The sequence below is a fragment of the Hyperoodon ampullatus genome (genome assembly GCF_949752795.1).
Source record: "Hyperoodon ampullatus genome assembly, chromosome: 17".
Lineage (NCBI taxonomy): Eukaryota > Metazoa > Chordata > Mammalia > Artiodactyla > Ziphiidae > Hyperoodon > Hyperoodon ampullatus.
This window is the reverse complement of record NC_136930.1, coordinates 66,289,991-66,362,079: the sequence shown is the minus strand read 5'-3', so window position 1 is coordinate 66,362,079 and position 72,089 is coordinate 66,289,991.

The window sequence follows — 72,089 nt, the reverse complement described above, 5'->3', positions numbered from 1 at the left end:
ATGTGGGGGAAGCCACACTCTAAAAGGAGAAGAAATGTTCTCCTGATTACACAAAGTAACTTGGAAAAATTTAGAATGAATGAGACCAGATGCTCCCTGGCTCTCTACGAAGGGAGCTAGGACAATCCACCCACGCCAGGACTGGGTGCAGTGACTGAACCTCAGGATTGTAAGTAGGGATCCAAAGACACAAGACCCAGAGATGGTGTTGTCTCTCTATAGTTACTACCTCCAAGGTCCAGCATGATCCCTTGTGGACTTTTAGCTTTACCCACAACTTTATAAGTAGTAACTTTATTAGACTCTACATACATTATCCTAATTTCCACATACCATCTGTTTTCTGCCTGGAATACTGCTTTTACAGATGTTAATATCATAATGTCAGAAGATCACACCTACCTAGGAAGATGATAGAAACCAAAGGCTTTTCTTAGCCCATGAGATAACAAAGAGGTTAGAATTGTTTTGGAAAATAGAAATGCATACTGAAATATCTTAGTTACTTTGTCAGACCGAGTTCTGACAAATATGACAGAACTTTTTAACCAAAACAAAAAGTCATGTTCAAATTCAAAGTTAAAAAAAATAATAATTTCTTTAAAAATAGGTTTCTTTTCCTGTCTCCTTCCCGAATAATTCAATGCAAAATGATTCGGTGGGGCTAAGGCAGGTGTCTGTGGGTGGAAGAGGCAGATCAAGGTAGCCCAGCACAGGAGTTAGAGTCTGAGCAGAGTAAGGAGAGTATCTGCCTGGCAGGGCTGCCCAGCACAGAGGATGGGAGCCCAATCAGGTGTCGGAGGGCACCCCAGGGGAGGGGCAGCCTGCCAAGGATGTCAGAGTCTGACTGGCCTCTGGAAGGCATTTGTGTGGGAGTGTTACCCTGTGGGGTTACTGGAGCCTGAACAGGGAAAGAGGAACCTACACATAGGGGGATGGTGGTATGGGCAATCAGGTATAGGATGTCAGAGCCCAGGAAGGGTGAGGAAACACTGATGTTGAGGGCATCCCAGCACAGTGTCAGAGCCTGAGAAGGCAGGGGAGGGTTTCTACGTGGGGGAAGAGGTTGGCCCAATGCAGGGCACCAGAGCCTGGGCAGGGGAAAGAAGGTATCCATACAGGGGAATGGCAGCAGCAGCCCAGCCTGGGAGATTGGAGCTCAAGCGAGGAGAGGAAGGCATCTATGAAGCAGAGAGAGGAAAAGAAATGTAGGCAGAGAGGTGTGTCATAACCTGGGCAGGTGAGGAGGGTCTCCAGGAGGGATTGGGGCTTGGCTGTGACAGTGGTCCACTGGAGGGTATGAGAGCCCAAGTAGGGTGAACAGATGATCTTTGCAAAAGTGAAGGGTGGCCCTTGTGTCAAGGAAGGGTTTACATGCAGAGAGAATGATCAAATAAGTAAATGGGGCTTCCCTGCTGGCACAGTGGTTGAGAGTCCACCTGCCGATGCAGGGGACACGGGTTTGTGCCCCGGTCCGGGATGATCCCACATGCCGCGGAGCGGCTGGGCCCGTGAGCCATGGCCACTGAGCCTGCACATCCAGAGCCTGTGCTCTGCAATGGGAGAGGCCACAACAGTGAGAGGCCCACATACCGCAAAAAACAACAACAACAAAAAAGTAAATGCATTAAGGGTAATGGATTCGGGATTCTCACTATTAAGAAAGAGAGTTCTAAATATAAAAAGAGAGGAAACCAGAATGAACCCTGAAGTGTCAAATTGGAATTGGAGGTGCTGATATAATCTCATGGTTTTTAATATATAAATAGATGAACACAGCAATGAGGATGATGTAAATGTGTATGTGTGTATATCTAGAGTACGTGCATATATTCCCTATCTCTGTCCACAGAAAGGACCTAAGAGCTGAGTCATCCCAATAGCAATGATCAAACATAGCAGTTGCATCTTGGTTTCTAAATAGTACTGTTTGCCAGTAAAAGGAGTGAGAGGTACTTGGAGAAATGGCTGAATCTAGGGCTGAGACAGGGACCATACAGAATGAGCCTGGAGCACCTTTTTTGGCCAGTATAAAGAAGTATGCAAAGATGGATGGGGATATATCAAGAGAACACATGTGCCAACCTAGAAGGGCTCCCATTTGTCAAATCACAGACAATTAGAGCATCAAAAAATAATAAGAGGGATTCCCTGGTGGCTCAGTGGTTGAGAGTCCGCCTGCCGATGCAGGGGATGCGGGTTCGTGCCCCGGTCCGGGAGGATCACACATGCCACGGAGCGGCTGGGCCCGTGAGCCATGGCTGCTGAGCCTGCACGTCCGGAGCCTGTGCCCCGCAATGGGAGAGGCCACAACAGTGAGAGGCCCGCATACCGCAAAAAAAATAAATAAATAAAAATAAAAAAAATAAGAGTAATGGACTATGACCTGTTGAATAAAAGAAGAATCCAAGTGTCTACACTGATATAAATATATCAATGAATAAATGGAAAGGTTGATGAATAATGGGATATTTACATAGTTTCATACATAATACCTCCCTTCAAAACACTCATTAACCACAAAAGAAAGAGGAATAATTTTACAATGGAAAAGACAGATAGAGTCCACTTAATCAAGAGGTCAATGTTAATATCCCTAGTAGCAGGACAAGTGGAAACGATGTGTGACCTGACAGGAGACAAGAAGAAGGACACAGCACCACTTCAATGGTATTCCTACCAAAGGTGCATATCATGAATCTACTGACAAAGAAACAGCAGACCAACCCATATCAAGGGACGTACTACAAAATAACTGGCTGGTAACATTTCAAAAATATCAAGGTCATTAAACTGCAAGGAAGACTGAGAAATTGTTCCAAGCTGAAATAAACTAGAGACATGCTATCTAAAAACAACTATTGTAGAACACTTGGAGAAACTTAATTGGGGCTTGAAGATTAGATAGCAGTCATGTATCAATGTTACCTTCTGATTTTGATAGCTATTTTGTGATCATAGAGAAGAATGTTCTTATGTACAGAAAATAAACATTGAATGATTTGAGGGTGATGGGACATCATGTTGGTAAATTACTCTCAAATGGTTTCGGGGGGGGAAGGGAAATTCTTTATGCTGTACTTCCAAGTTTTATTTAAACTTGATATTGTCTGGAAATCACTCTGAAAAAGTTATTGGAAGATTTCATCACAATCTAGCACTAAGTCTACTACCCCTCAGTCGTTTTCAATATGCAAAATTTGTCCTTAATGAGTATTTTTGCCTTTTATAGCTCCTTCAGCAAAAAGAACTCCGATCCATTCTTAGGAAGATAATCTGGGTTATATAATTTATAGGGTAACAGTTGGCAACGTGACAACCCCAGTGAGATTTCTCTCTCTTTTTTTAGCTAACTGCTTCTACTTAGAAATAAAACTTTAAATATTCTGCTCTGACCTTTTTGCCTCGGAGGAGAGTTTAATTACCTGTCCAGTTTACATAAATTATGTTGCCTGTTTGTTTAAAATTGAATCCTGGGCAGAGATCAATATGGCCTCAGAAAAGCCAGAGCAAATGACTTCTCTAAAATGCCATCAAAGGTCACCAGAACCTTTCCTGCTTGGATGGGGACACATTCTGTTCGACAACCTGGAGCGTGTCACAGGCCTGCTGCCTGCTGCCTTGGGTACCAACAACAAGAGCATGATTGATCATCAGTTAGAGGACACTGGGTACAAACTCCCTCAGGAGTCAGCTCTGTGGAATTAATTGAATACCATGATGAGTCTGATTCATCATTCTCCAAAAAGAAAGGGGAAAATGGCACAGAACACACCCGGAGCTTGATGCATGAGGTTTTGTGGAGGTTAACTGCAATTTAGATTCAAGATCCTGATGGTCACAGACACTGCATGTGCTATTTGGTTGCAGATGCACAAAATAATCCAAGCGAAAAGTACCTTTCAATCTCTTCATCTTCTTCCTCTTAGGAAGGAGTTACTGGTGACAGCCAACTATGTGTCTGGCTCTATTCAAATAAGCACATTATAAAATATTTCATGGTAGAGGTATAAATAAAGTGTAAAATGATTTTAGACAGCAATAGAATTTTCATCTGGGAGATTCAGAGAAAGCTTCATAGAGGGTATAATGTTTGATTGGTAACTAGAAGAAGGGATATAATTGTAGTGAATATTTGGAAAATGAATGCAAGAGGAAATAGCAAGAGCAATGTGACAGGAACTGTGTAAATTTGAAGCCCAGCAATTACTTCAATACAACCAGAGCCACAGGGAAATAACATTGGAAAGAGAACAGCTCATGGATGCTGAAGTCAGAGCCTAAGAAAAAATATGCATGTAGTGTAAAGCCAGAGGGAGAAGAATCAACAAAGAAGAAACAGAAATGTGTAGAAAAGTTGGAGATTTCCATTAGTTTAAAGACAAAAGAAGCAGAGGAAAAAGTACTGAACAAGGTCAAAATGTACACAGTGGTCAAGACAGTAGAATTGAGAAACCACTGATAATGTGATAGCAAGAGCAATTCCAGCCTTGAAAAACATGGAGCACATCAGATCTCAAGGGAAAGGAAGAAACTGTATTGAAAGTCAATGTAGTAGGTGTGGATTGACCTTTCTCATAGTTTGGTGGTGAATGGAGATAGGATGGAAGTAAAGATAGCAGTGCAAAGAGAAAGAAGAAAAAGAGAGGTAAGGGGATTGATCTGCTAATGAAAAGCAAACCATCGTGGTAGGCAGAAGGGTTGGCTGCAACATAGAGAGATTGGTGCTCTAAGGAAAACAGCAGATAACTGTTATATCAAGTTCTCAAGGGGGTGGTGAGAGGAGATAGAATTGAAAGTGTAATAGTATCTCTTCCAGCAGAAGAAGGAAATAAATGATAAGAAATTTTAAGATAGGTATGATGATGAGTGTTTGTGGAAAAGAGATGAAAAAATCCAAAATATGTGGCTTTACTATTTTATATACATTAAGAGGTGAGATAAATGTGCAAGAAGAAAAGGAGGTGTAAGTGAGGAGAGGTGATTTGTGGGATACACAGTCAATTGTGAATAGCAACTCTTGCGGGGGCACAGATTTCAATCAAATGCAGAAAGCTTTTGTGTTAATAGAAGAATGAACCATATTAGGGCAGGATAAGGTAATTATTGTAAATTACTGTAACAAAAAGAACCCAGAGAATTCATTGGCTTACAGAACAAGGTGTCTATTTCTTTCTTATGCCCAGGGTGGGGTATCCAGGTTATCTGTGGCTCTTCCCCACTCAGCCACTTAAAAACCTAGGTTTGCAATGGCTTTGTCATGTTCAGCATGTGACTTCCAAGTTTGCTCTGTGTCACCATCCCAGTAGAAAAAGATCTTAGAAGAATTTGCATGGGAGGTTTTATGTCCAGACCTGGAGGTGGAACACATCATTTCTGCTCATATTCCATTAGCTAGAAGCCAGTTCCATGGCTGATCTGATGTGGGTGAACAGCTAGTAGTCTCTGTGGAGAGATCTATGACTCTATGCTAAGAGATCAGGACCCATGTTAATATGCCAGATCTCCTAAAGCTTAGAAAGTTCTTCCCCAAAGACAGACAATACTAAATTATTCATGATATAAGTTTCAAAGTTTGTAGAACATCAAGGGCCACAGGCTTGCTGGAGCTCTCCTTGGTGCTGAACCTTGTATAGCTGCCTGGATCTCTCCAATATAAATAAGCTTCCCACAGAAAAGGGTAAGGAGCAACATGGTACATAGACCTTGAGGTGATATATTAAAATTAATATTGTTGCTCATACAGAAATTTCCATTGAACACTTTACGGTTTGTCCACTTGATGAGAATGATTGAATGAAGGAGTGAAAAGAACCTTGGACTGAGAATTAAATAATCTGGGATACAGTCCAGATGTTGTCACTAACTCTCCAATGAACTAGCCAAGTCACTTCTTTCTTCTGCTTCTCAATTTTCCCTCTTTTAAATGCTGCTAACGGGCTCAGTGGATCTTGTAAACTTTCCTAGTTCAAAAATAAATGTGTAATAAGTCTTTTTAGAGTTAACAATGTTTTCTTGCCTCTGTATCTCATGAAGGAAGAGCCCCAAGTAAGTGTTCAGCTGTAGAGCATTCTCAAACACTGATGTCTGGAATACAAATTATAACTCCTTTGTGGGAGGTAGTTTGGTACAAGTTTCAAGATCCTTAAGTAAGCTCATGCTGAAGGAAATACAAGAAACCTTGGTGTCTGCAGAGAATTATATATAATTACATATAATAGAGAAAATTAAAAGCAATCAAAATGTCCAAGTTCAATAGGAATATTAAATACAAGGAATATATGCTGTCATTAAAAATAGGGGTTTTAAGGTTTAGCTAACATAATAAATATTGAGGAGTCATTAAAATGTTTGGTTAATTATTTAAGACGATAGAAATATGCCATAGGTTTCATCTCAAAAAATGTCAGCCCCTTCCAATACTCTCTTGCATTTCCCCTTAGCTCCTATTACCACCTGGAATCTATACATTCCGCTAATCATGTTTATTTTTGTCTCTCCAAACTGGGATGTATGCTTCATGAGGACCGTAATATTTTTGTCTCTTTCGCCCCTTGTTTTAACCCCCATTTCCTAGAAAATTACTTGGAAGAGAGTTAGTATTCAGTAGCTCTTTGCTGAATGAATAATTTAGTGTCAAGTGAAAACTCAGATAAACTTAGATACAGAGCATGATGATTCTAATTTGATAAAGTTAACATATATGTATATGTGAGTCCGAATATGTCTTGGCTATTTATCAGAAGTTTATTTTGTCTTGAAATGCAAAAGTAAAAAAGAGGTATAAAAACACTCATTTTAAAAAACTCAGGTGATTTTATTTGACTTTAAATTCAATATGATTATCTGTGATATTTAGTCGTGTCTGTGCATTTGTGTGTATGTGTGTGTTATGTGTAATAATGCTATGTTGATAATTCTTGGTCCCTTCTTTCAAATTGTGTGGCAGTTTGACTCTTTTTAATCTTCTTTATCTCCATTGCTCCCCCTGTAGTCTAAATTTCCACCGTCATCTCTCTCTTGAGCTGCCACAAAGCCTTTGAACAGGTCTCTCTGTCATCACTCTTGATCCTACAGTCTACTCTTCGTACAGCTTTACAATTTTTTTAATTTTATTTTTTTATATGCAGCAGTTATGTATTTTATACATATTGGTGTATATATGTCAATTCCAATCCCCCAATTCATCCCACCACCACTATCTCCCCCCACCACCCTTTTCCCCCTTGGTGTCCAGACGTGGATGGACCTAGAGACTGTCATACAGAGTGAAGAAAGTCAGAAAAAGAAAAATATTGTATATTAACGCATATATGTGGAATCTAGAAAAATGGTACAGATGAAGCAGTTTGCAAGGCAGAAATAGAGACACAGATGTAGAGAACAGCTTTACAATTTAAAACTGTAAAATTGATCCTGCTATTCTCCCATTAAAAACCCTCAACAGCTTACCTTCACACTCAGAATAAAATCCAAAATCCTTATTAACTATGGCCTAAAGACTCTGGACAAATCCCCCAACTTCATCTCTTGCCCTCCCACTCTCACCTCACTTTATTGTATTTTTTCCCTTGTCCTCAAAACACAAGATCTTAGGCTTCTCTCAAACCTTTGTACTGATTTCCCTCTGCTTGAAGTGCTTTTCCTTCAGATTATTTCAAGCTGGCTGCTTCTCATTCTCTAAGCCTCTAATCAATAACACTTCTTAGAGAGGTTTCCAGCACCACCTATCCATGCCAGTTCCATGTGAGTCACTGCCTTCCTACTGCCTCACTCATTGAAGTTAAACATTTATCTTTGCTTGAAATTGTGCACTTATTGTGTGTATCTGTCTCTTCCTCTAAAAATTAAGTTTCCTGGGGGCAGGAAAATTATCTGCCTTCTCTATATTCCAAAACCTAGCATGGCCCTATATAGAGAGAGTTACTCAACAACTATTTGTTCAGTGAATGAATCAATGATTCTGAAGTTTGCTCAGAACTGCTCCAAGGTGTAGTATTTCTCCTACTCCATCCTTAGTATCTTCCATTCCCATTCCTGCTAATTAACCTCATTTTGGCTCTTTGACCTTACTTTCATAAGAGTTTTTCAGTCTTCTTGAGGTATAATTAACAAATAAAATTATAATATATTTAAAGTATACATCATGATGATTTAATATACATACAGATGTGAAAGGATTTCTCTCATCTAGTTAATTATCATATCCATCACCTTACATATTTATCTTTTTACATTTTGGGTGAGAACATTTAAGTTCTACTTTGTTAGCAATTTCAATTACACAGTACAGTATTATCAAAAATAGTCACCATATTATATTCAATACATTGGATCCTCAGACCTTATCCATCTTGTAACTGAAAGTTTGTACCCTTTTACCAAACTCTCCCTTTTTCTCTGATCCCCCAGTCCCTGGCAACCATTCTTCTATTCTCTGTTTCTTTGAGTTTCACTTTTTTTTTAAATTCCACATATAAGTGATACCATGCAGTATTTGTCTTTTCTCTGTCTAGCTTATTTCACTTATGCATAATACCCTCAAGGTCCATCCCTGTTGTTGCAAATGGCAAGATTTCCTTCTTTCTCTGAAGGCTGAATGGTATTCACATATGTATATATAAAACATCTTTATTCATTCACTCATTCATGGGTACTTATGTTGTTTCCATATCTTGGCTATCGTGAATAATGATGCAATGAACATGGTAGTGCAGATACCTCTTCAATATCTAGCTTTCAATACTTTTGGATATATACCCAGAAGTGGAATTGCTTGATCACATGGTGATTCTATTTTTAAGTTTTTGAGGAAGCTTCATACTGGTTTCCATCGTAGCTGCACCAATTTACATTCTCACCAAGAATGCACAAGGGCTCCTTGTTCTCTGAATCCTTGCCAACACTTGCTATCTTTTGTCTTTTTGATGACAGCCATTCTAACACCTGTGAGGTGATATGTCATTGCAGTTTTGACTTGCATTTCCATGATGATTAGTAAGAATGAGCACCTTCTTGTGTATCCATTGGCCATTTGTATGTCTTCTTTGGAAAAATGTCTATTCAGTTCCTTTGCCCATTTTTTAATCAGATGGATTGGTGGGGAGTGCTACTGAGTTGTATGAATTCTTTGTGTATGTTGAATATTAATCCCTTATCAAATATATGATTTGTAAATAATTTCTCTGGTTTCTCTTCAAATCATATAAATCTTCCACCTTTTACTTTCATAAGATTTTGAAGCAAGGTTTGGACTTCAAATGATAAAAGTATGGGTAAAGATATGAGCAGAGGACATTCCAGGATGAGGACATGTATGAGAAAAGGGATAGAGAAAGGTAAGGAATTTGATGATGTTCATTAAAAGCTATTGTAAAGTCTATAGTCGTCACATTAATCAGAACTCTTGTGTTAATAAGGGACAGTGTTTTAAGCCAAAAAGGAAATTTACTACCTCATCTTACAAGAAAATTCAAGCATTGGCTTCAGGCATTGGTGCATCCAGGTGATCAAAGAATGTTATCAGAAATATTTTTCTTTAATCTTTCATACTGTTTCTTTTGTGTTGGCATTTTTTCAAGTAATCTTTTCTTCAGGCAAAAATGACCACCAATAATTTCATCTTAAATCCTAATAGCTTAACAATATAAATAAATTGATATCAATTCTTTCCTAATAGGTACAGAAAATTTTCAAAAGGTTTCTGATAGTCAGATGTACTAGTTAACCTATTGCTTCCTAACCAATCACCCTAAAACTCATCATTTAGGACAATGATATTTCATTATTGCTCATGAGTCTGCAGGTGGGACTAGTGGTTCTGATAGTCTCAGTGGGGCTCATTGGTGCATCTGAAGTCAGCTGTGGGACAGTTGGCTGCTGATCTTGTCTGGGCTCTCAACTTGTTTGGGCAACGGCAGACTGGCTGTTCTAGAGTAAAGTTAGCTAGAACAACCAGGCTCTCCTCCTGTGTCTCTCACCCTCCAAAAACTTAGCCCAGACTTTTCACACGGCAGTTGCATGTTTCTAAGAGAGAGGGTGGAAATACACAAGTCAAATTGAAGTCAATACTTAGAATTAGTACATTACTTCTGCTGCAATGTATTTGTCCCGTTAAGTCACAAAGCCAGTCCGTATTGAAAGGACTGGGAGGAACTTAATGGAAGAGGTTTAAAGTCACATTGCAAGGGCATGGATACAGGGAAGGTGAAAAATTGAGATCATTTTTACAATCAATCTCATACTGGACTTAGGTCAGAGTCCTATCCTTAAATTTGTTCCTATGAACCAGGTGTGAACAGAAAGCTTAGCAGTAATGGGCTCTAAGGGAAAAGTGAAGTGCTGTTCCCATAAGAAGTGATGATTAGAAAGCAAACTAAGCCGTTTTCTACTACATGGGATATACAAGCAGGAAGTCAGTTTGTCATAGTGTTTTAGAGCATAAGGTTTTGATTCAGACTGTTGATATTGGAATCATAACCCTGCCACTTCCTCTGTGTGTTTAAAACATTACCTAACCTCCCATATCCCAGTTTTCTCATTTGTAGGATAGAAATAATCACAGTTCTTCTCTCCTGGAGGTCTTTTGAGGATTAAATCAGACAATACAAGTTAAGTGCTTTCAAGGGAACCTGGTACTTAGTAAATGTTCATTAAATCTTAGCTGTTTTGTATTATTATTTGGCAAAAGTCAAGTTGTGAAATATTATGACAAAAAGAGCCACCTATCAGGAACATAATTTAAAGGAGAAAGCTTGACTTTCTTTACAATGATGGAGTGAGATTCCTCCTTTTCATTTCCACTATACTTGCCTTACTGAATTCAGTTTCTAGTATCATATTAGAGCCCCAGGGGAAAAATACCCTTCCATAAAGAAATTTAGGTAAATTTCAGGCTTAAGGAAACAAAAGCTATAAATATAAGTTTGTGGCAAGGACACAAAACTGTGTCAGCATGGTTCCAGGGTAGTATGGAGTTCATCATCAATTATTAAACAAGGTCAATATTTGTGGCACAGAGAAGCCTTTTAGCATATATTATTTATGCAGATGGTTGTAATAGGTTCTCCATCCTTGAATAGGGAGATTTGAGAGTGGAATACTATTAACAAGAAAACTACTTGGCACAGGAAATAGGATATCTTCTTTTCCAGGAAATTGTTTCTCTCACTCTCTCTTCACTATCTTATTTCTACAAAAGGAAAGAATCTCTAATAAATCTATAATTACTATGCTTCTCCATGCCTTATATTATGGAGAAGGTGTTATAGGGAAGGAAGAAGAAGTTTCTAGGAAAAAAATAATATTTGTTCTGGCCCTCAGGAAGCCTACAATCTGGCTGAGTAAATATAATTTCAAGTATGAGGCAGGAAAATGGTCTATATTAACAGATGCTGTAACATGGAATAGAGAGATAGTTAGTGGTCAAGTTCAGACAAAAGTGATCAGCATGAGCTAAAAAATCATGATGGGCATAACAGGGGATGGCATTTCCCCCAAGGTGTGACTGGGAGGCAATGAATCCCACCCATTAAATAAACAGAGAATAACACAGGACAATGTGAGATCATGTCCAATGGTCCATGGGAAGAGCATGCATTGTGATAGTCCATTGACAACCAGAGAGGTTAGAAAACATACAGGGCTTTTAATGGTTACCTGTTAAATGACCTGATGGGGAATTAGTTCTGAATGTCAAAAGATTAGTATCATTAAAAATGAGCAAAAAGAAGAGGCAAGGGACAGAAATCAGAATTCACAGAGATTGGAACCACCTATATTGGACTCTTCCTCTCAGTCTCTGCCCCTGGCCCACTTTGTTTGACTTCAACGATCCTCAGTATCCCCATCTGTAAAATGGAAATTGCAATAGTAGCTACTGCATATGGTTACCATGAAGTCTAAGTAAAGTGGTTAACATAGGGCCTGCCACAAAATGATGATTCAATAAATGTTAGCGCTATTAACTTCTCTTATTATAGGTATAATTTGGGAAGTCATAGTGTCAGGATGTTAGAGCTGGAAAAAATATGACACGCCATCAAACCTAACTCAGTATAATCTAGAGGTATGAAGTTCTCTTCTAACCATCTTGCTTCTGAAGACAAGGTGGAAATTCAACCAAGTTGACTGTGAGTTTTTTTATTTGCATTTATCTATTGAGATATATCTATTGATTTCCTCCATAGAGGGCTTTTATGAGACCAACTTAATACCACATGTTTCCCCATTTTCATCAAGGATTGCAACCAAGGTCAATCTATATAGAGATGTGCTTTCAGCAGAAACAGTGATTTCATCATGCTCAATGAGTTTCATTGAAAAACTCTTCCAGATAATAATGAGAGTAAAATATGCCCAGGTTCCCCTTTTGTCCCTTTATTAATGAATTTGAGTACACAGAAACTCAGTAAAAGTGACAGAGAAGGCTCATGAGCATCATTGAAATCATCCTTACCAGGGGCAACCTGCATATCACAAAGCCAATTTTCCATTAATAAATGACAGGATCCCAGAGCAGGATCCCACTCTTTACTGCATTTGTACTATGTCTAGTAGAAGTGGTTCGTCTGAGTCGTGGCAGAGTCCCAAGCACGCAGTGTGAGCTCTGTTGCTACAGGATTCATTGGCTTCACTCTGGTCTTGACTCGGTCCCTTCCTGGCCCCCACTTTTGACCAAACTCAAACCCTCTTGCCTAGACTATTGAGAGAGCCTCATAGCTGGTTCTCCTACCTGTTCTCTCTTCCTATCACCAATCCGTTCTCCACAGGGCTGACCAAAATATCTTTCTCAAGCACAGACCTGCAAATTCCCTACTTTTATAAAGATGCTCACTAGCTCCCCACTTCACCTCTTAGCTTTTATTGCTGCTGTTACTGTTGTTGCTATTATTGCCGCTGCTACTTTTTTTTTTTTAATTTTATTTATTTATTTATTTATTTATTTATTTATTTATTTATGGCTGTGTTGGCTCTTCGTTTCTGTGCGAGGGCTTTCTCTAGTTGCGGCAAGTGGGGGCCACTCCTCATTGTGGTGCGCGGGCCTCTCACTATCGCGGCCTCTCGTTGTGGAGCACAGGCTCCAGACGCGCAGGCTCAGTATTTGTGGCTCACGGGGCTAGTTGCTCCATGGCATGTGGGATCTTCTCAGACCAGGACTCGAACCCGTGTCCCCTGCATTAGCAGGCAGATTCTCAACCACTGCACCACAAGGGAAGCCCACAGCTGCTACTGTTGTTGCTATTATTGCCGTTAGAATCACCATCATCATCATCATCATCATTATCATTTCCAGATAAAATCCAAACTCCTCTAAATACAATTCAAGATCTTCAAAATCAGTCACTGTTTCCAGCTTTATAATAATTAAGTTAACTACCATTTATTGAAAGTTAATACGTCACAGGTCCTGTGCTCAATGGTTTACTTTCATTATCTCATTTCATTCTTACAACAATCCTGAAAGGTAGTCTTATCATACCCATTTATCAGATGAGGACACCGAGGCTAGGGAAAGTAATGTATCTTGCTTAAGGTCACACAGTCAATAAGCAACAGTCAGAATTCAAACCCTGATTTGTTTCACTCCCAAACCCAGGCTGTTAACCACCATTGTCTCAGCCTCATCTCTGATCACCTCTCCCACACTCCCATCTCATGCACACCTGACTGCTGGCCCCTCTAAGGAAAACTGATCCCTCAAATCTTTCAGGCCTTTGCACATACTTTTGCTTCTCCATGTAATGCTGGAACATCCTCCAACCCATCACAGCAAGGGAGCCACCTCAAATGTCACTCTAGCAGATGCTGTGAGCCTCTGGCCCAGTGTCCATGTACAACACTGGGTACACTCATCTGTCAGGGGCTGCAGGCACTGGATGCTAAAGCTAACCACTCATAGCTTCCTTCCCCAGAAATATTGCCCTTGTCTTTCCTAAAGATGTCCAGGATGTGACCACACAGACAGACACCCACCCAGGGCAAATGACTGACTGATGAAGGGAAATAAAAGCTCAGGCCCCTTGCGTTACGTAGGACAACCTCTGTGGTGCAATTTGAAAGTGCATCTTTGCATAGGTCCTTGCCCTGTCCTATCCTACTTCCCTTACTACTTGGCTCCTCTAAGAGCACACCCTAAATTAATCCCCGTCTCAGGCTGTGCTTCTAGTGAACGGACTTAAGCCAGGCTCTTCCTCTGAGATGCCATTCCTTACCTCCCCAGAAAGACTTTATATTTTCAGCATCAATGCTCATAGAACATATTTCCATTATGGCATTTAGCATAGTATTTAACATTGTTCTGATAATATTGTACCGAATGTCCTTCTCCTTCGATAGATCATTGGTTCTTCTAGGTGAAGGACTGTGCCTTTTGAAGCTCTATACCCTCACACAGTGACAAACATTCAGGAGGCAGGCACTCCATTTCCTCCAGCTCACAGGAAACCCTCCGCCCTGCTTGTCAGAGAGGAAGGGCCCTGATCCAAAGAGACTTGGTTGTTACTCTGTCTGTCCCATCTCCCAGCCCTCCTTCCCCACGACCCAGAGGCTCACATTATCAAGTTATGCTTAATTAATCTATTTTAGGGTCAGCCTTGCTTCTGCATTCTCATCCACAGACCCTCACCTGTCTGTCTCCTTGCCCCACCCCTGTTTAATCTTCCTCTCTCCTTTACTTCTCAGACTTCACAGAAGTCCAGAATTTAGGAGTACAAATCATCTCATCAGAGCCAGTCCCTTGGCTGGATGCAAATGTAAGACCTCTTTGAGTTATGAATGTCCTGCTCTTCAGAGGGAGGGAGAAATGTCCCATTAAATGATATCCATCTCCCCAATCCCATTAATAAGCTAATTTAAAAAGTTAAAGAGAAGTTCATGGAGAATAGACTAGCTTCTGTAATAGTGTGTTGGCTAAATAAAATATTAATAAAAACACAACATATGTCTGTGTCAGATTCCTCAAGGAGGAGGACTGAGATCGTAATTGACAATGTGAGTTTCTACTCATCTGTCTGAGGTGAGGCTGCAGTGTCCTTTCTATCTGAGTTGTTTTTGTCATGATCAAATAGGCTTTAAAACACTAGCCGGATAGCTAAAAAAGAATCATTCTGTGAGAATTAGATGTTTTGAACACAATGACTCAATTAATGGTCACAACAACCCTCTGTGCTAGCCAAGACACTGAAGCTCAGAGAGGGTGATTTAATTTCCCAGAGTCACACTGGTGGCAATTATCAGAGTTGGATTTGAACCCTAGTTGGTTTGGCCCCAAAGTCTACTCTCTTTTCACTGCACCGTATTTTATGAGGGCATGACACAAATAGGGGCAAGATTTGAACAGAGAAGTGATGACTGAAAGGTGAAAGAGAAGGCCAGAAAAGGTCCTTTGGCTTTAAATAAACTTATGAGTTGAGGAAAAAGCTGAGGAGGTGGACTGCATTTCCAGCAATAAGAGGAAGTCTTCTTTCAGCAGTCCAGTGTTCTATTTATAGCATTCGGTAATATAAGAGATGAGAGGCTAGATGAGTAATCAGCATTAGTTAGTATTTGAGACAACTGACCCAGAATATTGTGTAGCCAAAGTAAAGGAAGGATAGAGCAGAGGATGTGGTGCCTTTCTGAATGGGTGAATTTAGTCCAATGATCAAGAATGAGGTAATAAAATTCATCATTATGATCATAACCATCAATTGGGAAAAGGAGAGTTCCCAGAACAAGTAAGGGCCACCACTTGTGAAAGAAAGGGATTACAATACAGGGTCTTCCATATAATGGAAAAGGCATGAATACAATTATTTGTTCTTGGTTTATGGAGAAGGAAAAAAAATAAGTGATAGCCAGATTAACAGGTTTAAGTAGGATGTAGACAACAAAACTCTTAGGTTTGCAAGACAACCACCTCTCCCATAGCCCCTTAGCCACATTGGCTTCCTTCCTGCCACAGGACCTTTGTACATGCTGCTCTCTCTGCCTCAGACATTCTTTGTCCGCCTCTTCACTGGGATATCTCTCACTTACCTTTTAGAGCTCAGCTCAAATATTCCACCCTCAGGGACACCTTCCGCACTTGGCTCACCCTCCTTCACCATACGTTGAATCAAGTTTAGGTCTCTCTAGGTTTTCACAGCTCTCTTTATTTTAATTTATAGTAATGGCTGCTCATTGGATTAATTAATCAATTAATTAAACTGTGGTTATCTAGCTTATGGCTGTCTTTTGGACAAAGCTGAAATCCTCATGTGAGAAAGAGAGCAGCATCCTTATTCAGCACTATATCATCAAAGTAACGCATGGTGTTTAAAATAGGGAGCAATACAAATGAACTTATTTACAAAACAGAAATAGACTCAGACATAGAAAACAAATTTATGGTTACCAAAGGGGAAAAGGGAGGAGGGATAAATTAGGAGTTTGGAATTAACAGATACATACTGCTATATATAAAATAGATAAACAACAAGGACCTACTGTATAGCACAGGGAACTATATTCAATATCTTGTAATAACATATAATGGAAAAGAATCTGAAAAAGAATACATATATATATGTATAATATATATATATATACGAAATACTTCACTGCATATCTAAAACTAACACAAGGTTGTAAATCAACTATACTTCAATAAAATTTTTTTAAAATTACATCTGTCATACAGAGTGAAGTAAGTCAGAAAGAGAAAGACAAATACCGTATGCTAACACATATATATGGAATTAAAAAAAAAAAAATGTCATGAAGAACCTAGGGGTAAAACAGGAATAAAGACACAGACCTACTTGAGAATGGACTTGAGGATATGGGGAGGGGGAAGGGTAAGCTGTGACAAAGCGAAAGAGAGGCATGGACATATATACACTACTAAACGTAAGGTAGATAGATAGTGGGAAGCAGCCGCAGAGCACAGGGAGATCAGCTTGGTGCTTTGTGACCGCCTGGAGGGGTGGGATGGGGAGGGTGGGAGGGAGGGAGATGCATGAGGGAAGGGATGTGGGAACAGATGTATATGTATGACTGATTCACTTTGTTATAAAGCAGAAACTAATTAAAAAAATTACATTGAATCTTAAACAAAAAAGTTAAAATAGAGTAAATTGGGGAGCAATAAGTATTTCTGGAAGACAGGAAAGGAGGGAAGGAAAGAGAGACAAAGGTTTATTGACTTAAATTATGTTATAATCATTTGTTTACGTCTTTCCAAATGACCTTTAAGCCTTCTGATTCAGGGAGTTTCTTATTTGTATTTATAGCCCTGGAAGCCACAGTAGCTGGCATATAGCTAATCAATAAATAGCTATTAAAAAGATAAGCGTTAAACCTGGTTTCTTAAATTTCCACCCCTTTCCCCATTCTTGGGAAGAGGACTGTTTTGAGTCTAGAGCAGGTCCTCAGGTGGAGGTCAAATGACTCTAACTCAGGCACAGAACTGATCTGTCTTATCAGGCAGATCCATGTGTAAGAACCAAAGTGCAAAGGGGACTGAACTGACTTGTGTTCATTTCTTTAATTTGGTGTTTCATGTACTCTTTTTTTATTTTTGAATTTTATTTTATTTATTTTTTATACAGCAGGTTCTTATTAGTTATCTATTTTATACATATCAGTGTATACATGTCAATCCCAATCTCCCCATTCATCCCACTACCACCATCCCGCTTTCCCCCCTTGGTGTCCATACATTTGTTCTCTACATCTTTGTCTCTAGTTCTGCCTTGCAAACCGGTTTGGTGTTTCATATTCTCTTGTGATGAAGACACATTTGTTTTATTTGTTTGCTTATTTGTTTTGTTTTTAAATTTTCAAACCATCACAGATGATACATGGTCCCATTTTGTGTGACTAGTTTAGGGTATTATGGCAATATCAAATTGCTATGAAAGTCTCTAAATGCTTACTTTCAATTTCTGTACTTTTCTCATCAGCATCGGTCCACAGACTATAGAGCCCTGCTCTAATATACTGCTTTCTGCAGTTCAAGCTGGCTATAACGGTTAATAGGTTTCAGGTTTACATGACCTATCTGGAAAAAAAAAAAAACATAACATATTTTCCCAAGACACAAGCTGTAAAACTACCAGCAGATGAATTGTGTTTTCAGTCAAACTTCCTAAGCTCAAAGGTGAGACCGAGCAGGAAAAAGTTACCGAGATGAGCACACAAGTAAATCTCTGATTGTGCTCCTACAAAATATATCTTTGTATTAAAGGAGTGATATAAATTGTTTGTCTGTTCATTGCTAGAATATATAGATGATACATCACAATTTAGAGCAAGATTTATAGAAATATGTACACTTAGGTACGGGCTGATAGTTTTTCCATATACTAAACTTCAATTATCATCAATCACAGCTTAATCTAGCTTTGATTCTTGCATTATCTCATTCATTCTTCATAGGATCCAGTCTTTGTGTGCTGAACAACTTCTACTTCCCTATGCAGAGGGCAGACCAATCTATCCATGCCAGCCTAGTCTAATCCCTTGAGCAATGTTTTATATCGTAGAAGTTCCTCTCTTCCATGAGATTCACTGTTTCTCAAGTTGACCTTGCACAACACATCCAAGACAAGAAATCTTTCTAGCAATGCAGATGAGCCCCCTGTGTGTGTGTGTGTGTGTGTGTGTGTAACCAATCCATTTATTACTGATCAGGCTAGAATACGCTTCAGTAACAAAGAATGCCCAAATCTCAGTGGCTTAACAAAACAAAGGTTTAACTCTCACTCATGCTATGTGTCCACAAGTAATCAGCAGGATCTCTGATTGAGGTTCCATTTGGACAGATGCTTTCAGGATTACTTGGAAAAGGTTACATGTTAAATCATATCCTGGTTCTTTTTTTAAATTAATTTTTATTGGAGTACAGTTGATTTACAAAGTTGTGCTAGTTTCAGGTTGAGCCACTTTTCTTTTGTGAAGTGAAACATCTTTCTTTCCTGCTTGCAATGTTTTACTTTGTTTCTGCCCCATGGAAAGAATGTAATTTCATGTAAAAACGTTGGGTTATAGAATGTTCTTTGGGCTTTAGCAGGAAAAAGAAAATACAAGAACAAAACTCGAGGATAGTTGTGCTCCAATTGAGAAAAAAAATTGCCTTGGCCATGAGTTTTTATGTCACCATAATCTTCTAATCATCCCTCTTTATTGAAGAATGTCTCATTATCACTCCATTCATGGGAACATGATCCCAGCAGGTTTTATAACCTATTTTGATCCCTTGGAATCAATTGATTTTCTCAGATAGGGAGTGATTCTTTTTTATTTCTCTCAGATGTTTACAAAACGCATTTCAGCCAAGTGAAGGATACACAGCGTTTATGCACGGGGTTTGTTTCTCTCATGCTGGTTGCTCACTGGGTTTTATACGTGTTCAAGGCAGGAGACTGTTGTAGACAGAAACAAGAATCCCAAGCAAGAGAAAATAATAGGGGCCAGAGAGTAAAGATGGGGAACTGGGCCAATGGTCAAGCCCATGTTGACCGACAAGATTTAGCTGAGATATTAGAGGAATAAGAAGGAAACTTGCTTTATGAACTTCTTTCTGAAGAAATTCTTTATCTCACTCTCATCCACCACAGTCAGTGACTCCAGTTCAATCAACCCTTCCTTTCAAATACCTGTGGAGATGGGGGCGGGGGGGGGGTGCTGGCTTCTGAGGCTTCTGAAGTGCTTTGAATTGTTTGTAAAACATTCTGAAACATCAAAATGCAAACTGAGTGCCAGCATGTTCCTCTCTTTTAGGAATGATTCAAGACTTTGTAAAATTGCTGAGACACTGAAGTGTCACATAATCTATTAGGTTTCCATTTAAATTTCGTGTCTCATGATCAAAGCATTCCCCCCTGAGACCGTGTGTGATCTGTCAGAGGGGAGTGACAAGCACATTGAAGGGGAGATGGGGTTGGATGTGTAAACCACGTGCAAGGTATTGGGCGAGGTTGCTGTAAAAGATTATCTCATCATATTGTCATCATGATCCTGTGACCCATTATCATAACCTCCACCTGATGGTGAGACTTAGAGTAAGTAACTTGCCCAGGTCACAAAATAAAGCTGGCGTACTCTCTGAGCCCCTGGCTGGGCACCTGGCCTTCACTCCCTAGGGATTCCATCTGGTCCAAGGATTTGCATTCCATTTATACATGGTTTACTCTCAGAATCTCAGTGATCTTTCTAAGTACAAATCATGTTATATCATCTTCATACTTAAAACATCCCAAAGGCTTCCTTGTGCCTCCACAAAACCTTACTATCACTCATGAAACTCAGGTGACCTGGCCACTAGCTACCTTTCCAAATGCATCTTCCTCCATTCTGCCCCTTGTTCACTACAGTCCAGCAACCATGACCACTCCCCATCATTCAAACACACCGTCTCCTCCAACTAGATATTTTTTTCCTCCATAAAATTGATCAGTACCAGAAAGTATCTTTTTTTTTTTGTATTTATTTTCTAAACACTTTGCTCAAATATAAGTTCCTTCAAGGCAGAGTCTTCGTCTCTACTCATACTTAAGAATAGTGATTAGCACAGAGTAGAAAATCACTCTCCACTGGCAAATTTTTCAGATGAGATTGTTTGTATATGCTCTTCCCTCTGCTCAAACACTCTTCATCTTTGCATGGCTAACTCCCATTCATCCCTCTGCTTTCATCTTAAATGTCACTCCCTTGGGAGACCTTCACTGACTCCTCCAAGATTGCTCCTGTTTTATGTTCCATAATACCCCTTCTCTCACAGCTCCTACCAAAATCTGCAGCCATGGATGCGTGATGGTTCTATGATTTGCATGTGGCTCCTCTGACAGATAGCACTCAAGGAAGGAACCATGTCTGTTTTATCCCATGGAGAACCTGCTGGGCTTACCAAAGGGCCTGGCATATAGTAGATGTTCAATAGACGTGGAAATAAAGAATGAATAAATGAGTGAGAACAGAGGAGGCAGATTCATGGAACAGTGTGGAGACTGCCTACCAACAACCTTAAAGTAAGTCTTCAATTGCAGCTACAATCATCTAAGTGGGACTGCATGTCAAGAAGGATAGTTTTCAGAAGGACAAAAGATTTTCCACAAAGTAGCAGAGATGAAGGATGAGGAAGGGCAAATGGGCAAAGAAGGTGTAGTATGAGTAGGATGACAGTTTCCTGTGCTATGCTTTTCGAGTCTCCACGTGTGGAAAAGAGACAAAAGCAGAAGACCAGAAACAAAAGATAAAAAGGACCAAGAAAGAAGAGATGGAAAGAGGTGTCAGATTGGAGAGGCAGGAAGAGCAGGTCAAATGTTGAGGAGAAGAGATAGAGAACAGACAGAAGCTAAGTGGCTCATTAGATAGAGCAGGGTGGAGTATTAAAGGGCTTCATGGGCCCAAACACAGTCAACTGACAGTAACTACATTGTCACACTGCTTTTCCTATTGGGATTTTGCAACCACATGAGAAACCTCTAAGCTTCTCTTCAAGTGTGATAGCTGCTACTGTGGTCTGGCAGAGATGGCTGCGGGCTTCTTACGGCATGTATTCCTCCTTCCTCCTTGATAACGGTAATACTCCCAGCCAAAAAATTACATTTCTTAGGCTCTCTTACAGAGGAACGGCCAATCATGTGCAAGGCAAAGCACTGAAATGGAAATTCCATTGGAGTTACTTAACCATGAGCTGAATCAAGTAGGAGGTAAGGCCCACATCCTTATCCCACCCCATTCTTTCTGAGCGACTTGATGGTTGGAGCTCCAGCTGACACCATAGGCCGTGAGGCAGCCTTAAGATGCAAAGAGGTACTAAGGAAGGTTAGGTAGGATAGAAGGAGTCTGGACCTCTGATATCCTTGTAGTCACTCTATCTACCTTGGACTTAATTTATGTTCATTAAAATGGAAGCCTTATGTGTTGGGTTACCATTTGGGGGGTTTTCATATATGCAGGCATACCTGATTCCACCTGATGCATGAAGAACATAAAATTGGGTTCACATCCCATTCTCAATGCAAAATCACATACAGAGCAATGAAAAAGGACAGGCAGTGATATCAAACAGATTTACTTGTTGTTTGACCTTCGGCAAGGGTCTTCCTCTGTCAATTATAGTTAATAATTCCTTTGCAGGGCTTCTGTAAGGATTAGATCAAAGCATAGAATGTGCCTTGCACAAATGAGTAGCTCAATAGTTATTATAATTAAACAAAATTTCATTCCGTGGAAATAAGTCAATGTACATTTATTTATTCAATCAATATTCTAAACAGTTATTTTGATGCCAAGCAGACAGAATTACAGTCAGTATTATTAAGGCAAATAAGGCTGATTGGCTGAGACCAGATATTTTGAGAGATGCCACTGGCAGTTGGTAAACTGAGAGGAAAGAAGCAAATAGCCAAAACATAATTTTTGTATTTTAATACAATTTCATGTTTGCTAAGTTCGCCATAAAACTGAAGGTGCGGCCCCCAACCCCACTTCTTGACATCTTTATCTGCGGTTGCTTCTAAGTTCCCAATCCCATTAATTACAGCTTCCTCTGATATTCACTTTAACCTGAGTTTCAAAACCTTGGTGTACTTGATGTTTTGCTTCATAATTCTTTGCTGTGGGAGCTGCCCTGTGAGTGCATTACGGGATGTTTAGCAGCATCTCTAGGCGACCTCTTCCCCCTAAATGCCAGTGGCACCTCCTCCAAAAATCCTGACAATAAAATATATCTTCAGACATTGCCAAATATTCCCTGGGCAGGGGGTGGGGGGGGCAACTATGCCTCCACTGAGAATCAACACAAGGTGATTTAAACTCCCCCAGCACAGGGAAGTTTTGCACTGGGGTTGTATGCTTTGTGCTGGGGTTAAACTTCACTGAGGACTAGCCTTGATTCACAGGTAGCATAGCTGCCAGAGCCCAATTCTTCCCTCAGAGCTTCTACAGGATGCTTTCCTGAGACCTATTGTTTTTACCATAAAGGGCATCTTAGACCATTGTCTTTGAGTATGAGCTACAAATCCCCACACAACCTGACCACCTTCATTCTGCTCCCTCTCCACCTTGCTTTCAACCACCTTCCAGCCACAGTGGCCTGCCTTCAGCTTCTGGACAGTCTCAAGCTCATCTTCTTCCCCAAGACTTCACATGCCTTGCCCTGGTCCCACCTCCCCCTTTGCTGAGCTAACTCACACTCCCACACACTCCACCAGACAACATCAGGACTCGCTGTTGCAAGATTTCCTAGCACTCGATACTTCCATTTCATAACACTTCTTATAATTGGAATTAATGCCTTGAAAAAGATTTGCAAAAGTCCAGTTACCCTGCTCAATTTTCAACCTTGCCGTGGGCAGGGCGTATGTCTGACCTGGCGTGTGTACATCTTGCCCATGACCTGGCATGAAGCAGGTGCTCAGCGAATGCTAAATGTTGAAAAGACTAATTTTATGAGCAAAAGAAATTTTAAGTAAAGACAAATGTATTTATAGGAGACAAAGAACTTACTATACTTATCACCCTATGTCTTTTTAAAGAGTCCTTATATGTTAAAGAGAGATCTGAGCAACTGCAGAGCTGGCAATTGCCAATCTTCCTTCTGTCAGCTCCTCTTTTTTGTTCTATGAATTGAATTGATGGGAAAAATCAGAGACAAACACATCTGTCAGTCCTGGGAATATCACAACACAGTGCAATATCACTTCACAGTTTTGGAAGCTTCTGGAAGTGAGCCGATCCTGAAATTCACAATACATTCATTTTAAATGTCCATCATTTGGGTTCTCTCTAAATTGGAATGTGTGAAAAGAACTCATCATTCAGGAGTGTTATTTAACACTTGATGTTTTTCAAAAGTTCTGTGAAGTTCGGTTAATAAGATCAAGGAAAATACTTCTAGGTAAGTCTCTGTGAAATTTTTTTTCAAAACGGAGATCACAAACTGAGATACTCAAGGGTATATCCAGCCAACCTTAGTGTTTACTTTAACCAGATTGAGACTGCCTGGAGAATGGTAAAATCAGTTGCCAGCATGAAAAAAAAAACAGAAAATCTCACATGAAGACCTAGATTTCCAGTTTATCATAGAAAATCACTAGATCAAACAGTGCAGGGACTACCTTCTCTCATGCCAACATTTGGTTACACTGGAGTGTAATTGCTGCCACTTAGCTGAGAAGCATTCTAGTTCTACTGAAGCCAGGACATCTGCTGGTTACCACCTGGCCCTTAGAGGCAACCTCCATTTTCTGCCTTGTCTTGCTCTTATCACTATGAGGTGTACATATTTTTAGTATTCATCTCTGATATTAAAAGCCATACAAATATGAATTCACATAGGCTTTATCTATTTCAAATCACAGAAATGACATTTTTCACTTTCGATGAAGAATTGGTCTCACTTCCCAATGTATGGAACTGTGCTGTTCAATGTGGTAGCCGCTAGCCACATGTGGCTATTTAAATTTAAATTAATTTAAATCAATTGAAGTTTAGTGATAAAGCATTTCCTCTTGGGCATTTTAAGAAGAAATTAGATGCCATCATTACGAACGAAGTGAAACCAGAATGCGGGTCCAAGCCAGGGTCTATCACAGAAGTCAGATGGACCACTAGTCCCAACCTTGTATTCCCAAAGGCCTCAAAGGTACATGCTTTGATATCATCTCCAGATGAGGTCAAACAGAGTCACAGAGCACACTGATAGGACAGAGAGATGATGCTTTCACCATGGAGCATCAGACATATAGGCCATCAACAAGCTCATGGTACAGTATGAATTAATTCTTTACAATAGATTAGTTATAGGACATTTTTGTATTAGAAGTATTCACTTGTAAAATGTAGACTTTAAAATATGATCATTTTTGCTTAAAAACTTAATTTAAATCAAATGAAGTTGGTTTTTTTTAATTGGAGTAAAATTGCTTTACAATGTTGTGTTAGTTTCTGCTGTATAATGAAGGGAATCAGCTATATGTACACCTATATCCCCCTCCCTCTTGGACCTCCCTCCCACCCTCTCCATCCCACATATCTAGGTCATCACAGAGGACCAAGCTGAGCTCCTGTGCTATATAGCAGGTTCCCGCTAGCTATCTATTTTACACATGGTAGTGTATTCAAGTGAAGTTTAAAATTCAATGCCTCAGCCACCGTAACCACATTTCAAGTGCTCCATGGTCACATTGGCAAGAGGCAATCATGTTGAAAAGCTCAGATAGGAAACATTTTCCTCATCACCGAAAGTTTTGTTGGACATTGCAGCTCTAGAGTGTTTCTGGTAAATGGAGAATGTAGAAGAGGAAAGAAGAACATATGGAGTTTGAGAGACTTGACTCCCTGTATGGGTTGAATGGTGTTCACTCAGAAATTCATATGGTGAATTCCTAACCCCCAGTACCTCAAAATGTAACCTTTTTTGGTGATGGGGTCTTTATAGAGATAATCAAGTAAAGATGTAGTCATTAGGATGGGCCCTAGTCCAATGTGATTGGTGTCCATATAAAAGAGGGGAAATTTGAACACAGAAACATGCATAGAAGGAAGTTGATATGAAGAGACACAGAGAGAAGATGGCCATCTACAAGCCAAGGAGAAAGGCCTGGAACAGATCCTCAGAAGGAACCAACGCTGCCGACACGGTGACTTTGGACTTCAAGCCTTCAGAACCGTGAGACAATAAATTTCTTTTGTTTAAGCCATTCTGTTTGTGGTACTTTGTGACAACAGACTTAACACACTAAGACACTCATGGTTCATTCATTTGTTGACTAAAACAGTGGCTGCCACACACTTATTCAGTACTAAAAATAGCAGTAGACATTTGAAGGAATATCAAGATAATTTGATCCTTCCTCTGAGAGACTCACAGCTTAGTAGGGGTGATAAAAAACATTATCTAAATAACTATAACAGAAGTAGAAAGAGATAAAGACTTTGTGAAACTTCTTGTGGCTCCTTGAAAGTAGCTAGAGGATTTAAGAGGATACCAGTTCTCCAGACCCTGCTGTAAGTGTTTATTATGAGGAGGCTCAATAATAAGCTCTTCAAAAGAATAAAATTTATTATTTGTTTTAGTGAACAATGCATGAATTAGTAGCACTACCCCTTCCTGCCTGCCCCAGTCTCCCCCATCTTTTCACAGACTGGGAGACCCCATTGTCTTCATATTTTCCTACACAGTGGATACTGTAGGTGACAAATGATAGCAATCCTGCTCAGTCCACAACCTGCTGCTAATGGGTCCTCACCAACATTGCTTCTCTTTAGCAAGTCCCCAGATATCAAGTGGAGCTTTCACATATCATCCAATTAGTAGGATGAGCACTGCAGGAAGCCTGGTTTTAACCAAGGCTAGGCCTTGTCAGATTTCCCTGTACCCCAAAACCTCCTGCAAGCAATAGACTGATCCTCACCGGTCCATCTCCTCCAAGGTTGTTTCATTAAAATCAAGGCCTTGTTTCCCATTACCTCACTTATTTCTAGGACCAACTTCTTAGAATTAGGACCTAATCATCATTGGCTCAACTATTGGTTTCATTTAGAAAGGTAATTCACTTTCTTATCAGAGTGTGAAAGTTTATAGTCTGACACTCATTTGCTTTTTCCTCTCAAATTCCCAGACACAGTCACAAATAATAATGTCACTTGCTTAATTAAAGTCTTGTATCCTGTTCAGCCTCTCACTGTGGGCAGTCGCCATGTCTGTCATTGTCTATGTATATTCCTAGCAGGAAGCGCATACAGCAGATGACCGTTGCATGTAGAGTGGTTGAAATAATTTTAGGAACCAAGCATTTTTCATGAGAAAAGTGTCTCATTGTTAATAAGTTAGTTTTATAGACTCCAAAGGGACCACCTTACTTAAGAGGATGGAAAAATGACTTCCTGCCAAAATGATCATGAAAAGCTTTGCGGAGGAGACAGTATGGGAGTAGAATCTTTAAGGATGAGGAGACTTTATATACATGAAATTGGAAGGAACAAATGATGCAGAAAAACAAAAGCAAAACCCTGAAGGCAGGAATGCATGAAAGAGAATTATAATAAGTAAAATTGGAACAGTGAATTGTAAGCCAAATTGGGAAACAATTTCGTGATTTTGTTTTCTGTAAGTCATAAGGAATTACTGAAAGATTTTGAGACAGTGATTGATAAGTTCAAAACTTTTTTCAGGAAAATTAATTTGGCAGTAATGCTTGAGATTGACTGAGTAGAGCAAAGCTGGAGGCAGAGAAAACAAGTATGAGAGAAGGATGTTTCTATGCCTCTATGTTTATATATTGCTTTTTATACAGTTGCTGTGGTTATTGTGCAGTATGGGCACATTCATCTGTCAGACTGGAGAAAGCTGACTATCATAGCATCAGAACAATGTTTTTGTACTTCATGTATTTTATGTTTATTTCCCTTCTGTTTAGTATTTTTTAAAGCTAAACAGAAAATTTCCATCCTGCATTAATATGCAAGAGTTTCACCCACTCTTCCAGTAGGAGTAGTGGTGATGGGTATGTCAATCAGAGCAGAGAGATGGGTTCTCTTGGTCTAGTTTGGTGGTTCTCAACTTTAAGTTCACATTAGAATCTCATCTACACATGTTTTTAAACCCCTCAGTGCCTCAGGCCACACTCAGATTAATTAAATTAGAGTCTCTTGAGAGTAGAACCTAGGCATCAGCATTTTCTAAAGCTCTCAGGTAATTCCAATAGCAACCAAGATTGAAAACCATTAGTCCAGAATCTCCCTCTTCTCCTGGAAAGTCTCCATCAAGAGATAAACCTTGGAAGTCTGCTTTTGCTTTATAAATATCCATAATGTTTTCCTTATGACTGAAAATCTGTTACTTCTATGAGAGAACAAATGTGGACCTGAATTAAGGTAATGGTAGGAATGACAGAAGGTGGCATGAAGGATATCCCAGTGGAAGAACTAACAAAAAAGAACTGGATTCAAGGGTAGGGAAAGGAAAGAGGTGAATCGAAGTTAGCACTGAGCCTTCGAGCCTATATCACTAGGTCTAGCAGGGAGCTATTAACAAAATAAGAAGAAGAGTGGTGAACAAGTTTTGTAGGAAAAAGATGAGCTCAGAATTGAAGAAATTGAGTTAGAGGTGTCAGCAGGACATGAGGTAGAGATGTCACACAAGAATTAGATATATATGGATGAAGCTTTGGAAAGAAGCCATAACTGGAGGGAGAGATTTGGGAATCAGCCACATTGAGGTTAGTAGAAGATACAACTCTGAATGAACTACTAAGGGGAAGGCCCTAGAAAGAGAAGAGAAAGAAGCCAAGGACAAGTCCTACTCACACTTCATCACCCCAACCCATAAAGATCATCACTTCTGTTTCTATGGTTTTTAGTACTTTGTGCTATGTCAGAGAATGTCTCACATTACATTGATCTAATAATTGTCTCCCAGCTCCATACTCAACTTTGTCAAGGGCAAGGCCATGAGCAATTAATCTTTACATTCACCAGTGTTGAAGCAATGCCCAACACATAGTTGGCCAATGAATGAATATAAAAGTGAATTAATAGAAGCTATGCCGCCCAGAGCAGGAGCCAAAGTGACGTCGCATGGTAGCATCCTTGTATTAACCTGGCCTGTCACCACCATGCTTACATTTTCTTACCGGCCTTTGCTCCAGTCACCCAGGGTTCATTGAAACAAATAACATTAAGCTAGGGATTTATCCAATACTTACTGAGAGCATGTTACCATGCTGGGCAAAATGAATAATGCAAAATTTTTAAAAGACCTGGTTATTTACTTCAAGGAGCTTATGATCAAGCAGAGGAACAAAGTCACCTCCTCTGTGATGACTTTCCTGATACTGACAGGCAGAACGAGGCACTCCTTCCTTAACTCCCTTAAAACTTTGTTCATATTAATATAGTAGCTTAACACATTTTATTCTGATCTTCTGATACATTTTCTCCTTTACAGAAGATGAAACACTAGTCAAGAGCAATAGTTGTCTAGTTCATCTTTATACCCCAATGTCTAATACACCCACATTGGACTACCTTTTGTTTCTCAGAATGCTGCTGTTTCTTCTGCTTCGGGGTATTTGCACATGCTATTCCCTCTAACTAAAATGTTCATCCTCAATTTCATCTAGTGTTAATCTATTTTATCTTAAAATGTTCAGCTGATGTGTCATTTCCTCCAGGAAGCCTTCCCAGGCTCCAGGTTAACTCTGGGTTAGCTGGCCCTCCAAAATGATCCATGGCTCACAGTTCCTGTCTATGCCAACCATATTATACTGCTTGAATATTTATACAGCATTCCCACCCATTCACATTGTATCATAAGCTTCTTTAAGATGAAGATTATGTCTTAGTTTCAGTGTGTCCCCAGAACCTAATTTAATACTTGTAATCTATTAAGCTCCCTAAAGAAGTGAAATGAATGAATGAATGAACCCACACAGTAGGCCTTCAATAGGTTGCTGAATAAAGTGAATGTACAGATCTGCAAAATTCAAAGGTATAACTAGAGAAGGACATGTGACAGTGTGAAGGTGAATGATGGCTATACCATGGGATACAGATCAGGAGTAAAACAGGAGTCCAGAAATAAGGCTGATCAATGGAAATCAATAACAACCAGTTGTGCATGGGTACTCCAAATGACCTCAAGAGTGGCTAATAATAATTTAGTCCATCTTCTATACTTTTGATATATTTTATTGTGATCACAGTTAACAATATTATTCTTTTCTGAGGCAATATCTAATGAGTATAATGATCAAAGTCTTGAGAGATCAATAAAAAGTTATTTATAAGCAAACAAGATTTTGGAAATTTTAAGCAGATTTTTAAAAATATAATGAACCTAGAAGGTGCCACAATTCTTAGAAATGCTTCTGTGAATTCCATTAATTCACAAAATTCCACGAATTTTGAGTTCAAAATATAAGATGTGTTTAATAATACATGTTACAGAAATTCTATGTTTAATTTTAAAATGTTAGGTAAATATATCCTCAAAAATAAATACAATTTTCCCTGTCATTATCTACTTGCACTTATCATTGTCAAACTTTATTGGTAATTATAGTATTAATGTGTCAATTAAAGACTTCTTTGTTCATTGCTCCAAGATCATCTGGAAAACATAGCAGATTGACTTTGACTAACCATACATAATTGTGAGATAGATTGATGAATGGATGGATAGATAGATAGATAGATGATAGATAAATGAGAGACAGACAAGCAAAGGTATAATTCATTAACTGCCTCCTATGGATGAGGTATTATATTATATGCTTTGTACATACAAGTAATTTACTCTCCATTGCCATGCTGGAAGAGAATATTGTTATTCACCCATCATTAATTAGAATACTGGGCTCAGAGCAATTAATTAATTTACTAAAGATTGCTAAACAAAGAGGTAGCTGTGGGTAGCCTTAAACCCACAATTACCTGACTCCAGAACTTTGGAACATTCTGTGCTGCATTTCTGTGTTGTCTTTTAAGGCTAAAAATCTATTATTGTTGGGGTCCACTCACATTCCCTTACCCTGAACTCTGCTTTTCTTATCAAATAAATGACAGAGCTGCAGACCAACCCGGGTCCTGAAACTTCCAATCTAGCCTCAACATTAATCTTTAACTAGCTCAACCAAACAGCCTCAGTTGGGCTGATGACCCTGCTATCTCGAATGACCATGTAAAGGATACCATATCCAAATAAGAATTGTCCTTGGGGAGAGACTACTACCTAGCCACTCCAGTCACCAAGAAGGTGAATGAATGTGATAGTTGAATCTCTTTGATTCAGTTTCCTCCTCTCACTAATATCTTAGTGGATTCTCTAATTCACAGCTTAAAAAACATAACAAAGCATTCATTGATAGATATCATCACCCCTTCCATCCCCCTACACAATTATATAATATTTATACACATATATACATTACATATACGTATCCATATTTACATATATGTAAAATTATATGAAGTTATATATAAAGTGAAACCCAAATACTTATATGTACTCAACTATACACCTGGATTTTGCATGAAATAAGGACATGGACTTTTGGATTTGTTTGCTAGTTTGGCATCTGTGAACCTGGCATAAATTTAGAACTAAAGAAACAGTCTTTAAATGAATAAATGAAGCCCGTTTATAGTTTTCTCTCAACCCTCCTCACTTGGCATTACTAAGGTCTTTTATTGTTGCAGTAATTGTTCTTTTTGTTCCTGTTCTGGATCCCTTTCGGCTGTTGCCTGGTTCTCATCTAATTGGTTTCTCCATCCACACCAGTCTCAGCCCATGTCCGCATATGTAGGACTGCTTCCTTCCATGAGAGCTTATTACGTACAGAGAGTTCTCAGGCTGCCTGTCTGCAACCACTCAGCGTTCCATCATTAAGCTCATCTTTTGCCTTGAACTAAACCCATTTCCTTTTTATTATTCCAGGTCCTATTCCTTTAATTCCTAATAGCACTGACTTGCACACCTCCAACGAATGCCCAGGACATTATTGCCCTCCAATGTCAATGGGTTCTGCTAATACTTTCTGCATAATGCCTACTGCAACATTTCTGTGAGTGTCTGTGAGTGCAGTATGTGTAGTGCAAAGAGCCCTGGGCTTAGAGTCAGATTTTTGGCATAGATTCCAGGCTTTCCATTTATTAGCTATGGGACCTTAATCAAATTACTTCAGCTATCTAATCGACAGTAAACCCTTCTTTAGGAAAGGATTGTTGAGGGGTTAAAGAGGATAGCACTTATGGAAGGCTCAAACGCAAAACCTTACAAATATTATATCCTCAGTAAATGGTCTGGGTTTTGGCTTGAACCTACAATAGGAGATTTTGTAAATCTCCAATGCTTTGGACAGAAAAAGAACAACTTCCATACATACTGTTACTCAGAATATTCTCCTCCTCTTCTAAGAAGACCATCTCTCCATGGTCCCTACAGATGTGCTACAATCAAGTTACCTTGGCCACAACTGTTGAAATTTAAAACACTCCACTTGTTCCCTTGCAAAGATTTCCTTTTTGACTACTACTTGCTTATGTATGGCTTAAAACTATACTGCAGACTACTCCCATTTTGGATACAGTGAGAAATGTCTTTAGTTTATAACAGCAAAAAAAAGATGCTTTCTGTAACGTTGAAATAGAAAAGATTGTCTTTCTAAATCTCACGTGAATAGAGGGGTGTTGTTAGGTGTAACTAGTCCCATGGGCTTGCCCCGTGTGGTCACAATCAGAAAATATCCCAAAGGGACCAGTGGAAATGAGAGTCCAGCACAGGCAAGCAAGGCGGTGAGCAATGATGGAGCCAGTGTGCTACATGAAAAATGGATGATTCGGTCACAGCTGGCTAAGGGTTTCAGTTCCACTCTTGTGGCAAAATCGCTGATTGTAACCTTTTTTTTTTTTTTTTTTTTTTTTTTGCGAGAACTAAGTTAACAGAGCAAAGAGAAATGTCAGTGGTTGTGTGACTTGCCATTAAGTGAAATCTCTTTTGGCTGGGGAAGAGCCTCGTCATTTCAGTAAAAAAAAAAGTATTGCTGGAAGGTCATTTTAGATATGCCATAGTACTCTGTTGACATGAAATATGGGACACAGAGGATGCCCATTGGGAGGTAGGAGTACAAGATTTTGAGACAGAAGAGCTGAGTTCAAATCCTGGCTTTGCCACGTACTTGCTGTATAACCAGGTACTGTTGCTCAGTCTTGCTGAGCCTCACTCACATCGTCAATAAAATGGAGATGGGAATTGCTTCTTGGAAGAGCTGTTGTAAGGATTAAATGGAAAACATTTCTGCTTCCATAGAACACATTTGTTATTTTGGAAAATACTAGTACTTTCCTCCAACCCCATACGTGTTCCAATACAGTAAAAATCAGGAGACAAAGACAGATCAACCACATTCTGGCGACTGTTCTCTATGCCCCAAAGTTTATATATCAAGCAAGTATTAAACACAGAATTTCTCTAAGGCTTAGTGCCCTCACTTGTGAACTGAAGGTAACAATAATAATGTGTACTGTTCTACTTTACAGAGTTATGTTAAAGCTCAAATCAGATAATGATTGTGAACACTCTTCGGAGAGAAGTAAACCGCTTCTTGCACTCTTATTTTCTCTCTTCCTTTGGTAGTCCCCGGTAGGTATTGAGAAAGACCACACAAGTTCAAACACCATGGCTCATATTCATCTTTCTTGTTTATGTTCCTCAATTTCTTGGAGTTTCTCTGCCCTAAGACAACCTAACACAAGAGATTTTCAGCCCTAAGACGACCTCTTTGGAAGGGTAGACATTCAAGTTTAATTGGCAGTCTGACTTCTATGGTTGTGTTTAGTTCTAAACAAGACCATTCCAGTTCAGACTGATGAGTACCTAATGAAGGAATCATCCAAAGAACATCCCAATGATATCCCAGAGCATTTTAACACCCATCTCCTCCACCTACCCATGGAAAAAATTTGTTTATTATCATTTTGCAGAGGAAGCAAGGTTTGGAAAGTTTTACAGCTGTCCCCAAGTCATAGAGTTGTTAAATCATAGCACTAAGAAAGTTAGTTTATTACAAATCTTAGGTTTTATCCCCAAGGCACCCTGCTCCTTATTCTACAAGGAGAATAGAAATGATAAAAAGCATCGATGGGAAACTTCATGGTACTGTGAAGGTGAGGGCTACATTCAGGATAGGGATAGAATTTAAAGTATACACAGGCCCCAGGGAAAGAGTGGAATTGGGCTCTGCCTGGTCTAGTGGTCCCCTGTGGAGGGGTTCATGAGTCAGGATGAGCAACCAACCAGAGGCAAAGCCTACCTTTGAGGCAAAGCTGCGTTTTGATGGGTATATGTTCTATCTTTCTCCCTACAGTAATTATGCCTTGTTCTGTGACTGTTTCGTGAGCTAGTCCCCAACTTTCTGGGAAACCTGCACAATTTCACACACCAATTATTACCCTAAGAGAAACAAAATATACCAAATATGCAGTGGGAATTACACAGGGAGTAGAAAGATCATGAGTTCTCTGAAAGGAAGTCTTTTCAAACCACTCCTTTGGACAGATTTTAACCAGGCAAATAAAAGTCTTACAAGTTTAAGACATTTACAATTCAGGATTATTTTTTTTTATTATGTCTTTGTCAACCAAATGTCTCCAAGCTTCATGAGCCTATGGCTCAAATTTAGACACAAATTTTGCTAGCTTAGTTGCTTCCACTTTTCTAAGTTCATGACCTTATTTTTCTCTCAGGGATCTCTCTCCTTGACCTTTTGGCCCCCTGTGAGTCCCTAAGATTGACTTCCATGCTGCCATGAGCCTGTCTAATACTTTTGAGGAGGCCATTCTTGATGTTCCTCTCAGGCCCATCACCCTCTGCTCCAGGTTCCTGGGTCACTTGACTTCTCTCACTGAGAAAATGCTTCTCACTCTTTCGTTCCTCTTTTCAAAAGGGATCCCACAGCAGCATTGCTCAGACTCTGAAGGTGAGTTGCAACCATTTTATTTTCTCTCCAGAGGCAAGTGTCCTTCCCCTGTGGTTGCTTAAACATTACAGTCATGGCACTAAAGCCAGCGTCAAGAACTAGTCTCCTCCAAACTTGGGTTGAGTTACTAAATCCATCTTTCTAATAAGAGACTTTCCCCACAAGACCACTGGCTTAATCTTTGAAATTTAGCTTCTATTGCCTCTCCCAACTACCCCCTCTCCATTTTTCTCTGTGAGTAAAGTCCAACATGTATATTAATGGGGGTCTTTCTCAGAATGCTTCTAGCCCATATTCAAACAGGCCCTTAGAATAATCACCTGAGACCACTCCCCAGACAACTATTTCCATCCCCACCCTAAAACAATGGCAAATCAAAATGTTGCCTATTATATTTCAGGAAGCAGTTCAACATTATAATAATTTATGATTTTCTTCAAGATTCATGGTTTTATGAATTATTCTCTATAACACAATTTTTACTAATCCTTTTTCTCCTAACCTCTAAAAGTATTAAAATTCAACAGATATTAACAAGTGCCTGTTTTCTGTCAATTACTGCATTAGACACTTTCATATATTTTTTCTTGTTGAATATTCAAAATAACTCCATATCATAGGTATTATTATTATCTACATATACAGTTAAAGACCTTAATGCTTTGAGAAGTTAAGAAACTGGCCCAAAGTCATTCGGATAGTAAGACTTGTGATCTTTGTGATTTAAATGCAGTGATCTTCAAGGCCACTGTAATGGCTTCCTTTAATGATCATACTTACAAATATTTCGTTTTGCATTTTCTCTTTTCCATTAATGGGGTCTTTTCTTATCAAGACATTGTAAATTGTCTAAAAATATCTAATCCTTTTTTGTGATCACGTATCAGTGTAAAACAAATTACCCCAAGACATAGCTAAAAAAATAATCATTCATTACATCTTTCAGTTCTACGGAACAGGAATCCAGGCAGGACCCAATTGGGCAATTCTCTGTCACTTTGCCAGTGGTATTCCCTTAGTGGAAGGGCTATTCTGGAGAGTCCAAGAGAATTTGCTCACATGGTTGATCCTTGGCAGAGGTGGCTAGAAGGCTGGACTTCACTGGGACTATCCACCAGGCCACCTGCCTTGGACTCTCCAGCATGGTAATCTTAAAAAGCCAGCCTTCCCACATGGTATTTCAGGATTCCCATAGAGGATGTTCCAAGAAGCTGCTAGTTCCAAAAACTGGCATATCATCACTTACACCATATTTTGTTGTTCAAAGTGGTTATAGAACCTGCCTAGGTTCAAGGAGAGGTGACAGAGATCCCACCTCTCAAAGGGAGGAGCACCAAAGAAATTATAGCCATTCTTAATGTGCCAGCTTCTTCCAGATTTTCTAAGTATATATTCAGAATATAAGTGGAAAGTTAATAGTTACCTATTAACTGTTAATAGTTAACAATTACCATTTTTACTGCCTCCAGATGCTCTAAGGCAGATTTTCTCTACCTCAACACAGTTGGCATTTTGGACTGGGCAATTCTTTGCTGTGGGGCAGGGGGAGTCCCGTGCACTATAGGATGTTTAGCAGCATCCTCGGCCTCTACCACGTACATGCCAGTAGCACACTGCCCAATTGTAACAATCAAAAATGTCTCCCTGCATTGCCAGATGTCCCCTGGAGGACAAAATTGCCCCTAGTTAAGAACTACTGCTCTATGGTAAGCAACACTTGGATACAGTGAAGTATCACATATTATCCTCAGTAGGGCATAAGGCAGGTACTGTAATTATTTCCATTTTATAGAAGGGTAAACTGAGGCCCAGAGAGTTTGTGATTATCCATGGTCACTCAGTAGGAAAATACAAATCTGTCTGATTGCAAGGCCTAAGTTCTTTCTACCTTGCCATTAATCTCTAATTTCTATTTCAAAATGTCCTCTACCCAGCTAGATATCATAGGCCAGATAACCAGTTCTCCAAAGTCAGAGGCAAAACCCCAATCACACGCCGCCTCCAGCACCACTGAGGACCAGCTGATTCAGCAAGGGGGCCTGGCTTGATTCTTGACCTGCTTTAGGCCATCTCCAGCAGAGAAGGCATTGATCCACTCGAAATTAGCAGGCACCTCTGTTCCCGGCCCAGCTGTTTGCTTATAGAGGGAATTCAAACCTAATCTGGATCGGCGCCTGACTGTGGGCCATGTGCCAGGCCTGGCATGGGAACACTGGCACACACACTCTCACCTGGTGTGCGGTGTATTTCAGAACACATCCTCAGTTGCTGCAGCTGCAGGTGCCTGACAGATGCAGCGCACCCTGCATCCAGCCTGGGCTGGAGATGCACTATTTCCAGTGCAGGCTGGTCATTGCAGCCGTCTTCTTTTCAGTCCTCTCACTCGGTGCCATTATGACTTCTGCCCCCCTCCCCTCCCACCGTCTACCATCCTCACCCACCCAGACCCCCGGTGAATTTACTATATTTTAGGGGAAGACAAATATACAACTGGCAATTAGGAAATGAAGGGTAGAACAGAGCTGGGGACACAAAGAGGGGACCCACACTTCTACTTAGAGGCCTGGATGACTGGTCAGGGATGGCTTCACAAAGGAAGTAAATATGCAGAAGTTTTCCAAGAAGAACAAGTGTGGGATTTCCCTGGTGGTCCAGTGGTTAAGTCTCTGCACTTCCAATGTAGGGGACAAGGGTTCGACCCCTGGTCAGGGAACTAAGATCCCACATGCCATGTGGGCAAAATAAAGGAGAAGACGAACATGTGTGAAGAAGACTTCCAAGCAGGAGAGGACATGTCAGACAGAGGGAATCGCATCTGAAAAGACAGAGATGCTCTAAGTGGTGCTGTGTCCTGGAGTCACCCCAGTACACTGGGATGATGAGAGCTTGAATTACAAAGAGGAAAGACCAGAGGCTGAGGATGGGGAGCTGGAATATTTGTTGTCTGTAAAGGGAAGAGCAGGGTTTTAAGGAAAGACGTGAAAAGTTAGATTTGTACTTTAGAAAGATTACTACAACACCTCTGAGCAGTATGGTTTGGGGAGGGGTAAAACTGAACTCAAGGGACGGATGGAAACCCATTAGGAATGTGTTAAAACAATCTTCAGTTTAATAATTCAACAAATATTAATTGAATACGTACCCTTGCTGCCAGACACTTGGCTAGACAACCAAAACGGAGTGGTGAACGAGACTGACCTTATCCCAGCACATGCTGATCTCCTGTTCTGGTAAGGGTGACAGATATTAAACAAAAGGCACAATTAATCACGTTGTTAGAATGAAACATTCTAGGAAGGAGTTTAGTGGCCTATGAAAGTGGACCACACCGGATCCCGACACAGCCTGATGGTGGCAGTCAGGGATGGGGGCAGTTTCTCTTTTATATGAGATCAGTTAGTCCCCTGACAACCTTGTGAGTTATTACTCATCATTTTACAGAAACAAAGGCTTAGGGCAGGGAGTCAAACCTCTTCCTTGAGGCACAGTTCCCAGCTTCTGAGTAGTGACAGCAAGGTCAGAAAGCAAGGAGGGTGATTCCAAATGAGACGTCTTCACTCTGCCTGGTCATGCCAGATATGTGACCTGGAGGACTCAGGTTTCATCCCAGAGTTTAAAGCATTTCTTCTTCCTTCTCTCCTTCCCTTCCCACCAACTCTCTCTCTCTCTCTCTCTCTCTCTCTCTCTCTCTCTCTCTCTCTCTCTCTCGGCTAAATTGTTTTGTTGAACTACGCGGACAGAGCCAGCCAGCGAGGTTACACGGACGCAGACATGGAAGCTTGCTGTCCCTTGCATCAGGGAGCAGAGAGTGCCCATCTGGCAACTGGCAGCATACACAAAAGAAGCTTGTGCCGAAGATGACTCAGCTCTGGCCCTCTCAGTAAGGCTGTACCATTAGCTATTAAAAAAGAGACCAGGCAGCTTTGAGAAGACCTCAAACTGATTCCACAGCAAGCCACTTCCCACTCGGAAGTTGACGGGCAGACACTGCTGGCTCTTTCGTGAGCAAAATGGCAGAGTGCGTCCAAGGACTTGAGCGTAAGGACTGCTAGTCCAGGCAGGTCTGTGTTTGGGTCAAGTGCAGCATCTGTCTCCGTCACCTGGAAGTTGGCCTTGGGAGCAGGCTTGTGACTGGCTGACTCATTCATTCTGCCTGGCCCCAAAAGAGCTATTAGGTGAAGATGACTTTGAGAGAGAGGGAGCGGTTCATATGAATGCAAAAACATCTTCCAGGCACCTCTGACAGAAGCTCTAAGGCCCAGTGGAAATGGTACAGGCCTGCGAACCAGCTGGATGAACTTGGAAGCCCAGCCCAACCCCTCCGCAGCAGTGTGACTGGTCCGTCTCGGCACCTTAGTGCCCAGTGACGTGGAGGCAGGGAGAAGAAAATGGAACGCATTGTTTTCGGGCCTCTTCTATGAACCAGGCACTTCACTCATCTCATCTGGTTTAATCTTCCTTCCCCCCATAGAAGACCATTTAACAGATGATCCTAACACCTCCCTCCCTTGGTGTCTTGAGAAATCAGTGAAATATATAGATTAAGTGCTTAGCATTACAAATCTATGAAATATGTATTGTCATAAATATTATTACTACAAATATTAGCCCCATTTTATAGATGAAAAGCCTGAGTCCAGGAGGCCACATAACAGTTGTTCTAACCCAGCTCTGCCTGGTTCCAAAGCCCTTCTTCTTAACCCTATCAAAATAGTGCCAACCTGCCTCTTCCCTCTTGCCGAGGGGTTGGCTAAAGTTGGAAAAAGAGAACAAGAGGAAAGAAAATTAGTCGAAATGTTTCTTGACCAAATAATTTAACAAGAATTCAAATCATTAAGAAACTATTAATAAATAAAATTCATGTATTAATAATTCAAAACCATTTCATAAATATTTATCAAGGGCTATTTATGTGCTAGTCATTGTGCTGCTATGGAGATAAAAAGGAATTAGATGTGAATTCTGCCTGTTTACCTATAGTCTAGTGAACCTGCAGAAGTCACTCTAGTGACAATAGGAGTCACTAATAATAATAATAATAAAATAATGCACTAGCCTGCATTGATGTGCCCTATATCCCAGACATAATAATCGGCATCTTGCCTGCATCATCTCTTTAGCATTTTAAGCAATCTTCTGTGATAGGAATTGTGATTTCAGTTTTACAGGGGAGAGACCAGAGCTCAAGAGGTTATGTAACACGACCAAGATTATATAATTTGGAAGCGGGACAGAACCAAGAGGGGAACCCAGGTCTTTCTAACCGAAATCCGCCCTCCTAACCATCGTGTTGCCCTTCCTTGCTCTCCCTAACCAGCCTCTCTACTCACAACTGAGAAAACAAACTCATTAGCCTGAATGGCTTAATAAAAAAGCAGAATTATACCAATTAGCACTAATAGGGAACAACACCAAATAAAGTCATATGAACTCCCTTTTGACTTTCCAGTTTCCCATTTTGGTACAGACCCGTTACTTTCTACTGCCTCTGGTCCTCCTGTGTGAAGAAAATGCAAATCCTACAGCAGCGATTCCAGTCACAATGCAGTTTACAGAAGCCTTTGCAATGCATTCAAGACTGTTCTGTGACTGCAGGTGAGCTCCTTCCTAAAAACACAGGCCACCATCCTGTCACTTTAAACAGCCCTTAATCAAACAGTAACCATAGTTTGATCCTTCTCCAAAGGGTATATTTGAATGACATTAATGAAAAATAAAATAATCATGTCATATCTCTCTCATTCTTTTCTTCTAAGTCGCTCCAAGATATCCAAGTCAGACACAGATAGGTTTGAAGTCACGTGAAGGATATATTTGGGGACAATACTGAGGGCAAGAAATTAAGTGTAGTTAATGGATTCTTCCCCCTCAAAATCACAGAGAAGGAGACAATTCTCAGTAGAAGCATTACTCTCTTTCTAAGTGTCAGCAGAGGGGGAAATATACTTTTTCACTAGATTCAAAGTATTTGGGGAGGCAGACACTCTCTCCACACTCCGTCATCCCAAACTCTCCTAGATCTGGCCACAGCTGCCTACCAATTCATCCCTCCCTCTTTCATCTTATAGACACTGTACTTCAACTGCACGGAGATCCCTGCGTTATTCAACACACAGCATAGCTCTATCCCGTATGCTCCATCCACAAACCACTTCAAGGTCAAGTTCAAGGCCCAGCTCAGAATTCACCTTACTGGTGAAGACTCCCCTGATCTCCTAGTCTGGGAAGCTCAAGGACCTCTCTCCTTATGACCTGCTTCCCTCTGACATGGTCATTATCATTGCGTATCTGGGTCGTATCTTGGAACGTCTTTCTTTCCCACACAATTGACAGTTCTGGGGACTGGGCTTTAGTTAGATCTTTTTTATGTCTGTCTTTTCTCACGAAAAAGAAAAACAGCTCACATTTGAGTAATGGAGACAGTCAATGAACGAGAAAACAAACCAATAAATAAGTAAAATATGTGTTATAGATTATGATAACTTCTAGACCGGAAGATAAATGGATACTACAGTAGAGAATAAAGGAAAAACTTACTAAGCATGGATGATCAGGAAAGAGCCCTCAGAGGAAGTAGAATTTATGCTGAGACCTAAAGGCAAAGAAAGACCCAGGCCCACAATGAACTGGGCCAAGAACAATCCCATAGGATTGTTCCCTAGCAAATGCAAAAGGTGTTCTATGGAAAGAGCTCATTGTGTGCAGGGAACTAGAACATCCGTGTGATGGGAAGTGGTAAGAAACAGGGAGACGGAAGTGAGACTAAGTAAGTACAGAACAGACACAAGTCCAGACCAGATCAGGCTGGACCTTGCAGCCACAGTAAAGAGTCTTGGTTATTCTAAACACAATGGGAAGGTATTAAAATGAATTTAATGAGGGAGTGACATTATTTGACTTATGTTTTTTAAAAGACCATTCTGACTTCTATATGGGAAACAAATGGATTGAGGACTTAGGGGAATAAGAGTGGAAGTAGAGAGTCCAGTTGAGAGGTTATTGCTCCATGACCAACCTCAGTGTCTGATATGGGTAGAGGTGTTCAATAAAAGAGAATGAATGAATAAATGAATGAGTTAGATTACCCTAAGGCTTCCAGAAAGACTGTGGTCAACCAATGCTTTACCAGCTGGTTGTGATTATATCTCTTCCTTCCCCTTAGCACCTACAGCACTTGACTTATTCTGAAAAACTTCCAAAAACCACATTCTGGAAATTCCTCATTCATCTCAGGCCCAGATTTCCCATGTCACAGGATTGCAAAAATCACCATCTTGTCCCAGAAACATTTTATCATGTTTGACATCATTTCTTGCCACTGTTCTTCATTCCTGAGAACAGAAAACAGCCTCCTATTTCTGGCAAAAAAAGAAGGAAAGAAAGAAAAATGAAAGAAAGAAAGAAAGAAAGAAAGAAAGAAAGAAAGAAAGAAAGAAAGAAAGAAAGAAAAAGCAGGTTCTGTTCCAACCAGACAGAGAAGAAAAGGTGAAGAGAAGTGGGGGAAATTCTGATGGGGACTTTCATCCCCTTTTCAGGAAGCTGGCTGTGAGCCATAGTTGTAGTTTTGACTCTAAACCTATAAAACCTCAGCATCCCCAGTGGAGCCAGGAGGGGCGGGCTCTTGACACGCAGAGTTCCTGAGCAGCACAAGTATCCACTTTTCCTCAGCAATCTCCTGCTTTATGAGCTGGGCTGCTCTGAAGCCTGGATAGACGCATTTCATGCCGAGTTTAGGGTGAAAGAAATTTGGCAGGTTCTATTCCCCGGGTGCTCTGGAAAAAAGACCAGGATTGTTGAACATAAGCTGTGCTGGACTCATTCCTAAACCAACAGGAATCAGCTGCTCTTTGACAGTGGGGTCTGCTAACAAATGGGAAATTCTTCAAGGGGAACAGAAATAAAGGGAACGAAGAAGGCACTGAGTATTCCATACAGATATGACTCCAGCAGAGCTTTTCCCCCACTATCTTCTAGCTCCTATGAGGACCATTACAAGGGACATAGAAGTAGTTCTCCAACCGACATACTTATAAAAAATGTAAAAGCAATAAAGTTAAATGAATTTTTGAGCTAGAGAATTTAATGATCAAATAGTCCTGCTTCTCATGAGGAAGTTGACATGCAAAGGTAGGGAGTGACTTCTCAAATCTACCAAGCTATTAAGGGCACAGCAGAAAGATATCCCAGGTAACCAAATTCCAGTCGGTCCAGCCTCCTTCTGACACCATGCATGCCCTGTTTGTTTTTCCAGAGACACTGGAAAGTGATAAAGGATATTGACTCATCGTACAGACCTAAAATGGAATCTCTGTGAGACACTCACCACATCTGTGACCCTTTACAGGTTTCTTCCCAGGAAACAAATGGGAATAATATCACCTACCTCATAAATATAATAAATGAGACGATGACTATAACGTCTGTGCCCATGTGTTCACCAAATACTTTACTTCCTTCTGGATATTGAGGAAAACTGTTTTTCCAGCCCTTTGCAGTTAGGTGGGACCATATCATGAGTTCTGGCCAAGAGAAGGTATACAGAAGTGGTATGTCTGTTCTCAGAAGTCCACACACACCACTTTCTTCCTGTTGTCTTTCCACAATGACTACATTGAAGATGGCAGCATCTCAAAATAGTAGGAACTGGATTCTTGAATCACTGTGTGAAGGAAAGTCACCTAACCGATAACATCCACGTTGAATTCTGTGAGTGAGAAGAGAACATTTTTGTGTTAATCCATATTTTAGAGGATTGTTTGTTACAGCACCTACTGTTATTTACTCTGACTAATATAGTAAAGACTAATTAAATGATAGCTATTATAAATGGTATATTTTGCTTTATTTAGAATCTGTACTAGCTACAGATTCTTATAATCAGAACTTATTTTAACAATACTATGATGACCAACTCTGCTGAGAGACAACATTAAATTCTGAAGCCTTCGGTTTGTGAATCATTGTAGAATTCATCTGCTCTGTATAATGTACTTTGTAATGTAATCTCACTGTATATAGCATTTTAATTTATCAAAAGTCAGCAGTTAAGGGGAGATCTCATTTTTTAAAAGCATTCATTTAAGTGATTAGTAAGTTCCAGACATTGTTCTAGGTATTACCACATATGTTGTCCTATGCTAGCCTCAAAGTAGCACTCTAAGATTGTGAATAACTATTATTCCCGCCATGCCCACTCCCACCTCAGGTATCTTATACATTCCATTCTTTCTGCCAAGAATATTCTCGCTCCGGACATCTGCATGGTTCACACCCTAGCTTTGTTCAGGTCCGTGACCACTCTGTCTGAAACAATGTCCTTCTGCCACCCACATGACCAATCCCCATTCTTCTCTGTCTCCAGTGTACATATCTTGCTGTTCATTCTCAGCACCATTCAGGCCTGGTGGACCAGAGCCCAGTCTCTGATGAAAAGGGCGCTTCTTAACCAAGGCCACACTGGGTTCTCATGTTCCCTCAAACTTATTATTTTAAGAATAGGAAAGAAAAATGTTGAAGGTTATATAAAAAAAAAAAAAACAGTATGTTGAAGGTTACATAAACAACATAAGCAATAGTATGAATCACTATTTTTTAACAAAATGAAAAAAAAAGATATGCCTTTAGGCAAGTATGAATGAATACTCTCACATTTTGTTCTGCATTTTTTAGACCATCCTTTAGAGATCGTGCCCCTTCTTTCAATATCTACATGTTAAAATGTTACGATGACCCTTGCTAAAATCAAGAGCTATTGCCAATTATGTTATTGATGGATCTTGGCACTGACACTGAAAACCAGTGTCTCTCCTGAATAAGGACAAAAAACCCTGGTGATAATTCTTCTGCAGAAGTTACCAGTATTTGCAGTTTATTAAGAACAATGAATAAGGATTTTCTGAAGATGCCTATAAAGAAAAGCAGGCACTTGGTCCCCATGGAAGTCATCCTTTTGGAGCATGTCTGGTGACTGATGAAATGGGTTTTGTGTAAAATGTAAATTCACATTTTGTGGAAACTGGAAGTTCATTCATCTTAATCATTTCTGTTATAGTCTATGACGGCTTCTGAAAATTGCCAGAGTAGGTTTTTTATTTGATCTTTCAACATTATTGGAGGTCATATAAACAGGGTTATATGAAGTCTTTCACTGCCAATTAATGTAATTCTAAATCAACATTCTGTCAATGATGTGCAGATTTTACAGCATAAGGAAGAAGAGAGAAGAGCTCATTTTTTCCTTCAAATGGATTTCCCTGCTTTTGGTTAATGCTTAATTAAAAAGAGGGGGAGATGGGAATTCCCTGGTAGTCCAGTGGTTAGGACTCAGTGCTTTCACTGCCATGGCCCGGGTTCTATCCCTGGTAGGGGAACTAAGATCCTGCAAGCCGTGTAAAATGGCCAAAAAATAAATAAATAAATAAGAGGGAAGAAGCAAGGAAGAAGAGATGGAGGAAGGGAGAGAAAGGAGGGAGGGAGAGAAGGAAGGAAAAATTCTACTTAATTTATTTTAAGATGTTTTGGGAAATTAATCCTTTCCTTATTTTCATCTTAAGAAAAAAACTTAGAGTTACTGAAAGGTTAAAAATATCCATTTTCTATGAAATTGGATGTCTAAATGGTATTCTAATTTTATAATCTAAAATGTGACTCTTTCTGAACCTAACATGTAGGAGACTTATTTTTAGCTAATAGATTTAGCACAGGGAACTAATTTTTTTTCATGGAAATGAAAAACAGACCAAATTTCATTTATTCGTGGAATATCAGCCCTGCCATTAAGTGTAATTTGCTTAACTTACATATGTCTTCAAGGATTTCAGGGACAATACTTTCCATAAGTCTCTACAGATACAAGGAGGAACTGCTTTCGTGTGAAAATCTTTATAAATTCTGGATTAATGTTTTTCCTTCCCCCTTATAATTCTATAGGAAATCTCCCAGGGTTGTATGAGAAAAATTTTATTGTCAAGTAAATTATCTCACTAACTTCTACAATATCCTTGTAAAAAAAAATGATACGCTTCAAGCTAATAAAGTTAGAAAGAGTCAATAGATGAAGTAGAATAATCCAATGAATAGGTGCTTTCCTGATCTAGCCATCTGTGATCTACAGGGACTGCCTTGTTTCAGGCGCTCCATGTTTTGCACTTCAGGATACATTCAACCTCTAGAGTTAGACCTTCGAGGTGGAATCCCAGTCTGTCTCTTACCCTCTGTGTGACCTTTGTCCTCATCCTTAAAACAGGGGAAATGACATTCTCTACTTCTGGTTTGCGAAGAGAACTAAGTCACCTACTACATGACAATGACCGTCTCCATGTCGGCCATGCTACCCCTATTATCATTGTCATCTTCATCTACCACCATAGCTTCAAATTTAACCCTATGTCTGATCTTGCCTTCTTTAAATCTATCCTCAGGGCTTCCCTGGTGGCGCAGTGGTTGAGAGTCCGCCTGCCGATGCAGGGGACACGGGTTCGTGCCCCGGTCCGGGAGGATCCCACATGCCGCGGAGCGGCTGGGCCCGTGAGCCATGGCCGCTGAGCCTGCGCATCCTGAACCTGTGCTCCGCAACGGGAGAGGCCACAACAGTGAGAGGCCCGCGTACCGCAAAAAAAAAAAAAAAAAAAAAAAAAAAAAAAAAAATCTATCCTCAAACTTGCATCCAGAGTGAAGTTTCTAAAAGAGAAACTTGATCATATTTTTCCATGCATTAAATAATATAATGTTTCTTCATGGTCCATAGAATAGTGTCCAGAACCCCTAGAGTGGCAGATTATACCTTTCAAAATCCAAGCTTTGCTTCCTCTCTGCTATCTTCCCCCATCCTTCTTCTCTCTTCTCTTATTTCCTGTCCTTGCTCTGAACTTTCAGCCACACAGAGCCGTTTGATAAGCATGAAGACTACCTTCCATTTACTTGCACTCCTCTGTGCTTCCCTCTGCCTAGAACTTTCTTTCCAATCTTATCTTCAAAAGGTTGGATCAAAAAAATTTTTTTTTCTTAAAGCAGAAAACCCCAGTCTCACCAATGCACAGAGGAAGGGAAACGTAATCTGCTCCAGTGATGTTCAAAGAGGAGCAGGTGCCAATTTGCTTACCAAAGAGAGGATCCATTATGAACTCATCAGGCCTGCTGCTTTGCACATTCCCACTGTGGCCTAATTGCTTGCACTGTTAATGTAGTCATAATCTATGCATTCCCAAAGTCATCCTGGACAGCTCACAACACATCTTAAGAAGGGCACAGATTGAACCAACACTTTAAAAATATTGGGAAATGATAAACATAGCATTCTGTTTAATTAAATATGTGGCTGCACTTAAACTTGGAGATAATTTCTTCTTGTGCCCTGCTGAACTGTACTTGTACATATAGGCAATAAGATAGCTACTTCTCAATTAGTTTTGGTAAGTGAGTAAAAGAACAGGACAGATAGCTTAAATATACTGATAATTTCTATTTGGGATTATGGTGCATTTGGGGATACTATAGAGGTTATTTATAGGACCCATGAATACCTACACCCTGCCAAGGCTTTATCACCCCTTCTTATGAAGTCCTGGAGAGAGACATATGCACAAGAGAAAATAGAAAACAAAAAAATCAAGTGTCACTTTATTTTATTTATTTATATATGATATAACTAAATATTATATTTATTATAATTAGGTGGACTTTCACCTGAAACTCCAATTATAAGTTCTTTGGTTAGTTGGGCTGGAGACATGACTTGGATCACATAATACACAAAAGCCTAAGGAGCTTTACCTACCCTCCAAGTCTAGGCATGAATCCACTATTCTCTGGGTGACCCCATGTAAAACAAAGACTTAAGAGATTAACAACTAGAGTATACATTTAAGAATATTAGAGAGAGTCACATTTGGGGCTTCTTCTATGTAGAATTGTTAGATTACTACTATCTTTGTCTTTAACAAAGATAAGACAAAGAAAGAAGATCATAGCTACGTAGGCAACCTTATAACAGTTATCCTGCCCACTAGTCTACATAGTCTGGATAGTGTCCAGAATACCACTTTGCCTGTACCCTCCAACTTACTTTTGCTTATAACCTTCTGGGTCAACACTCTGGCCTTGAAGCCATGGGATAAGTCAGTTCCAGACTCTAAACTTAGTTTCTTCACGTTTCAAGTGTTTCAAGTGATGTTTAGGCAAGAGGCATCTGTGGTTCTTTCCAGCTCTGATGTTATATTATGTGACCATAAATAAACATTACCTTCTCTAAAGCAAGAGTATTAGTGAACTCCAGTACTTCTCCCGATAGTGAAATGAATTCCTTTTGGATGTAAATTTTATTTTCATAGTCCACACACTTCTATCCCTAGGCAACTCTTTTATAGGAGTCTGATGAGAGAAGATGATGGACTCAGCAAACATCTATCCTCACTCTCAGAATGCCCTCAAATACTTTAATTCAGAAAGCTCAGAGCATAAAAAATTAGGAAATTTACTTAATCTGCTTTCTAGAGAATTCTAATGAGAAGCAACATAGTCAAAAACAAGGACTAAGAATTTCCCACACGAACATGATGGGATAGTCAGCATTTTTTCACTTCTCTTCCAAGAAATCATGTTTTTAAAGTACAATTTTTTTTAAATGCTTTAAACTCTGCAACATGCATTTTCAGTATAATGCAGATATGACATTATGACACATATGATCCACAAAGTCCAAAACACATATAAAAAACTGCCAAAACCTGAGATTGGCAGAAGGTCCATGGGAGGGAGAGATGAAAGAAACACACTGAGTGACAAGAGGGCCCGACACTGAAATCTCAGGAAGCGTCATTAAAGATACATTTCCTAAATGTGAGGGCCATGATCTAACGTGCAAACGCTATCACCCTTCTTTGCAAAAGGTGAGAGAACTGAGTGAGCACGTTTGGCGGGGAAACAGAGAAAGCTCCACTGACAAAGAATCAGGTCAGTGATATTTGCAAGGATCAGGGTAACCAAGGACAAGGAGAGGGCCTCTAGGGTGCAAATATTTTGAGGCTATTCTCCCACCCGTTGGAATCACCTGAAAATAGGTGGTCTGAAAAAACCTATTTCATTAAGAGATGAGTCATACAACAGGAACAAGGCATCATTCAAGGATACTATTGAAAACTAAGGACAAGAGAAGCAACATTTCCCAGGAGATGAAGATTTGGCCTAGGAAGAAAGTTGGGAACAAGCATGCCATGAATCAAAACATATTAATAAGGCAGTTGCTGTTATTAAAGAGGACCTCGAGCCAAAATGTAGAAGGTATGATAAGACCCCAGGTAGAGGTTAGAGATGAGCTGACCTCACTGAGGAGAGATGTAGAAGAAAGGAGCAAAGCCATCTTACACACACACACACAGAGAAAGCAGAAGGAAAACTAAGGGACTAGATATTACAGAAAATATAATGAGTTGTAAAAGATAAAAGTAAGGAAAGCAAAAAGAAGTGAGGGAAAGAAAGAAAGAGGTAAAGAAAGAAGAAAAAGAAAGAGAGAAGAAGAGAGAAAGAGAGAAAGAAGGAAAGAGAAAGAGGGAGGGAGGAAGGAAAAGAATTTTTAAAGAGTAAAGAAATCTATAGTAGTAGAAAGCAGTCAGGCAAAGGGGAGCATATATATATATATATATATATATATATATATATATATATATATATATGCATATATATATATTTATTTATGTTCATATGTAAAACACTAGTATATGCATAAAGAAATTTTGGTAAGAGTCATAAGATTTGAGGGAAGACTTTTTATCAATACTAGACAGCATTTTATTTATTTTTAATTTCTGGATTACATGAATTATTCCATGTAAAGTTTTTTAAAATAGAAAAAAAGAACAAGATAGAAACATACTAGGAAGGATGGAAAAGTAACAGGCTTAATTCAACCATTTACCTATTCAGATGTATTCAGCAAACATTACTGAATGCCATTCTATGTCAGGCACTGGTCTAGTACTGAGTATGCAACAATAAAGAAAGCAGATAGAAATCTCTGTCCTTGTCAACTTTCATTCTAAAGGGGGGAAATGGACAACAAACAAAAAGACAAACAAAAACATATTATATATCAAAAGATAAACTATGGATAAAAATAAAACACAGTAAGAGAGATAGAGCTTGCCAAAGGAAAAAGAGGTTGCTGCCTTAGGTAGGGTAGTCAGGGAAGGCTTCATAGTTTCCCTTGAACACTTGGACGCAGTGTCCCTTGGACACTTGGGCAGGGACCTATAGTGAGGGAGAATGCTATGCAAATATCCCAGGCAGAAGGAAGGAGAAACATTAAAAGACAGAAATATCTTGGCTTTTTCGAGACTGTATGGAGCCCAGCATGGCCAGATTGCTCGAAGATAGAGGTGAGTGGAAGGAAATACAACCAGAGATTTTAACGGGGGCCAGTGTATACATGGCTTTGAATACCATTTTAAGGATTTTATCTTTTTCTCTGAGTGAGAGGAGAAAATGTTGAAGAGTATTAAGCAGAGAAGTGATAAGATCTGATTTCTATTTCATTTAAAATGATCACTCTGGGTGCTGTGTTAAGTTAGCTACTACTTAGAGCTAAAGCCAAAAGAGCTAGACACTATTTTCACTACGATAACCACTGACGGTTGGGGCTTCTCAAAATTTTAAGCAGAGCTAGAAGTTAGAGAATTGGCTTCTCCAAAAACAGTGGCCTCCACTCCCTCTCCACACCTGCCTTGTCAATATAAAGGAGAATCCAGGACAGAAGGAGAGTGCCTTTGAGAAGTGAAGGGGGGAACTTTTGAATTATTGTGCAAATTATTGGGAGGGTTTCTTTTAAGAAGGGGTTCTCATTCTCTGATTTGTTATCAGCCTAAGTGTAAATTTCTAGAATTGCCTCTGAGGTACCAGAAAAGAAGATTAGAGGATTGGGAAGAGATGGCACAGTGGGGACCTGCCTGAAGGACAAAAGGACAAGACAAGATTGCCTCCAAACTCAGTTTCAAAAGGTACAGAAGTCAAATCCCAAGAATTGCCTTCAGTCTCAAGAGTTAGACAGTAAAAGAGATTGAGGAGGTATGGTGTTGTTAGGGTCACCCCAGGGGCTTCCAAAGCAAGAGGGTATCGGTGAGGGGTGGTAGATATAAGGAAGAGAAGCTATCAGAGGCTCTTTCTTGGCACCAGCTGTATATGTCTGCCGGGCCATGGCACCAAATCTTCCAGGAGTGTCAGTGAGCTAGAACACAAGTTTTGGAAACACAAAGAAAAGACTTCCAGGGCTTCTTATAAAAAAGAAGACATTTGTGTTTTCTGTCTCTATTTATGGAGACAGAAAACTCTCAAAACTGGAGAAAACAGCCTTCCCTCTCTATACCAACTTGCATACTGTCTGCATAACTCTGTGATTATAGTGATTTTGCATGGTGCATAGGCAAATACTTTTTTAAAAATTAATAGTACATATAACTTGCAAAAAGGGCTCCCCCAAAATGAGGAGATAACAAAATGGCTGAAATTTGGAAATCTGTGATCCAATTCAATGCACTTACTTGATATACCATGAAAGTGAAGGAGGGAATGTGACTTTCACGAGGTCACATAGCTAGTTAGTAGTAACGCTAAGTATAGCTCACAGCTCCACTCTCTTACTTCATTGCAGGATCTCACAAAGCTGATCAGAGAAGCAGACAGCACAGTAATCATGTGACATGAGGATGTGGGCATATTTATGCCCACAGCAACTTGTACAATCTCCAAAAAATAAATGGTCGCACACAGAGAACACACAGAGCCATGAACCAAAGCTCTGGAGCACTTACTCCACAGTGTTATACCGATAATTTACAATGCTATTGAAATTACAGCAGAATTATGGCACGCCCACCCCCTAATAGACCTGTGTGCATAGTCTTGAGAAAGACAAATGTGCTGGCAGGTCTAGCTGCAGAAATGAGATTAAATGCCTCCCACCCCCCATCCTGCCATCGATTTTTGTAGCCCTCCCATTAACGCGATACTTCACATACCACCTCACCATCGTTTCTCAGAGGTGAAGATGTAGTTTTAGAGTATAAATAATTAGACCCTCAAAATCCAAGGTGACAAATCTTGCACGCCTCCCGTTGCCATGATTCAGGACACGTAAATCGGAGCCTCTTTTGAGGATGTGTGCATGAGAAGACGTTTACAGTATGATACTGCTTTGTGTTTCTCTTTCTTTCTCTTTCCTCCATTTGCCCACCATTGTCACTGGATGTGAATCAGTTTTATAGGGTCACTGTATAAATCAGGATTTTTTGTAAAAAGTTGGGGGGGACTCTTACACAATGACAGTTATACCAAACAGGGAGAGTCCCTGGCAAACAAGGGCATGTGTTCATCCAAGTTTGAGGTCATAACCCTTTATATCAGTAGCGTTGGTCTGTGCTTTCTCGTCTCTTATAAAATGCTTTTTCTGTGGGTTGCTAAATATTGCCAAAGAGATAATGCAATAAGAGGTAATAAACTTAATACTTACAGTGGCTACCGTTTATTGAGTACCTACTTTGTGGTTCTAAGAGTCTAGAGTAGTGATTAAGAACATTAGATTGATTGTAACAAGCTGGTAGATTGTTCAACCACTCTGTGCCTCAGTCTTTAATAAATAAAGCACTGGTAGGGGCTTCCCTGGTGGCGCAGTGGTTGAGAGTCCGCCTGCCGATGCAGGGGACACGGGTTCGTGCCCCGGTCCAGAAATAGCCCACATGCCACGGAGCGGCTAGGCCCGTGAGCCATGGCCGCTGAGCCTGCACTCCGGAGCCTGTGCTCCGCAACGGGAGAGGCCACAACAGTGAGAGGCCTGCGTACTGCGAAAAAAAAAAAGCACTGGTACAAACTAGCACTCAAAGAGGTGGGCTTTGACAATTGTGTGCAGAGTTCTTTGTACGTAATAGTATCTAATGCTTTCAGGAGCCTGATGAGGTGAATATCATTAACCTAATTTTTCATATGAGAACACTGAGGGTCTGCAAAGTTAACCTACTTTGCTGAAGTCACAAAACTCTTTAGAAGTTGGAAAGTTTGTATTCAAACTCAAGTCTATCTGACATGTCTTCACTCTTGCCTATTTTACTGTCTCCCATGGTAAGTCCTAAACTAGTGCTGGCTGAACAAAAGTTGAAATGCTTTGTTTAACCTAGGCTTACATACTTATTGATTTACTCACCCATTCCACACTCTTAAGGCATTTTATGTTTGTATTTACTTATTTGTTTGCTGTCGACTTATACAAACTCATCTCATTCCAGAAGATTTATGGAAGTTTATAAAAACACATGCATTTTGTAAAAATATATTAAGAATTCAGGAAGAAAGGGAATAAGAGTAGAGAAAAAATAAGAGGAAACCAAGGATGAGGCTGGTATTCAAAATGTGAGCAAGCTTTTACTGAGCTGACACCATGTAGGAATTGGGGATTTCAAACTAAAATCACAAGGTCCCTTCTTTTCATAAGCTTGGGTTCTAATGGAGGAAATAAATACACAAACAATTACAGGGTACAAGGCAAAATTGGAAAAAATGTACAAGACCCACTGGGAGCATATCAGGAAGTCATGCCCCATCAAAACCACTCATCACAGTCTGAGAGTCCCCTAGTATGTCTGGTTGTTGTCTGTCTTCCTGCTATGTTGTTTACAGCTGTACCTCCTTTGCCTGCCACATTAGAAGTGCTTCATGAATGAGTGAATGAAGAAAGCTCAATGAGGATTTTTTTAAAAAGTGTTTTTTGCACAGCTTGTAAATTGCAGAACTATCTCAGTTCTATCTGCTTCCCCTAGACCTTGGAAGTGACCTGCTCAGGAAATTACATCTTACAAACACTGAAACGAGGCAAAGATTCAAAAATACTTCGTGGGGGAGTGGGTCAGTGAGTACATATCGACCCTCAAGCAAAAAAGGGGATGGACATTACTAAGGTAATAATGGTACATCTAGAAAAACTAGCATGTCACAGATGAATGATTTGTCCAACTTGACATACCCTGTAAGAGACCAGTGAGGTGTTTAAATTCAACTCCCTCTGGCTCCATGTCTGTCTACATTCCACCAGCCCTCCCTGCAGAGATGAAATTGGGCAGGAGATCTGAGAAAATACCTGGATAAAGAGAGTAAGAGGGAGCGTAAGAGGTTTAGGGCATAAAGAAGGACAAAGGAAGGTGGAAAGTCAGAATATACAAACACTTATCGATTCACTCTAAAAAACAAATTTCAGCAACAGAGAAAAATTGCTGTGCATTAATCAATGCATCATTAAAATGCATTGAGACAGACCGATGGCATTAGCCTTTTGAAAATTTACTAGTTTAGCTCCTTTTTTAGTTTCTTCACATTTTCTTGTCTAGAAATCTCACCGTGTGCTTTGGAAACTGGTTTGAGAATCAGGAAAGAACTCTTGGTCAAGTTCTAGAAACTCCATATTCTAAAACTAGTTTTTTTCATCTGTAACAGAAAGCTGAGGCAGTAACTTCCCTTCCTTGGGGCTTCGGTTTCTGCTTGTGACAAGTGAAGAATGTGGAATCAGTTTTTCCCCAGGATCTTTCTAGAGCTGTCAGGACAATAACAGGAGACCTGGTTCAGGGCCCAACACTGTATCTTTTTTTGTCTCATCTCTTTTGTGTTTGTCAATTATTTCCTGCTGAAAGAAGTTGGGATAAAATAGAGAAAAAGTACATAGAGCTTTGGAGTTTGAGGATCTATTTATATTAGCTTGTTTGAGGCAGGACTGTCATCTGCCAGCCCTATCTTCCAGGTCTTTGCAGATCCATTGAGGTCATGAATATGTAAGCACTCTAGTAATTACCATTGGCAATAACATAAAAGAATCAGTTGTAATAATACTATTTTTACAGAGACCTAGGAAGTAGTCTGTTTTCAAGAAAGGTTAAAAGCCTTTTCCTAGAAGACAGATTAGACATAAGTAGAGGCAGAAAGTCTGCCAATATTTTCTTTCAAACCACTCTGTAGTAAACTCTGTGGCTGATTAAGAATAAACTAATACAAAATAAAACGAATGGAAAATATAAAAGGAAATAAATTTAATTAAAATATAAGATATGGTCCCTCTTATGTGGTTGAGAAGATAGATTGGGGCCCAGAACACTAACAAGAAACAACGTAGTAAATGAGGATGTATGAAGTACCCATTTTGTCTTGTAACTTTCATAGCAACCCTATGTGCTAAACCAGATATTGGAAGACTGGACTGGGGAGGCTTCAGTTTCTTCATCTATAATAGCGGTCAAACTTGGTACAGGGAAAGGAGACAGAGGGCAAGTTCCCCACTCAAGTGCATACAATGAACCTGTCCCTAAAAAGCCCCCTGATGTCAGGAAATGGGGAGTCCAGGAAGGGAGGAGGGTGGGAAGCTGAGAAGCTGCAATGTATGTGTACTTTGTAAAAGAGGCATCCCCCTCTCAGCTCTGTTTGATACTTAGTTTGCACAATTTACTTGGAACATAGGCTACATTTTGTAAAAGATGCCAGAAACCTGTATTATGAGAGTTTTTAAAATCTGTGGATTTTTAATGCTGATAAATGAATTTTTAAAAAGTATCTTCTAGGTGGTTAAAAAATACTGGCAGTTTTACATCTTTGGACTAGATGATCTCTAACATCTTTTACTGCTCTGACATTCTAAGATGCTATGAGATGTACATTGGTATAGGAAACTGCCTCAGAACAGATCTGTAGGTCATGGGGTAACACTGGGTACTAATAATCACAGCAGTATCGTTATCATCTTATACACACTGACAAATAACCACTTGCAAACCACTTTAGCACCCATTTTGTCTTATAACTTTCATAACAACCCTATATGCTAAGCCCGGTATTGGGGAGACTTAAATTTAAAGGCTGTTAAAGAGCTGGTATATGATCCCATGGTAGGTTAATTAGAAAATTAGGACTGAAGGATGTTGTCTAAAACGGTATGGATGAGCGTTGTCTTACTAGGATGACTAAGCTATAAGAGGGACCATGTTCTCTGCTGATATCTGGGCCCCCTTTGAACAACAAGCACACTGGGATAAAGGAGGGTGTGTGAGAGCCACTGCCCACTGAGGGGCAGGTTGGGGGGAAGTGGGTAATGGGACTTCTCTCTTGGTGTTTCCCTCTCCACAGAGGAGCTCTGGTAGGGCAACAAGCCTGATCCTGCCAAGAATCTGGCAGTGCTTGTGAAACCAGTTTTTGAGAGACTCGCTAGCATGGCCATCCAACAGCTATAATGAACTCTCGTCACTGTGTTGGGAAAGATATCAGTTCTTTCGCTGCTGGATGTTGGGAGGTCTGAGAGTGCTGGAGGAGAGGTTGGTGGAGCCAGCATGGTGGTGGTGGGCACATGGGAGGCTCAGGCCAGCAGCCACTTACCAAACAGCATGAAAATGTCTCAGTATTTGAGCAACCAGTAGGGCTGTAGTGTAACATCCAGCCTGGCTATAAAGGACAACACACTTTTAAGTAAAAAGGCTCAAGTTGTCCAGTGATGTAAGACTTCCCAGAGAAAATGGCTAGAAATCCTTTTTGTGGTTTTCTGTTTGTTTGGTTTTTTACTGTAAGGCATCATTTGGATTGACAGGACAGAGAGAATCTAGAAAGGAAGCGGTTAGACTCATTGTTTTGTGAAATTTTCAAACAAAATGGTTTCTATAGAAGTTGAAAGCTAGTGACAAACAATGCCAACAACAAAGACAACAGTAGCTACCATTTAACCAGTGCTCGTTAAGTTCCTGGAACTTTGCTAAGGGGCTAGATTATAATTGGATTTCACCCTTACACCCGCTGTCTGAGGTAAACAAAGTAGCCCCAAGTTAAAGATGAGAAACTCTGGGGTTCAGAGAATTTTAATGACTGAACAAGGAACAAACTGGTAAAATCATGGGCTTTGCAATCAACCTGCCTGGATGTGAACTGTGGTCCTGTCACACACTTACTGTAAATGTCCTTTTTAAGAGGAGAATTTCTAAGACTAAGATGAGGGTATCAAAAGCCTTTGGAGCTAGGAGTAGGAAAGCAGGAAAGGAGTGTCCATTTACTTCCAGCCCAATAAAACTTTCCATTAATCAACGTATATTGAGTTCCAACCATGTGTGCAGAAGGTGCAAGTTCCTCCAGAGAATATGGAGGGAAGTATAAAACATGGTTTTCCACCAAGGAAAATATGATCTTTGGTTGGAGGGGAGGAATTGATGTCACAGGCACTCTGGCATAGTACGAAGCATACCTGTCTCGAATTGGATGCTCTGAGATTGATTCCTAGCTTTGCTCATTACAAGTCACATGGCAGGGGTAAGTTGCTTACCTCTTCAGAGCCTCAGTATCCTCATGTGTAAGCTGGAGATGGAAATAAGGCCAAACTCATAAAACTATGAAAATCAGATAAAGTAATATAAATGTATCCTAGACACTGTAAAAGGGTATTCTGAAATAAACTGTTATTTTGGCAGGAAACAGAGGAAATTAAGCAAGAGATGTAAATACAATAAGCATCCAAGAGAAGCTGATTTCCAAGAATGTTTATCATCTCTCAGTGGACTTACAGCGTCTCAGTGCCTAGGTCTCCCATCTACCACTCTTTGTGCGTGTTCTTTCTCTCTCTCCTTTTTAATTGAGAAACTTCATTTCCTTATTCCCTTGAGCTATTTCATAGGTCATTGCTCTTTAGGGATGGAGGCTATTTCTGCTATTCTGTTTCCTTTTCATTCAACCATGCAATACTTGTTCCATATCTGGCTAGCTCACTCTGGAAGGGGACAGCAAATTACATATCTCTGGGCGCTTGGTGGAAGTCACTTACCTAGATTTAAATCCCCAATAACGTTTGTGGGGGTTTTTTGTAAATAAAGTTTTATTGGAACACATCCACCACATTCTTTTATGTATGTCTGCTTTTAAACTACCATGACAGAATTGTAAATCTCCAATAACATTTTAAATACTTAGTATTAGCCAGGTCCATAAATATGTCTGAGATAACCACCATCATTTCTGTATGAACAGTGATATCCAATAAATTTTGGAATCTATGAATTGCTTGCAATACAAAGTGTTAAAGACAGAAACAATTAGTTGTTTGGATGTGCAGGTCTGAGAGTCCGTATCATATACATATGTGTATGTAGTGGACTCTTCCTGAGAGGAAATATTTCATTGTCTTCTTAGAAAAAGTTACACCAGATGATGCCAAACATCACTTCTCATGGTTTTTGTCTTCATAACGGAATAAAAGAATGAGATTTATTGATTATTTTTGTTAAAATTCACTATTGTCTTCACTAAGATAATAAACCGAGGGTCTACTTGTCAAGATCTGCACATTTTTCTCTGATGAAGTTCCTTTCATTCTTATGCTCCAAACGTCTATGTGAGTAAATGCCAAAAATGTTGGAGAAAAGGGAAGAAAAGGTTGTGATAAAAGGAGGAATAGTGTCTTTTCAAAAAGAGGATAAGGGAAGAAGAAAACAGCGGGTTTACTACCTTCCATGAACTCTGTGTAAATCACTGACCCAGAGCTACGTGTTGTCATTAATAACAGCTGCAGGCTTTAACTGAACACTCATGCCCTGCCATGTACTGGACTAAACACTTAGAAAGCATTGTTTCATTTTATTCTCAATAACATAATGAAGTTAAACAATTTGCTCAAGATCATGCATTTAATAATTGAAGAGTTTTGTCAGTGATCAAATGGGTAATTCTGCTTAATTCCATGGTTCTCTATTAGAGGCTTCATGTGTCCACAGATACAAACCACATCCTGAGAGATAAAGGAAAAATTTGATGTCCAGGCATCTTAACACCTTTAACGTAGTTCCATATTAGTTTAGATCTTGATCGAGGATGAGGATGGATACTAGTTACTGGACACTTAAATCTCCACAATCTACACCCCTTACCATGGCCCACAATGACCTGCTTGATATGAGCCCCAGCACATCTCGAGTCATAGCCTCTTCCTGTGGTAGATTTTTAAAAGGCCACAAATACTTTGCAATGCCCCCCATCAAGAAGTGAAATCATTTTCCTGATCTCTTGATTCTGGGCTGGTCTGTGACTAGTTTGACCAGCAGAATTTGGTGGAAGTGATACTGTGTGTCTTCTGAAGCAGGGCCTCAAGGGACATCGCAGCTTCTCCTTCATTCTCTCAAATACTGCTTCCACATGAAGAAGCTCAAACTAGCCTATGAGAGCCATGGTCCATCCAAGAACCAGTAGCAGCTGCCAGAGCAGTCCCCATCCAGCCCCTAGAATGACTATGGTGGCAAGACATATCTTAAGCCACTAATTTTGGGGGTGGTTTGTTAAGTGGCAACAGATAACTGGGCTACCATCACACTTCAGGCTCTGGGCTCCAGCCTCTCTGTTCTTCTCTCAGTTCATGGTACATGCCATTGTCTTTCCCACTGCAGGGACTTTGCACATGTGAGCCCTATACATGGAAAATTTCCCCCTCCTGTCTTGTCCAATGGTTTACTCCTTGTCATCCTTTAGGCCACAGTTTAAAAGTCACCACCAGAGAAAATCCTTTACTAACCATCTATGTACAGTAGATTTCTTATTATCCAAATCAGCCCCTTGCTTAGTTTTTTCACTGCATGTATAACAATCTGCTATTGGTTTGTCATTGCCTATTTTCCTCCTACCCAACTCTAAGCCCCATGAGAAGAGATAGAGAGAATGTTTGCCGTTTCCTCCATTGCATCCTGGGAGAGTGCCTCAGAGGGTCTCATCCACAATCCCTTAGATCCCTTTACCATTTTTGTGCACACATCTGCCTAGAGGCCTGTCACTCTCAACAGCCAGCACTTACTTCTCTTTTTGGAGGACTGCCCCCATGGCTGCTGAAAGCCAGCTGGATTTACCTGTAATGAAGCACAGAGAACTGAAGACTAGGAATTTGGAGAGCCCAGGCCAATGACCAGGGAGTGGGGTAGTGCGTATAAATACTTCAGCCCCCTTATCCCCGGACAGAACAACTCTGGGGTATGATCCACACTGCCTGCACTACTCATCCACAGGAGTGAGCAAAGTTCCCCTCCATGGGACCATCTTAGCTTATTTTCTTATTGTGTCCAAAGTAAGTGTATACCCTTGGTTGGCATCCCTCCTGTCCCTGTCCCGTTTCCCCAATCTCCTGCAGGCTTTAATGTGAACACTTCCTAAAATAAGTCTCTTTCATACAAATCCTAGTGTTGGAATCTGCTTCTGGGAAAGTCACCCTAAGACAGTGTGTTGACTGAATAAATTCATTACAGCAATTCTGGGTTTCTACACATTTGCTTTTCACATGGACATCATTAACCCCACCTCATAATCGGAATCCAGATATATTCTGCAGCATCACTGACCTTTGCAGCCTTGTTTGTGCAATTATTTCAATGTTTTACTGCAACTTGCCCTGGTGTTTTATAAAGATGAGTGGGAAGTGCAAAAACGTAAACACTGACACTAGCTGCTAAACAATTGAGACAAAGATAAAAACCACTCGGTGTGCTGAAAACAGGGAATCTTTGATTATATCGGAATCCCCGGTGGACTGAAGCTGGTCGTCTGGATGTTCAATTGTGAAGAGTGAGTACCACATTAAAGAACATATGGGAAATTCTGGAAATAGATCATCTGGGACTGTATTGAAAAATGAGGCTTATTGAAAGACATGGAGAAATCTTTAAAAAGTATGGAAATTATGAAAATTGGCACAAAAACCCCTTCCAGAGTTCCAAAGACTAAGAAGTTTATGGAAGCAGAGAGAAGTTATCAGAGATGAGCTTGCCTTGTGTTCCCTTGTCAAGAGGAGAAATAGTCTCATGCTCAAGTCTCACCTGACAAATGTTTCATGAAATCCTGTAAAATCCTATTAAAGTCACCCTCGCTGTCTCCTGCTGAATTCCCTACGTAGTCTCACGAAATCACAACCAACAAGTCGTTCTTCTTCATTTTAAAATAAATTTCTGCTTCTTACCGAATGTCACTTTAAGTAAGCTAAAAAAGTAGGTTTCGGAGGCAAGCAATTGTATAAGACATGAGTTCTACTACTTGCATTTAATGTTCAAACCAATTGTTAATGTTTTAAATAATGTTTAAATAATTAAAAACTTCAGTGATGCTTTTGGATTCATGGAACAAAACTCCTCCATATTACATGCAAAGTTTTGGGTTTCTTCAGTCCTATTCATTCAGTTTTTATATGGATTTTTTTGGGGGGAATTAATGTAGTATGCATGGCAGAAGAAAATTCCACAGTCTGATGGAATAATACAAATCGCAGCTCTGCCACTAATTATGTAACCTCCTGGAAGCTGATCTTTCTAAGACTCAGTTTATTCAGCTGTAATAATGCTTCCTATGTAGAGCTGTCATGAGGATTAAGTTAGAGAAATTAAATAAAGTATATAAGGCTTAACCTGCATTCGGTGAATCTTGATTCTCTTCCCTATGCTTCCCATCACAAAACAGTTGGTATGAATGATTTTGCAGACTATTGGATTATCTTGGCTCGAAGATCAAGTCTGAACTCCTTAGCATGACACACAAGGCTCCATGTGATCTGACCTCCATGTTTCTCCTGGCTCATCAAACTCCAGCCCCTTTCCCCACCTGTCACTCTGATTATAAAGGAGCACATGGAGCTACTTGCACCCAGGAAGTGCCAAGCTCTTCTCCCCTGCAGGTCTCTCCTCTCCAGAATGCCCTCCCCAGGACTTGGTTCAGACGAGACATCTTCCTGGACTCTTGGAGTCCCCACTTCCTCCGGCCTGGATAAAGTGTCCTGTATAGCCTCCCAGGACCCTGGTTCTCCCTCTAACACAACACTTGTCACTTAGTTTTAAAAATATCTCTAATGCCAGTTTCCTCCATTAGATTATGAGCCTCACATAAGGGTATTGTATTATCTTATACTCACTAGTCACTCTTCTAAGACCTTTCCATATACAACTTATTTTATTATTACAACAACAAACCCTATCAGATAAGTGTTCATAGCTACCCCATTTTAGAGGTGGGAGAAAGGAAAGAAAAATTACATGATTCTCCCACGACCAAATATCTGTAAACAACAGAGCCGGCTCTGTTACCTCTGTGCTAAAACCCAGAATATGAGACCAACAAGTACTCAGTAAAAACTGAATAAACAGACAATTCAATCTCAGGGAGGAAAGCAAGATCCAAGCAGGAATAGAGATCATTTTAGACCAAAGCCCACACTATCATAGTTTATTTTTAAAAAGCAAAGAACTAGCAAATAAAACCTAGAGTTTGGAAGAACCTCTTCCAGTGTCATGAATTGATTCTGGAATAATGGAGCGTGAACTGTCTTGGGGACCAGGAGACCTGAATCCTAGTATCTAGCTGGGTGACATGTCCCTTGATAGACATCAGTCGCCTCATCTATTAAGTAAGAGCAATGAATGAAGTGGATTCAGAAGCCTTCCCGAGATGAGATGTTCATGTTATGTGATTCCAACAGAGGAGTCCTACTTTAGGGACAAGCACTTCCTGCTCCTCTGCCTGTCAGTGGTCACCTCCACATGATCATTTTGTCTCAGTGTGAAATCCTGGCTTTGTAAGTTCTAAGCAATGTGATCTTGGAGGTTACTTAACTATTGCATACATCATTTTTGCATCTCTGTCTCCACTACTGGAAAGAGAACTGACATATTACTGCTTAATTGCCTAGTGTCTACAGAGACTTGTCCCTAGTAGGCATGGCCATGGGAGGGAGAAGGAAATTGGTTTGCAGATTTTTACCAAGCCATGATATCAATACATTATTATTTAAAGCAATCCTAGTGAATAGATAGATAGATAGGTAGATAGATAGGGTCTCAGAGGTAGTATTGTCAGCTCTATTTCCAACCTTTGGGTCAATGATTGATTGAAACAGCTGACAAAGGAGAAAATGACTGCTTGCCATCACAATTTTGAGTTCAAGTTTGAAGTGAATTAACACATGGGATAAATGCAATGTTTATACAAACCATGGCTGGAAAATATTGGCAGAATACAGAGGTCAAGCCCACTTAGCACAGAAACGCTGGTAACAAAACAGTCAGTTCAAGTCCACAAAAGTACAAATGCAGGGAAAAGTTGGAAGTAAGATTTAATTTCCCTTTAATTTTCTTGGCAGCTGTTTGGCGTGATATGAAGCCTAGTCCAATTTGCATACTCTGTACAGCCACATTTAAATTCCTAGCTCCTGATTTACGTTGTGTGAACTAACCCTCATGGAGTCAGTTCATGTTAGGTGTCTCTTCAGCTGCTCAAGAAAATGAAAAATGAGAGAAGAGAAGAAACAGGAGGGTAAAAAGGAGAATGAGAAGCACGGGAAGAAAAAAAATAATAATCTCAGATTCAAAGCTCACAGTTTCAATAATAGCCACAATACCAGACTATTTTTCTCCTCACGATGAACAAAGCCAGAATTTCCTGAGATAAGATGGACTTTATACATCTCCCAATACACACAAATATATGTAAACATAAAATATCTACCTTTCAAGGTATGGTGTGTGTGGTATTAAACTAAGGTATGCAGAATATTACTAGATAAACACTACAAAGAATTACCAAGCTACTAACATAAAATGATTCAGGGCTTCCCTGGTGGCGCAGGACTTCCCTGGTGGAGCAGTGGTTGGAAGTCTGCCTGCCGATGCAGGGGACGCGGGTTCGTGCCCCAGTCTGGGAAGATCCCACATGCCACGGAGCGGCTGGGCCCGTGAGCCGTGGCCGCTGAGCCTGTGCGTCCGGAGCCTGTGCTCCGCAAGGGGAGAGGCCACAACAGTGAGAGGCCCGCGTACCGCAAAAAAAAAAAAAGATTCAATACTCCCTCTGTTTTCAACTCTGTGTGTGTGTGTGTCTAAGTTGATGGATAAATGGGATCAGAAATTTGATGAGTCAAATAAAGACCCAACATCTTTTAGTTTTCGTAAACTTTTAGAACCATAGAATATGTCATCTTGAGGTCAGAGCCATCATTTTAGTATTAAAGAACTGAAGCTCAGAGAGTTCTGTCTTCAGAGGGGCAGAACCGGCTGGATCTTCCTCTATGGTTCTGCTCCCCATCATACTGTAGAGTTGTTGCTGGAAGGGGACAGCATATTTCTCATTGTCTCTGCATCCAAATGAGACCATGTGATCGCATCAATGGACTGAGTGGGAAAGCCAGAAGTGTCACTTCCAGGCTTTTCAGCCACCTTAACTATCTCAGGTTAAGAGATAGCTGTGCCTTTTTCCAATCTCCCTTTCCTCCATTTCCTGACTAGACACAGAGGTTCCTGAGGCCCTTGAGGATGATGATTCCACTAGATGGGAAAACAAATCTACATCACTGAATCATCAAGTGGCAAACACTCCCTGTTAACCAGGAATACCTGTACAGAAGAGTTCTGTGAGCAAAAAACAAAACAAAACAAAACAAAAAAAACTAACTTTATGCTAAACCACTTAAATATTAGAGATTTTACTTGTTCCTGTAGCTTAATGTTGCCCTAGGTAGCAGAGGTCATTAGTACCAATCAGATTTCCTGATTGGCCACCCAGTATTCCTGCTATTATTCAGATATGTTTGTTACATCCATGCATCCTTGTGTTTCTGGATGCAACCCAGATTCCACTCCTGGCTGTATCTTTCTCCTCTTTATCCCAAGAACCTAGCACAGTGCCAGACTCACAACAGGTTCTCAATAAATATTCATTGAATGAAAGGTCAGCAGTTACCTCAGCTGTAAAATGGGAATTGAATCTTTTAAATACTTGGAATCAAGACCCTGGATCATATGATTCTGTGAGTTCTTAATGCTCTGAAATCTGCAAAATCTTTAGTCCAATAAATCCTCCATATTCTTCTGCTTTGGTTTGTTTTCAGTTTATCCTTAGTTTTGATTTTGTAAAATTCCATTCTTGTGATTTTTCTCTGTTATCTATCTATATTTAACATTGTACAAACTATCTGGCCCTGGATTGAAGTGGGGAGAACATACTTCTCTTTGATTTGCCAAGGTACACCAGAGCAGCTAATGTTTATTAAGGAGTTGATAAGAAAAGCACTCTACTAAGCAAATTATTTACATGCAGTGGCTCATTTTTTCAATACCTTTATTATCCCCATTTCATAGGTAAGAAAACATACTTGGCAAGTTTAAGCAGCTTGTCCAATGTCACATACTTAGTAAGTAGCAGAATTGGGATAAGAAGAGAGGTTCGTCTGATTTAAGAGCCTGGGTTTCCAATCTCCAGGCTCTGCCACCGGGTTGCAAGCAACAGAGACAGACTCTGGGTAATCTAAGCCAAAAAAGAAATTTGTTAAAAGGAATAAAGATGAGTGCAAGGCTTTTTTCCTCGGCTCCCGGGTGGTGCCAGATCTGTGGTTGTGTATCTTCAGGGAAAGATTCCTACAAGTGAGATTGATAGATTAAAAGGCAACTACAGTAGGTACACTGAATTAGAGTGGAAAGATGCCTTAAAAATGCTTTAATGTGGGGAAAATGGCAGGTGCCTCATGCAGACCTGCAAGTGGCCTCACAGATGGCATGACTTTCAGCACTGGGAGTGTGTCACCAGGCACCACCAGATGAGGCACAAGAATTATTGAATCATAGTATCTGACCTGAGATTCACAGTTTTGTGGAGAGCCAGGGCAAGAAGATTTCTGTGGTATCTCCTGGCTTCTCAGAAAATACCCCAAGCTCCTGGGAAGTAAAGTTTCAGCCGTGTGGCTGACAGGGTCTTGGTGCTCTGGCCGGGTGTCAGGTCTGAGTCTCTGAGGTGGGAGAGCCGAGTTCAGGGCACTGGCCCACCAGAGACCTCCCAGTGCCTCATAATATCAATCAGAAAAGCTCTCCCAGAGATCTCCGTCTCAACCCTAAAACCCAGCTCCACTCAACGACCAGCAAGCTCCAGTGCTGGACACCCTATGCCAAACAACTAACAAGAGAGGAACACAACCCCACGCATTAGCAGAGAGGCTGCCTAAAATCATAATAAGTTCACAGACACCCCAAAACACACCACCAGATGCGGTCCTACCCACCAGAAAGACAAGATCCAACCTCATCCACCAGAACACAGGCACTAGTCCCCTCCACCAGGAAGCCTACACAACCCACTGAACCAACCTTACCCACTGGGGGCAGACACCAAAAACAACGGGAAATATGAAACTGCAGACTGTGAAAGGAGACCCCAAACACAGTAAGTTAAGCAAAATGAGAAGACAGAGAAATACACAGCAGATGAAGGAGCAAGGTAAAAAACAACTAGACCAAACAAATGAAGAGGAAATAGGCAGTCTACGTAAAAAAGAATTCAGAGTAATGATAGTAAAGATGACCCAAAATCTTGGAAATAGAATGGGGAAAATACAAGAAACCTTTAACAAGGACCTAGAAGAACTGAAGAGCAAACAACCATTGATGAACAACACAGTAAATGAAATTAAAAACTCTCTAGAAGGAATCAATAGCAGAATAACTGAGGCAGAGGAACGGATAGGTGACCTGGAAGATAACATAGTGGAAATAACTACAGCAGAGCAGAATAAAGAAAAAGAATGAAAAGAATTGAGGAGAGTCTCAGTGACCTCTGGGACAACATTAAATGCACCAACATTAAACAAGATGGACATAATTGATATTTATAGGACAATCCATTGAAAAACAATAGAATACACTTTCTTCTCAAGTGTTCGTGGAACATTTTCCAGGATAGATCATATCTTGGGTCACAAATCAAGCCCTGGTAAATTTAAGAAAAATGAAATCGGGCTTCCCTGGTGACGCAGTGGTTGAGAGTCCGCCTGCCGATGCAGGGGACACGGGTCCGTGTCCTGGTCCAGGAAGATCCCACGTGCTGTGGAGCGGCTGGGCCCGTGAGCCATGGCCGCTGAGCTTGCACGTCTGGAGCCTGTGCTCTGCAACGGGAGAGGCCACAACAGTGAGAGGCCCGCGTACAGAAAAAAAAAAAAAAAAGATTACTGTTAATTAAAGAAAACCAGATATCTCTAGTTAATGAATTTAATGCTTATCTATGTATGGAAAGATGCAAGAGTCTGGGCTTGTTTAAATCATTCCTTTGATATGTACCTTTACTATCTAGGGCCAGTATCCTGTCTTCCTCCATCCCAACTCCCCTCAGTGCGCACAGTTGGGGGCAGCTGCAGTGGTTGATGGCTTGATGGCTGCAACATCCTTTGTTTACTGACACGGCAGGCGACTTTCTTCATCTATAATAGATAGATAGATAGATAGATAGATAGATAGATAGATTTTTTTTAAGTCTTCAGGCACAAAGATGTTCTTGCCAGCATTACTTAAAAGAGCAAAGAAGAGCAAACAATCCACATAACCAACATATTATGCTGAGGTAGGTTAAATTATAGCATAACTCCTCTGCAGAATTAAGTAATGTCTCAGGATTATGCAGCAACATTTTTTAAAAGATGCTTATAATGTTACATATTTAAAAACAGACTATAAAACTGAGCAAATAGTATGGTCAAGGAACCATACTTCTTTCTAATTTTTTACATTGTCCAAATATCCTCTAACATATTTTATAACAATATACATACACACTGATGTGTGTGTGTATGTATTTTTTCCCATCAGGATCCAATTTAGACCATTGAGTGTGGAGGTCACTCAAGTCAAGAGTTCAGGTTCCCCTCAGCTGTGCTCAGTGCCTTTTCTTCATTTCTCATGTAAACATGAGCTGAGAGCTGGGGACACCAACATTTTTGCCATGGAAGGGAGGAGGATGGTTCTTCATCGCCTGGGGATTCCAGCCCCATCCATCACCCAAGACAGATCCATTCACATTCCTGAGAGAGAGAGCGAGACAGAGAGGAGCACTGCAGACCAAGCAACTAATGGCCAACTAATCAACTGTCTTAAAGATTACCAGTCAAACTACAGACAAATTGATCCAGCCAGCTTTGTGCAGTCGACTGCCTGAAATTCCCCTCAGCCAAGAGCGTTCGGTTTGCTCGGATGCCCTGTCATGCTAGAAAGTGACTCATTGGCTCTCTGCCTCACTCTGTGATGCACAGACCCAGTTGTTATGGGCTTTCTTTAGACTGAAGATTAAACATGATTGAGGGGAAAGGTTGGGAAGTTGTTAAGGATTAAAAATTTGACCTAACTTCCTAATGGTACAACTAACTTTTAATTAACACCAGAAAAAAAATAAATAAAGGAAAAGGCTGTACCATCAATCCGTCCAGATGTTAGTGGCCATTTAGTTGTTAAGCCTTATTTTTTTGTTGCACCGAAAACTCCCAAGATATATTTTGACATTATTTGCCCTCCTTTATAATTAGAGTTCGCAAGACCAGCATCTTTTAACAAGAGAATGTTCTTAAAATACCTGACATCATTTTGAAGGCTTCTCCCTTTGTGAAACCTATAATTATAACTTTTACTGTATTATGCTGCTAAGTTTATTTTAGATGGAAAAAATCCTTTGACTCTTAGTCCAGAGTCACTGAAAACAGGCTGTAAGAATGACTGAAGCATTCTTTCCTGTGTTTGTTGGCAGTCTGTATATCTTCTTTGGAGAAATGTCTATTTAGGTCTTCTGTCCATTTTTGGATTCGGTTGTCTGATTTTTTGCTATTGAGCTGCATGAGCTGCTTATAAATTTTGGAGATTAATCCTTTGTCAGTTGCTTCATTTGCAAATATTTTCTCCCATTCTGAGGGTTGTCTTTTGGTCTTGTACATGAAAGAATGCTCAACATCATTAATCATTAGAGAAATGCAAATCAAAACTACAATGAGATATCATCTCACACCAGTCAGAATGGCCATTATCAAAAAATCTAGAAACAATAAATGCTGGAGAGGGTGTGGAGTAAATGGAACACTCTTGCACTGCTGGTGGGAATGTGAATTGGTACCGCCACTATGGAGAATAGTATGGAGGTTCCTTAAAAAACTACAAATAGAACTACCATATGACGCAGCAATCCCACTACTGGGCATATACCCTGAGAAAACCATAATTCAAAAAGAGTCATGTGGGCTTCCCTGGTGGCGCAGTGGTTGAGAGTCCGCCTGCCGATGCAGGGGACACGGGTTCGTGCCCCGGTCTGGGAGGATCCCACATGCCGCGGAGCGGCTGGGCCCGTGAGCCATGGCCGCTGAGCCTGCGCGTCCGGAGCCTGTGCTTCGCAACGGGAGAGGCCACAGCAGTGAGAGGCCCGTGTACAGTACAAAAAAAAAAAAAAAGAGTCATGTACCAAAATGTTCATTGCAGCTCTATTTACAATAGCCCAGAGATGGAAACAACCTAAGTGTCCATCATCGGATGAATGGATAAAGAAGATGTGGCACATATATACAATGTAATATTACTCAGCCATAAAAAGGAACAAAATTGAGCTATTTGTAATGAGGTGGATAGACCTAGAGTCTGTCATACAGAGTGAAGTAAGTCAGGAAGAGAAAGACAGATACCATATGCTAACACATATATATGGAATTTAAGAAAAAAAAAATGTCATGAAGAACCTAGGGGTAAAACAGGAATAAAGACACAGACCTACTTGAGAATGGACTTGAGGATATGGGGAGGGGGAAGGGTAAGCTGTGACAAAGGGAGAGAGAGGCATGGACATATATACACTACCAAACGTAAGGTAGATAGCTAGTGGGAAGCAGCCGCATAGCACAGGGAGATCAGCTCAGTGCTTCGTGACCGCCTGGAGGGGTGGGATAGGGAGGGTGGGAGGGAGGGAGACGCAAGAGGGAAGGGATATGGGAACAGATGTATATGTATAACTGATTCACTTTGTTATAAAGCAGAAACTAATACACTATTGTGAAGCAATTATACTCCAATAAAGTTGTAAAAAAAAAAAAAGAATGACTGAGGCTATAAAGTCACATCTACTTTTATGATGCAAACTTAATGTGAATGAGGCTCTGTGCTATAGGGGAAGGCCCTGACCCTTACAGGTAACCAACTGTAATGGGTTAAACGGTGCCACCCTCCCCCAAAATGAAATGTCCCTGTTCTAAGCTCTGTAATCTATGAATATGACCTTATCTGGAAAAAGGGTCTTTGCAGATGTAATTATGTCAAGAATATCAAGATGAGATCATCATGGGCTATATGGATGGGTGACAAGAGTCCTTGACATGACAAGAGTCCTTGTAAGAGACACACAGAGAAGACACAGGGAGAAGAAGGAGAAAAAGGCAGAGACTGGAGTTTTGCAGCCACAAGCCAAGGGCACCTAAAGCCTCCAGAAGCTGGAACAGCTGCCAAGGACAGATTCTCCCCTAGTGCATTCAGAGTCTAGTGGTCCCCTGACACCTTGCTTTTGGACTTCTGGCCTCCAGAACTGTGAGAGAATAAACTTGTATTGTTTTCATCCAGTTTGTGGTAATTGATCATAGCCACCTTAGGAAACTAACATACCATCTGCATTATCTTGGATGTGTTACTTAACCAGCCTGGGCCACTTTTCCCCTCATCTGTTAGATAAGGACAGGTACACCTACCTATAGGATTTTAATTGGGATTAAAACTAAAATAACATAAAAAACCGGGTACTTAGTGGGTGCTCAAAAAAAAAGTAGTTGTAATTATCACATTGTTGTTACTAATACTATGAATTTCACAGAACTTGAAGGGAAGCAATAATCAGAGACCTTGGAAGGCTTGCAGCCTTTTGATTTCCTTTCCCCAAGATACGTGATGAAAGACTGGCCTGTTCTTAATGGAAGGTTTAAACTATTGAAAGTTTACATTCAGGGATTTTTTTTTCAATGGCCTCACCCTATACTGAGATAATGATAAATGCTAAGCTGAGTAAATATTAAACTAAAGAAGTGGTCAAGGAAACAGGTATAATTAAGCTGGTGTTACAGTCTATTAACCCCCTTTATAGGAAGAAAACAATGGTCTTTCCATAATAGAAACCCAGCTTGAACCACAGGCTGGAAAATCTTGTGAGCATGGAGTCTAATTTGATTAGCCAGTCATGTCTCTCCTCTCCGTAAACTCTATGGACTCCCCATTTCAGAGAGAAATCCCATCTCTCTCTTTGTCTTGCTCTTGTGTCCTCTCAAGGCATTCATTCAGGTTTTCATTGCTATTGTTACCCTCCCTCAATTATGATCATCCATCCTCATCTCTCTCATTTCCACCACCACTAGCCTGGTCCAGGCTTCAAAAATGCTTCCCTGGATGACAGCTGCTATCTCCTCACTGACCTTATTCTTCCAAACTGGGCACCTCTGTAGACCATTTTCATGCAGCAGCCAATAGAGTAAACCTTTAAAAACACAGATTACTCCCTGCTGACTCACAGCAATGGCTTCTCATCTCACTTGGAACAAAATCCAAGCATCTTGCCCTGAACTCTGCAAGCCTGACATCCCCCAGGTCCACTCGCCGCCTCTCCTTTTAGCCTCTGTCTCACTCCAGCCTGCTTCTTGCTCCCCAAACACTCTGAGCTCATTCCTTCCTTTGAGACTTCCCTTCAAGTCGTCCCTCCTTCCGATGCTCTCTGAGCCAATCCCTCCCTTCTCTATGGCTGGCCCCTCTAGATGCTCAGGTCTCACTCCCATATCACCTCCTCAGAAAAGCTATCTTTGACCATCTACCACTTTCAATCCCATCAGCCTGTTTAATTTTCTCCTTAGTGTTTACCACCATCTGAATCAGTGTGTTTGTTAATCTGCTCTGCCTGTCTCTCCCTATACAATATAAACTTCTTAAGAGCAAGAACTTTGTCCACCTCATTTACTGCTGTGTCCCCGCTGCCTAGAATGGTACCTGGCTCATTGAAGGTGACCACAAATACCTACTGAATGTTCAACAAGTACTGACTCAGTACTAAAGGATTTGGTCCCTCAGAGGATATTTGTCAGCATCTTGAGATTGTTCTTACTGTCACATCTGAGGTGGGTACTGCTGGCATCCACAATGAGGAACTGTCCAATCTGAAATGCCAACAGTGTCGAGGTTGAGGAATCCTGACTTTTAGTCCACAAGTTGTCTACCAGACGTGGTACAAAGTGCTGATGATCAGTGCTTGACACAAAAGCTTTTAGGAGGGAGAAAACAGTAACCACAGTGTGTGATAACTGACTAATTAAGGTCCACAGTATATGGAACCTAAGAACTGGCACGTAAACCAGCCAGAAAGAACTCAGAAATTGTTTACGGAAGGAGAAGGGGGGCAGGGAACAGCCAGACTTCCATGACCACCTCCACATACCACCTGTTCTATGATGCATACAATCTGTTTCTCTCAATCCACTCAGTTTTGAACTAAATACATTTAAGATGTTGATCCCGCTAGTTTTATGTAATTGTCATTTTCTATTAAATCATTTTTTAAAGAGCCTCATTGAGATGTAATTTACATACCATACAATTCACCCACGTAAAGTGTGCAAATAAACGATTTTTCCAAAAAGAAGCAAACTCACAGATATAGACAATAAACCAGTGGCTACCAGTGGGGAGAGGGAAGGGGGGAGGGGTGATATAGGGGTGTGGAAAAAGGGGGTTATTATGGGATTATATGAAATCTTGTGTGAAACTTTTGAATATTGTAAAGCACAATAAAATTTAAAGAAGTTTTCATTCAATTAAAAAAAGACTGCTCACT